The sequence below is a fragment of the Geotrypetes seraphini genome, chromosome 12, assembly GCF_902459505.1.
Source record: "Geotrypetes seraphini chromosome 12, aGeoSer1.1, whole genome shotgun sequence".
NCBI lineage: Eukaryota > Metazoa > Chordata > Amphibia > Gymnophiona > Dermophiidae > Geotrypetes > Geotrypetes seraphini.
The window spans coordinates 107,866,081-107,927,028 of record NC_047095.1 but is presented as its reverse complement, the minus strand read 5'-3'; the positions used below and the strand labels follow the sequence as shown (position 1 = coordinate 107,927,028).

The window sequence follows — 60,948 nt, the reverse complement described above, 5'->3', positions numbered from 1 at the left end:
TTAAGGGTGGGGGTATGTGACCAGCCAGGTATTCTCCCTGTTCAGGTCCCAGTCAGAACAGAGAGAAAAGAAGTAAAAAAGAAATCCCGGGGAGGAATTGGGAAGGGACACGTTGTTTCTGAGGTAGATAATTACATTGACCACCGGGGGAGTCCAAGAGGCCCTTGGAACACTGCCAGGGCTGACACAGCAGGGCGTTGCCCCAAGGTATATAAACCTGTTTCAGAGAACAGGAAGGGAAGCCAGCTAGGGAGAGGTTTTAAGCCCTTTCTCCCTAGAGAGTCCCTGGAGCCCAGCAGGTGCAACAAACCTAGGCCTATGGAGGTGATAGAGTCTGGTCAGGCTGAAGAATTAAACTTTCTGGAAAGTCAGGACATGGATGTGGAAGAATGCCTAACAGAGTGTGCTCCTGAGTTTGTTGAGCCCATGCAGGTGAACTTCACTTCCACTCTCAAGCAGTGAATGAGGTTGGTGTTTCTGGACTGTTTGAAGAAACAATTTTTCTTTTGAATGCAAGCTAAAGGGGGGATTGTATTTGGGAGAGGTTTTGCTAACACCCTGGGAGGGAATTTTTTGAAAGCCGGTCTAGAGGCTTTATTGAGCAAAACCTATCACTCTCCTGACCTGGCAGTGACTGGAACTGGCCAGAGGCTTGTGTGGACTTTTGAGATACTTGTGCTGAATGTCTGCACTGAACTATATTTGTTTGTGTTTTGGAAGCTGCCTGTTTTGGAAGCAGACAACCCTAAGGCTGGGGGCAATTAAACCCTCTGCCACAACTAAAATAGAAACATTGCTGAAAGCAGATTAATGCCTTGATTGGGACTGTTATTTGCTGGTTTTGTTTTTCTACTTTTTTTGTTGCTGTAAGAAGAACATTCTGACAAGCTTGTCCGCTGTTTTGGAAAGCATACTTACCTTGGGACAAATGAGAAATAAAATCTGAGATTATTTTGACTTTGAAGAATAATCGTGTTGACCTTGGTTATTGGGGGTTTTTTTTTTCTCCCTTGTGCTTTTTGGTTCCTGTTTGGAATCCAGTCCTGCAGGGTGGCTCCAGGCCGGGCCACACGTCAGGGTGCTATTTTGTGGCCAGCCACTGAGGGTGCTATTGAGCACTGTTTGGAGCCTCAGTGGACCACAAGATGCATGCAAATTTGAACTGTATTCGCACTTCCATTGGTAGCCAGTGCAGTTTTTTGTAATATGGGCTGATGTGTTCTTGTTTTCGCATTCCGAAGATTAAGCGAACTGCAGTGTTTTGTACTAATCTCAGTTTTTTTAATTGTTTTTTTTTGTGGGATACCCATGTAAACGATGTTGCAGTAGTCCAGGGTGGATAGGATCAGCGATTGTACCAGTAACCTGAAGGATGTAGTGTCAAAGTATTAATATCTCACCCTAAGATGAAACTTAAGAATAAATTAAGCTGACAAAACAGGTAACACATTTAAAAGAAGCAGTGCTAACGGCGTGCGGCCGTTTGTTGCGCCGGCGAAGGCGCACGGCAAAGGCGTGTGAAGTGACTGCCGGGAAGCCCTCAGAAGTGACTGCTGGGAAGCCGACCGGACCTGTTACAGACCGGAGATCTACTACAGTAGCTTGCACCTCTTTGCGAAACTGATCCTTGCAAACCAGACTGATAGTCTGATAAGTTGCACTGCATGTAGATCTTCATATTAATGTTGAAGAGTGTCAGCTTGCTGATTGTGAGTAGACACACACTCTTAAAGGAGCTCCGCAAGGATACCAATGAACCGCGCCGAGACGAATGACTTCAGAGCTCCCAAGCCACCTCTCTTCTTACTGGGCTGGGCGTGTGAGCGGGCTCCGCCCCCCAGAAGTGGCCGGGGAGCCTTATAACCGCAGCCAGAGCTGACCACCAGTTCCTGCCCACCTGCCTTCTCCAACCAACACCAGCGACCTGCTAAGGTTTTTGCTAAGGTTCTTTTGTTAAGATTTTTGCTAAAGTTTTTTTTGTTCTCCACACTATACTTGCCAGATTGTTTGTTGCATGTGTAATTGTTAGATGCATGTATTAGTCGCATGTGTGATTGCTAAACGCAGGTAGTAGCAGACATCTGGGATGCATGTACTAGACGCATTAGATGCTTGTATCAGATGCATTAGACACATGTATTAGAAAACAAATGTGATTGCTAAATGCATGTATTAGACGCATGAGATACAGGCATTGGACATGTCACACACATATTTTAGATACATAAATTAAGCACATGAATTAGGCACATGCTTTAGATGCATATTTTAGACGCATGTATTAGACCCAAGTATTAGACGCATGAATGACTGTTAAACACATGTATTAGACGCATGTATGACTTAAGTTGTGAGAGATAAATCCACCAACTCAACCACTACTAGCCAGTAACTACCAGTTAGTGGCTACATCTTAAGAACTATATCTATCTGTACCATCTTAAGAGCGGTATCAATCTGTTTATCAAGTAAACAACCTAGAAATTAGGAGTATCAGGGAAACTAATATAGTTATTGCGACAGGAAAGGACATACTATCCTGCAAACATGAATTTCCTATTGATTTCATTCATCTATCTAATAAGCGGCAGCATCAAAGATGTTAACTCACTCTATCCACAATTACACTCAATCCATTACCTTGTTCCATCAATCCAGTACATAATTAACCCACAAGAAGACAGGATAAATCACATAACAGTTGGCTCAGGAGATGGTGCGAAGAGGAGGGTTTCCTTTTTGTTCGGAACTGGACAACTTTCTTGGGAAAGAATAAGCTCTACAGGAGAGACGGACTGCACCTGAGCATGACTGGGATGAGGATGCTGGCACGCAACGTCCAGAACGTCATAGATTTGGCTTTAAACTGAGGAAGAGGGGAAAGCCGACAGTCGATCTAACACATCGAACAAAAGTATCAAATAAGGATACTGAGCAAGGACATTGTAAAAGAGGGCTCGGGACTGAGTGGGAGTTTTTGGAAAAAGGAGCTAAGGATGCAATACAGGGGCCCAGGGCCAAGGACATTGAACAAGGACACTGTAAAAGAGGGCTCAGGACTGAGTGGGAATTTTTTGAAAAAGGACCTAAGGACGAATTGCAGGGGTCTAGGGCACAAATGAAACTGGCAAGCAGGACTAACAGAGAACAACGGAATCCAGAGGGACAACCAAAAATGGGGAAACAGGCTGAGGACGAAACAGACACACCACAGGAGGAGGATGACCGAGACGAGGTATGGGGACTGGCAACTCATGAGGGGGTCGCCAGGAGCGCCAAACCACGAGGAAAACCAGCAAGAAAGGCGAACAACTGGGACTTACATTGCCTATACACTAATGCTAGGAGCCTAAGGGCTAAAATGGGAGTGCTGGAAGTCTTAGCCAACAAAAAGGGCCTAGACATAATCAGAGTCACAGAAACGTGGTGGACTGATGACAATAAATGGGATGTGGCATTACCAGGGTTCAAACTCTACAGGAGAGATAGGTCACACAAAAAGGGTGGAGGAATAGCGCTATATATAAAAGATTCCATACCTTCAACCAGGATGGAAACAACAGTAAGGGCGGATGACTTGGAATCACTATGGGTTAAGCTACCAGGAGGAACTTGGGCAGACATAAAATTGGGTCTGTACTTTTGCCCACTTAGACAAATGGAAGAAATCGACCAGGATCTGGAGGCTGAACTGAGGCAGGTATGCAAAAGCGGAAGTGTGATGGTGATGGGGGACTTCAATTACCTGGGAATAGAGTGGAGTATCGGTCACTCAAATTGCATGAGGGAGACCAAATTCCTGGAGATCATGAGGGACTGTTTCATGGAACAGCTGGTCACGAAACCAACACAGGGAGATGTCACTCTTGACCTAATCTTCAATGGACTAGGGGAACCCGCTAAGGAGGTGGCGATACTAGCCCCACTAGGAAACAGCGATCACAACACGATCCAGTACAGGCTAGAAATTGGATCATCAAAGGTGAAAAGAACTACAACGACAGCACTCAACTTCAAAAAAGGGAATTATGATGCCATGAGGAAAATGGTGGGAAAGAAACTCAATGACAACGTAAGGAAGATGGAGTCCGTAGAAAAAGCCTGGACCCTATTCAAGGGCACAGTTCACAAAGCACAGAACCTGTGCGTCCCCAAGTTCAGGAAAGGGTGCAAAAAAAATAGAACAAAAAACCCAGTGTGGATAACAAATGCAGTGAAAAAGGCGATAAGTGACAAGAAAGCATCATTCAAAAAATGGAAAAAGGACCAAACAGAGGACAACCAAAAGGAGCATAAAAAACACCAAAAGGAGTGTCACCGAGTGGTTAGGAAAGCAAAAAGAGAATATGAAGAGAGACTGGCGGGGGAAGCAACAAACTTCAAATCATTCTTCAGGTACGTTAAGGGGAAGCGACCAGCTAGGGAGGAAGTGGGACCCTTGGATGATAGAGACAGAAAGGGAGTGGTAAAAGAGGAAAAGGAGATAGCTGACTGGTTAAATGAGTTCTTCATGTCAGTTTTCATGAGGGAGGATACAACCAACATTCCGGAACCCGAGGCGATCGTAAAAGGAGAGCAGGATGAAAATCTGGTCCAACTAGAGGTGAGCAAGGTGGATGTCCTCAGGCAGATAGACAGGCTACAGAGCGACAAATTGCCAGGACCGGACGGCATTCACCCAAGGGTACTCAAGGAACTAAGGAACGAAATAGCTGAGCCACTTCGACAAATATGCAGCCTATCCTTAGAAACTGGAGAGATTCCGGAGGACTGGAAAATAGCAAATGTCACCCCCATCTTCAAGAAAGGCTCAAGGGGAGACCCAGGAAACTACAGGATGGTGAGCTTGACCTCGGTCCCGGGAAAGATGATGGAAGCGCTGATTAAAGACAACATCTGGGAACACATCGAAAAAAATGGGCAGCTATAGTCGAGCCAGCATGGCTTCTGCAAGGGCAGGTCATGCCTCACGAACTTATTATACTTCTTTGAGGGGGTAAACAGCCAGGTGGATAAAGGGGAATCCATAGACATCATTTACCTTGACTTCCAAAAAGCCTTCGACAAGGTGCCACACGAAAGACTGCTAAAGAAGCTATGGAACCACGGAGTTCAAGGGGAGGTCCACCAATGGATCAAAAACTGGGTGGCGGACAGGAAACAGAGGGCTGGAGTAAAGGGCCATTACTCAGACTGGCAATGGGTCACGAGCGGAGTTCCACAGGGGTCGGTGCTGGGACCGCTCCTGTTCAATATATTTATTAACGACCTGGAGGCAGGAATAAAATGTGAGGTTATTAAATTTGCGAATGACACCAAACTATACAGCAGGGTCAAAAACATGGAGGACTGCAAAGATCTCCAAAAAGATCTGACAACGATGGAAGAGTGGGCCAAAAAGTGGCAAATGAGCTTCAACATAGGGAAATGCAAGGTCATGCATGTAGGGAAAAAGAACCCGATGTTCACTTACAAAATGGGGGGATCACCGCTAGGGGTGAGCAACCTTGAAAGAGACCTGGGAGTGATGGTAGACACAACATTGAAGGCGTCGGCGCAGTGCGCCACAGCCTCAAGGAAAGCAAACAAAATGTTGGGTATCATTAAGAAGGGTATCACGACCAGGACGAAGGAAGTCATCCTGCCACTGTATCATGCAATGGTGCGCCCGCACCTGGAGTACTGTGTCCAGTACTGGTCGCCGTACCTCAAGAAGGACATGGCGGTACTTGAGAGAGTCCAGAGAAGAGCAACTAAGCTAATAAAGGGTATGGAGGACCTCTCATATACTGACAGACTGAAAAAGCTGGGGCTTTTCTCCCTGGAAAAGCGGAGACTTAGAGGAGACATGATAGAAACCTTCAAGATCATGAAGGGCATAGAAAAAGTAGACAGGGACAGATTTTTCAAATTATGGGGAACCACAAGTACAAGGGGGCACTCAGAGAAATTGAAAGGGGAAAGGTTTAGAACAAACGCCAGGAAGTTCTTTTTCACCCAGAGGGTGGTGGATACATGGAACGCACTACCGGAGGATGTGATAAGCAGGAGCACGCTACAGGGCTTCAAAGAAGGTTTGGATAGGTACCTGGAGGACAAAGGGATTGAGGGGTACAGATAAAATTAGAGGTAGATTATAGGGATAGGATTAGAGGTAAGTTATAAAATTAATAAATATATGTTAAACACATATTGTAGAATGTAGTTAATAGCAGGGACACATTCAGGCCATGTATACAAAAAGTGCTGACATAACGTAAACTATATGAAAAATCATAATTAAACGGAGAAAAATAAATCTCAATTGTGGGAGGTTGGGACTACACAAGTACCCGTGTATAAACCCGTGATGATGTGTTGAGGGCTGGGTACTTGTGTAGTCCCAACCTCCCACAATTGAGGTTTATTTTTCTCCATTTGATTATGATTTTTCATATAGTTTACGTTATGTCAGCACTTTTTGTATACATGGCCTGAATGTGTCCCTGCTATTAACGACATTCTACAATATGTATTTAACATATATTTATTAACTATTACGATTGTACCTTAGAAAATTGCAAGTTATAAAATTAGTCAGGGACCACTGTTCAGGCAATAGGCCTGATGGGCCGCCGCGGGAGCGGACCGCTGGGCAAGATGGACCTCTGGTCTGCCTCAGCGGAGGCAACTTCTTATGTTCTTACATTAATGTAATCTCAAATAAAGGAAGACATCGACGAACCCTTAAAAAAAGGATAAGGGAAGTAAAACCTATTCGAACCTCTACTCCTACCAAACCTATTACATCCGCCTCTATTCACTGTGCATATCTTAATTCTAGATCTGTCAGGAATAAAGCTTTTCTAATTAAAGATTGGATCATCAGAAAGCAAATAGGCTGTTTTTTCTTAACCGAAACAAGGCTACTATTTGAAGATGATCCAATAATAATTGATCTTCTACCAGATAATTTTAAAATCCTTACGCTAAACCGTGAGGGTAGAAAAGGGGGAGGATTAGCAATTATTCTTAAGGAAGAATTTGAGCTTGAACTATTGGATTCCAAATGACCAATCAGTTAGAAATATTAGCCTGTAAAATCAGTAGTAAGGAACTAAAAGAATCCCTATCTTGCATATTATTCTATGTCCCACCGAAAAGCTGGCCAAAAGCCAAAGGACTTTTATGAATTTGTTCTACATAATTATATTATTCCTTCCTACAATATCATCGCAGGTGACATAAACATACACCTAGATGAAGAGGACAATCCAGATACGAAATACTTTAAAAACTTTCTTTCCCTACTCAATTACAATCTCCCTTCACCCACACAAACACATGAAAAAGGTCATCACTTAGATGTAGTAGCTATGTCCACAAAGGAAATTTTAGACCCTGCCATCTCTCTACCTGATGGCACCTGGTGTCACAATATGTGGTCTTACCATTTTACTTATTACTTCGTTAAGCTGGACTCATTTAAAATCGAAAACACATCCAAAGATAAAAAGAGAACATCACACAAAAGGTTATATTAATCCAGAAGAATATTAGTCACAATATGAACTACAAGTGGAGATAGGTGAAGGAGTCAATTTTTGGGATCACTGGACAAAAACTAGCACATCCATTTTAGATAAAATTGCCCCTAAACGAAATAGTAAAAGCTGCACAAATAAATATAACAAATGGTTTGACACCAAACTTCTAAAAATGAAACAACTAGTAAGACAACTAGAAAGAATTTGGAAAAAAACAGGAGAATCGTCAGAACGTAATAACTGGAGATCTAACATAAAAATCTACAAACAAAATTGGGACTCAGCACTTGTTGCCTCCCACCCACTCTCAATACCTTGTAAGTATTACACAGACACATTGTTCTTCGACAATATGTGGATTTATTAATGGCCTCAGCCATAAATGCCCTACTACAACATCATCTACCAACAGCAAATACCAACATACCAAAACTTTCACCATGCACAATTTCAATACCAATGTATGTCATCATATTCATTCACCTGAACAATTTATATATATATATATATATATATAAGAGAAACCCGCAAGGAAAGATCAACAGTTAAGACATTACGTATGCTGCAAGTGATGTCCGTCAGCGGACAATCAAGTAATGGACCACGAACATGATCAAGGAAGCTAATTAATGAACGCCCATGGCTGTGGGCCAACTCACATCCAACACCTGACTGTGGACAGACGAGAGAAAGTTAGCATTCATACGTGCTCCCCAGTCCCCAGCAAACCACAGTCAGCAAGTCAAGGAAGCTAATTAATGAGTACCCATCCCACACCTGACCACGAACAGAGAAGAGAAAGTTGACATTCATATGTGCTTCCCAGTCCCCAGCAAACCACAGTCAGCAAGTCAGCTCCTCCCTTTGCTTATCACCAGCACAGAGGCACCTGAGATGTTGTATAGTCAGCAGTTGTGATGAGTGAGACTAACACATTCAATTTGACTGGTATGGTACCAGCACAGCTTGCACCAGGTGTAGGGAAATAATCTGGGTCACCCCTAATGGTATGTTTTGATAGCATACCTGCTGACATCTCCATACACACCATATGGGCCTCTTCTATTGTCACGGTTTGATATCAGGTGACTACCCTTGGCTCATTAATCAAGGTGGAGAATGCAGAAACCACCCAATGCCACAACTACCCCATGATTGCTGCCCAGTCATGCGGATCAACTACAATTGCCTAACCTGAAGCCCCAGGACCAGACCAATCACTAATCAAAGATTGTGACTGATGCTATAGTATCCCTATCCCTGCCAACGAGTCTGGATTGCTTTCTTCCTCCACAGGCAAACCACAGAAAATTGATCGCAGATCGAGACGACAAACCTGCTCCTGGAATTCCAGTTACCAGGCAAGAGAAAAGCAATATATAAGTCTTGCTGTTGCCGAGTCTGTACCATGCTTAATATCCTGCCAGATCAGTTTCAAGTTTCAAGTTTATTAGGGTTCTTGATTAATCGCTTAATCAAACTTCTAAGCGATGTACATATTAAAATTTACATTTGTTAGGAGATAATACAATACATAAAAATACTTTAAAAAGGACTTAATTACACTCAATTTAACATATTCTTAACATTAGGTAAGGAGGGATGAAATACAATTCATTAAAGTAAGGAAAAGACATTAAGGGAGAATACAAGAGGGTAACAAATAAAAAATATAATAAAATAAAATAAAGTAGGGTAGTAAGATAATAAAATTAGTTTGCAAAGGCATCCTTGAAAAGAAATGTTTTTAAGTTACTTTTAAATTTTCCAAATTCCTTCTCCTCCCTTAAAGAAATAGGGAGGGCATTCCAAGTCTGCGGTGCAGTACATGAAAAAATAAATTGTTGTCTAGTGTTTATAATTTTCAACGAGGGAATAGACAATAAGTTTTGTTCATTAGATCTTAAAATTCTCCTTGCAGAATATGGAATTAATAACTTAAATAAAAAAGCGGGGGTCATATTATAGAGGAGGATCAGCTATTGTCACCACAGAACTGTGGCGAAGACCTCAAGGAGGTTGTAAAGCACTGCGTCCCTCAGCTGAACCTTATCCACTAGCATAACCTACCAGACTATCTCCTAACCACACTGAAACAGCATACTATCTCCATCCCTGTACTCAGTTTAGGGAATCATGTGCTAATCCTCCAATTCGACCAGAGCATTGTGTTTTACCCAGCAGACTACAACATACTAATCTCCAGCCACTTGTAAAATTGGTTTGAAGGCTTTCCCAAGTCAACAGTGCACAAGTCTACTTCCAATCATGGACAAACTCTTGTCCTTGATGGTAAGAATATAAACAATCTGAACAACCTATGTTATGTATAACATGTCAGGCTGGCATATTATGCATTGAAGAGGATGTGGACTTATTAATAAATGTTAATGTATTCCAGGTAGAAAAGTATACCATTGTCCTTATATGGTCTAGGCAGATGCAATGGGGACATGATCAGCCAATCAGGAAGATTCAACATAAGCTCAGAAAGGAACCAACACATATCCCGACGCAAGATGAAGGCCTGACAATTGTGGTTTTGCCAATACTAAGGCAATTCTATCAGTTTTACCTAGCCAGTACAATCCTAGAAGAATCCTACTTAAATCATAGAAGAATCCTATTTAACTTTTTATAAAAGACCCCTGAAAATAAACCAGCAACACACCCATTTGGCTACAAACCACAGGCAAAACCATTATCCCGACAGTGGATTATCCTCCACGAAAAAGATGCAATGGGTTCCCATGCTAACACATTTCTATATTTGTTTTGCTGTTCACCATGGACAGCCTGTAAAATTGCCAGCCGAACAGCCCTTTGAACTGCCATGAGCCTGGGACCTGTAATCATGAAGCTGCATAGTAATTGTCAGATTAGCTCCTATGAGCAGTGTAAAGAGTAGCTGGTGAACATTATTTGTGCTTTGGTAGATATGATTTTTGGGCTTCGAAAAGACACTAAACAACCTAGTCCCCTTCAATGGCAACTCAGTTATTAGAGTATAAATATAAATACCAATAACAACGATAATCCAAACTACAAAAAATTGGTATTAGTGGTGATGATCTTTCCTTGAATAACCCTGGAGGTGATATGGAAAAATGTGCTTCCCAGGATAAAATGAATTAATGAAAACAAGATAAATAAAAGGATCAATCAGTACGGGCCCAGTGCCCTCGTAACAACCGTTGGCCCCGGGCAGGTGTTTATGAAGTGACAAGCACTTAGAAATGAATCTAAATAAACCCTGCCCCGTACATCATATTGTCCTTATATTGTATGTGATTTATATAGAAAAATATATATATGTTACAAAATAATCGGGAGCACAATCATCCCCAGATTAAAGCAAAAGGAGAGAAAATCACCCCAAAGAAAATCTCCCTGCAACCTAATACAAAAAAAACAAAATGTAAAAGTGAATAAAACCAAAATGCAAAGAATGACAAAAATCGTCAAAAAACAAAAGAAAATATAAATATCAATGTAATATCCTCAGTCTCATCCATCAAACCACAACACAGTGAGCCCTGTGCACCTGTCACAAAAAGTTCGTGAAAGTGATAAAAAACAGAGAAAAACAGTGAAAAATACTTAGCTCAGTAAATCCGAAGCAGGACAAAGTTCAAAGTTCACCAATCATCACAGTTCAATTCCGCTCGTTACTCAGTCCCGCTCACTTAAATTCACTCAATGAAGAGTCATAACTGTCGGTCCATTCGCCGTTGAACTTAAATCACTCAGTCCCATACAGTCAAGAAAGCTGTTCGATAATATTCACTACTTGTTTTGCTCGTTCTTCAATAATATTCACTACCCGTTTTGCTCACTCGACAGGTCCTGTTTCAATATCCTCGTCAGGAGGGAGCAAGAAAATCAAAAGGATTAGTAAACTGACTGAAAATTCTCACACCAAATCCTAAAATATAAAGGAAGGAGTAATCCTAGGCAGCGGCACAATCAAGCTGATTTGACAAATGAGTGCCAAGAACAAGGAGCTCTTTTAAAGCACTTTAAAGAGCCCCACCTGGGGCAACGCATACGTGATGATGTAGGAGAGTTGTCAACAAGATCAAAAAATGGAGGAATAAAGCCTTTATGTGAAACATTTGTCAACATTCTCATTCAAGCCATGAGGGGGAAATGCTTATAAGTTAAAAATCCAAAAGTTCTCCCTGACCAATAGATGGTTTTGTCTATCTCCCTTAAAGGTGATAGGAATTTGTTCCAATACGCAACATCTAAGTTGGGCGAATGTGTGATGATGTTTTAAGTTATGAGCCACCATGGGAGCAGTTAGTTTTTCAGTTTTCAGGCAACTGCGATGTTCAATCAATCTAACTCTGATAGCCCGACTGGTACAGCCTACGTAAATTAATCACCTGTAGTGGAAGACTATTCCAGCGATCAACCACTCTTTCAGTGAAAAAGAATTTCCTGGTGTCACCTCGTAGTTTCCCGCCCCTGATTTTCAACGGATGCCCTCTTGTTGTCGTGGGACCCTTGAAAAAGAAGATATCTTCCTCCGCCTCGATGCGGCCCGTAAGATACTTGAATGTCTCGATCATGTCACCCCTCTCTCTGCGTTCCTCGAGTGAGTATAGCTGCAACTTATCCAGCCGTTCCTCGTACGGGAGATCTTTGAGTCCCGAGACCATCTGGGTGGCCATTCTCTGGACCGACTCCAGTCTCAGCACATCCTTAAGGTAATGCGGCCTCCAGAATTGCACACAGTATTCCAGGTGGTGCCTTACCATGGATCTATACAATGGCATAATGACTTCAGGCTTACGGCTGACGAAACTCCTGCATATGCAACCTATGATTTGCCTTGCCTTGGATGAAGCTTGCTCCACATTCCATGTGGGGGCATACCATGGCCTGGTACAGCGGCATGATAACCTTCTTCAATCTGTTCGTGATTCCTTTCTTAATCATTCCTAGCATTCTGTTTGCCCTTTTTGCTGTTGCTGCACATTGTGCAGACGGCTTCATCGACTTGTCAACCAGTACTCCCAAGTCCCTTTCCTGGGGGGTCTCTCCAAATACCGCCCGGACATCTTGTATTCATGTATGGGATCTTTTACTAAGGTGCGCTAACTGATTTAGTGTGCGCTAAATGCTAACACGTCCATAGACTATAATGGGCGCATTAGCGTTTAGTGTGTACTAAATCAGTTAGTGTGCATTAAATTAATTATTGTGCCTTTGTAAAAGAGGGGGTTGGAGATCCATATGACACAAAAAAATTCAAGGAAGTATGACTTGGATCAAAAACTTCAACATAACATGATCAAATTTGAGCTGATACTGGGAGTGATGTCACAAAATAAAGCTACTGTAGAGGTGTTTAATTTTTGTAAGGGTGACTATGATAAAATAAGGAAAATGGCTAAAAAGAAGCTATAAGGATCAGTTGCAAAGGTTAGGACTGTAAACTAGGTGTGAATGTTATTTAAAAATACCATTCTAGAATACCATTCTGGATATATTCCACGTATCAGCAAAGGTGAAAAGAAGAAGAAATGAGAGCCAGCATGGTTAAAAGATAAAGTGAAAGAGGCTATTAGAGTAAAAAAAATCATTTAAAGAATGGAAAAAAAAAATCTGTATGAAGAAAATAAGAAGACACACAGCACTGGCAATTTAGATACAAATCATTGATAAAGACAGCAAAGAAAGAATATGGAGAGAAACTTGCAAAAGAGGCAAAAACTCATAACAATTTTTTTAGGTACATCAGAAGCAAAAAAACCTGTGAGGTAATCTGTGGGACCTTTGGATGATCAAGGAGCAAAAAGGGTGCTCAGGGAGGACAAGGCCATAGTGGAGAGATTGAATGAATTCTTTGCTTCAGTCTTTATAGAAGAAGATGTAAGAGATCTAATTGAACCGGAAGTGGTTTTAAAGGGTGAATCTGGAAGATTTACTAAGCCAAATCGACAAGTTAAAAAGTAATAAATCATCTGGTTTGGATGGTATACATCCCAGGGTACTAAAAGAACTCAAATATGAAATTACTGAATTGCTGTTAGTGTCACTAAAATTGTCTGTAGCACTTGAAGATTAGAGTGGACAATGTTACACCAATTTTCAAAAAGGGTTCCAGGGGAGATCTGGTAAATTACAGACTGATAAGCCTGACTTCAGTGCTGGCAAAATGTGGAACACGTGGAGAAACATGATTTAATGAGATGGCGTCAGTATGGGTTCAGCCAAGGGAGATCTTGTCTCACCAATTTGCTTGACTTCTTTGAAGATGTGAATAAACATGTGGATAAAAGTGAGTCAGTTGATGTAGTACATCTAGATTTTCAGAAAATCTTTGATAAAGTTCCTCATGAGAGGCTCCTGAGAAAATTAAAGCATCGTGGGATAGGTGGCAAAGTTCAGTTGTGGATTAGGAATTGGTTATCAGATAGAAAACAGAGGGGTTAAATGGTCATTTTTCTCAATGGGGAGAGTAAACAGTGGAGTGCTGCAGGGGTTTGTACTAGGACTGGTGCTATTTAACTTATTTATAAATGATCTGAAAACTGGAATGATGAACGAGGTAATTAAATTTGCAGATGACACTAAACTCTTCAACGTTTTTAAAATTCGTGTGGGTTGTGAAAAATTGCAGGCAGACCTTAGGAAAATGGAAGACTAGTGGCATCCAAGTGGCAGATAAAATTTATTGTGGACAAATTCAAAGTGATGCACATTGGGAAGAATAACCTGACTCACAGTTACCAGATGCTAGGGTCCACCTTGGAGGTTAGTGTCCAAGAAAAGGATCTGGTTGTCATCATAGACAATACGAAGAAGTTTAAGTTTAAGTTTAAGTTTATTAAGTTTAAGTTTATTAGGATTTTATATACCGCCTATCAAGGTTATCTAAGCGGTTTTTACAATCAGGTACTCAAGCATTTTCCCTCTGTCCCGGTGGGCTCACAATCTATCTAACGTACCTGGGGCTATGGAGGATTAAGTGACTTGCCCACGGTCACAAGGAGCAGCGCAGGGTTTGAACCCACAACCCCAGGGTGCTGAGGCTGTAGATCCAACCACTGCGCCACATACTCCTCCCAATGTGTGGCAGTGACCAAAAAAGCAACAGGATGCTATGAATTATTTAAAAAATGAATGGTTAACAAGAGTAACGGCCTCTGCCGAGCAACAACAGCCCCGAAACCCTTTAAATCTCTATGGGCTTCGGGGCTGTTAGCGCAGTGCAGCTGCCAGAGCGGCTTTGTAAAAGAGGCTGTAATAATGTTATAACGCAGCTGTATCGCTCCATGGTGTGACCTCATCTGGAGTATTGCATTCAATTCTGCTCTCATCTCAAGAAAGATAAAACAGAACTAGAAAAGGTTCAAAAAAGAGTGACTGAGATGATAAAGGGGAAACCCTCTCATTTGAGGAAAGACTAAAAAGGTTAGGGTTCTTCAGCTTGGAAAAGATTCAGCTGAGGGGAGACATGATTGAAGTCTACAAAATCCTGAGAGGAGTATAACGGGAATAAGTGGATAGATTTTTCACTTCATCAAAAATTACAAAGACTAGGGGACACTCAATGAAGTTACAGAGAAATGCTTTTAAACCCAATAAGAGAAAATTTTTTTCACTCAGAGAATAGTCAAACTCTGGAACGCATTGCCAGAGGTTGTGGATAGCGTAGCTGGTTTTAAGAAAAGTTTGGACAATTTCCTGGAGGAAAAGTCCATAGTCTGTTATTGAGAAAGACATGGGGGAAGCCACTGCTTGCCCTGGATCTGTCGCATTGAATGTTGCTACTCTTTGAGTTTTGGCCAGGTACTAGGAACCTGGATTGGCCACTGTGAGAATGGGCTACTAGGCTTGAAGGACCATTGTTCTGACCCAGTAAGGCTATTCTTATGTTCTTATCTGTTTATCATCTCAAGTAGGGAATAGGGAAGCAGCCACTGATATTTTGTCTATCATGCATTAAGAAAAAAATGTTCTTTAATCATTTATTATTTTTTCCTTCTTCCTCTCCTGCTCTCCAAAAAGTTACAGCCTCACCACTTACTTGGTGGCATTTATGCAGAAATAATTGTGTAGCCTTGCATGTCATTATATTATTTTATATAAAACCCCTTGTTTCACAGATCTTTTTATAAAATTCAGGGGAAATGTATATGGCTTAAGCTTGATATCTCAATATTAGTGGAAGAGGTGTGAGCAAACTCCAAAATAATGTAATCATTCTCATCAAATATATACTTTAATGCCATTACAGTTTATATAATGGAAACTATTATGAATTCCTGGCCTTGGTGTCTACAGTGGAGGAAATTAATAATAGCTCAGAACTCTTACCCAACATCACTCTGGGCTTTCACATTTATAACTCTTACAACAGTCCTATCTTTGCATTTAAGGCTGCCATAAATATATTTTCAGGAATGGGTTCCAAGTTCCCTAATTACAGATGCAAAACATCTGGTACACTTGCTACTGTAATTGAAGGTCTTTCAGCTGAAGAATCAAGGCAGATATCTAATGTGTTCAGGATATACCACTACCCACAGGTAATGATCTTTTCTATTTTACTTTGTATATTGCCATTTAATCAATCTCTATAGCATATAGTCCCTAATTTGAGACCAAATTATCCAGAGACACTGAAAATTAACAACTGGGAAGACTAAATATTGGGGTTCTTTTCTAAGGTATGTTAAAGGCAGCCCACTGATGTGATCAGTGGGCTGATAACATCAGCCAAGCCATGCTCGAAGGCAGTGAATTAGAGAGGAGGGATTGAGGGGTGTTTTGCAGGAGTAAATAAGTTTAAGGTATTGTAGCAAATGGAATAAGGTATGATTGGGAGGAATGTTGCTAGGTGGGATATATAAGGAAGTAGGAGGGTGTGTTTGCTGTTTTTTAGTACAGCTTGGGAGTGTAGTTTGTTTTGGTTTGCTTCCTTACCATGGTCTGGAGTCTGTGCCATTGTCTGAGGCAGGTTATGGGCTTTATGCATCTTTTGGTCCCATTGCTTCACTGGAGCAGTTTTGTCTCCCTGTTCTATGTTTGAATTTAGAAAGCATATGCTGCAGGTTTGTGTCAATTTCATCAGTTTTTGCAGCTGTTTTGGGGACTTCTGTCTCAATGGTGGATGAATGCTGTATTATTTACTTTATTTTGTTTGCACAAGTGATGGGCTGGTCTCCAGGGTTGGTAACTCAATTGTTGGCAAGTGTGGCCTTTTAACCTTGGAAACTTGATACTCAAAACGTGACATAACCTAAGTGGAGACAGGAGCTGCCATTCCAACCACAACCAATCAGGAAGAGTTTCCAAGAGCACAGGGAGGATCCAGTATATACCCTGACACATTACATAGGTTTGATCATACCTATAAAAGATTGGAAAATTTACTCCTCCCTCCACAATTGGTTTTTGTAAAGATACTAAAGCAATTTTCACAGCTTTCCCCAGTCAAATAAACTTGATAAGAATATTATTTAATTTTTTGTAAAAAGACCCCTGAAAAAACACTAGTAACATCCCCCTTTGGTAACAGACCACAGGCAAAATCATCATCTTAACCATTTGAACTCTCCCCCACCAAGACAGATGTAAGAGGTCCCATTGCTCATACATTTCTGTGACCTTCAGCAATAAGGATTTTTCATTTACTTTCATCGTTTCTTCCAATGTACTTTTTATCCAAATACCTAAATATTTTATACCCCCTTCCTTCCAAAGAAAAGGGAATGTATCAAATAATCCTTTTGGGCAATGTACATTTAATGGAAGTACATCTGATTTACTCCAATTTATTTTGTACCCTGAAAATATCCCAAATTTGCCAATCAGATTTAGTAAAAGTAGAATGGTAGATTCAGGGTTCCTCAAATGAAGCAAAATGTGATCTGTGTATGCAGAAACTTTATATTCCCGACCTGCATAAGGAATACCCTATATCTCCTTTGCCTGCTGAATAGCCAATAGCAAGGGCTCCAGAACAATATCAAACAGTAAAGGAGATAACGGACACCCTTGCCTAACTCTCCTCTCTAGACAAAAACTTTCAGAAAAAGTATTATCAATATATAATCTGGAAAAGGGGAATTTATATAAGGTTTGAATCATTTGTACAAAACTGGAACCAATACCAAACCAATCCAAGGAGAACCAGCTTGGCTATTTAAAGAGGTGAAGGAGGCAGTAAGGGATAAGAGGAACTCTTTTAAAAAATGGAAACGTGAACACACAACGGAGGCCTGGAACAGTCACAAGGTCGACCAGAAGAAGTGTCACAAGGCGGTAAGAGACGCCAAAAAAGCCTATGAGGAAAAGATAGCGCAAGAAGCCAAAAACTTCAAGCCCTTTTTTAGATACATAAAAGGGAAAAAACCAGCTAAGGAGGCAGTGGGCCCTCTCGACGACCAAGGAAGAAAAGGGTGCATCAAGGAAGACAAACAGATTGCGGATAAGCTAAACTCATTCTTTGCGTCTGTCTTTACCAAGGAGGACACTGCATCAATGCCAGAAACAGGGAGAGCATTCAAGGGAGAAATTGAGGATAGCCTCACCACAGTTAATGTGGATTTGAACATGATATATTATCAGATCGACAAATTGAGGAGTGATAAATCCCCTGGACCAGATGGAATTCACCCAAGAGTGCTTAAGGAGCTTAAGATAGAAATCGGAGAACTATTACAATCCCTAGCTAACTTGTCAATTAAAACCGGGCAAATACCAGACGACTGGAAGATAGCGAATGTCATCACAATCTTCAAAAAGGGATCGAGAGGAGAACCGGGCAACTATAGACCTGTGAGTCTTACGTCGGTTCCTGGGAAGATGATTGAAGCACTAATAAAGGATAGCATAGAGCAACACCTGGAAAATCACAACCTGATGAGAGCCAGCCAACACGGCTTTAGGAAAGGGAAGTCATGTTTGACTAATTTACTTCAATTTTTTGAGGAGGTAAACAAACAAATTGATAGCGGTGAACCGGTGGATATAATATACTTGGACTTCCAGAAAGCGTTCGACAAGGTTCCCCACGCAAGGCTTCTGAAGAAACTACAAAGTCATGGAATAGAAGGAGATATACTAAGATGGATAAGCAAATGGTTAGAAAACAGATTGCAGAGGGTGGGCATAAAAGGGAAGTTCTCGGACTGGGAAGAGGTGACAAGCGGTGTACCCTAGGGATCGGTTCTTTGGCCCATCTTGTTCAATATCTTCATAAACGACCTAGAAGATGAAACAACAAGTAATTTAATCAAGTTTGCAGATGACACAAAACTATGTCGGGTAGTTGGGTCACAAAAGGACAGAGAAGAACTTCATAGAGATTTGAACCAACTAGAGAAATGGGCGGAAAAGTGACAGATGAAGTTTAACATAGAAAAATGCAAAGTGATGCACCTGGGTAAGAAAAACAAGGAACATGAATATAAAATGTTAGGTGTGACACTGGGCAAGACCGAACAAGAAAGGGACCTGGGGGTGCTGATAGACAGGACCCTGAAGCCGTCGGCTCAATGCGCAGTGGCAGCAAAGAAGGCAAATAGGATGTTGGGTATGATAAAGAAGGGAATTACAAGTAGATCGGCGGACGTCATCATGCCGCTTTACAGAGCAATGGTCAGACCACACTTAGAGTACTGTGTCCAACACTGGTCTCCCTACCTAAAGAAGGATATAACCCTACTGGAGAGGGTGCAAAGGCGAGCCACGAAGCTAGTTAAAGGTATCGAGAATTTGAGCTACAAAGAACGCCTTGGAAAACTGGGATTGTTCACCCTCGAGAAGAGAAGACTGCGAGGAGACATGATAGAGACTTAAAATACTAAAAGGATTTGACAAAATAGAGCAAGAAACATCGTTATTCACATTGTCAAATGTGACCCGGACAAGAGGTCATGGGCTAAAACTGAGGGGCATAAGACCCAGGACAAATATAAGGAAGTTCTGTTTCACACAACGAGTGGTGGACGCTTGGAACGCTCTCCCTGAGGAGGTCGTGATGGAGACCAACATTCTGGGATTCAAGAGCAAGTTGGATATGCACCTTCTTGCAAATCACATTGGGGGATACGAGTAAACAAGGTTTCTCAGCAGAGAACACCTAGCTTGGCCTCCGCGGGTGCGGGTCGCCGGACTGGATGGACCTAGAGTCTGATCCGGCGAAGCCATTTCTTATGTTCTTATGTTCTTATATAAAGGTCCATTCTACAAGATCAAAGGGCCTTTTCTGCATCCAAGGATACAGAAAAGGCTGGATCATCCATGGTTTTTGTTAAATTTAACATATGACAAGCCGATCTGATGTTATTTGAAGAATGTCTTTGAGCAACAAAACCTGTTTGGTTCATACCAATGATATAAGGGAGAGCCTTGGCTAAACATAAAGCCAACAACTTAGCCAAAAGTTTGACATCTACATTAATCAAAGAAATAGGCCTGTAATTTGAAACCATCGTAGTATCTTTATTTGGCTTTGGCAAAACTATAGTTAAAGATTCTGCCGTAGTACCTGCAATGCAACCTCTAATCAATTGAGCCTGATATAGATTTAAAAGATGGGATAAGAGTACAATTTGGAATGATTTATAAAACTCTACAGTAAATCCATAACCATCTGGAGCGGATCCAACTCTAAGGGATTTCAACACTGTTTGAAGTTCTTTCATTGATATAGGCACCTCGAGACTTTGTTTTATATGCTCAAGGATTTTTGGTCCTTTAATTAATTTAAAAAAAACTCTAAACCTTCAAGTTCCTTGTTTGAATAATGCTTAGAATAAGGCTTTACAAAAATTCAAAAATTGTTTTAAAATATCTCCAATTTGAGAATGAGTTTCACCCTTCTCATCTTTTACTGTCACAATCTTTACTTTACTTTTTTTTGCTTTAAGATAGTTAGCCAATAATCTTCCCACTTTATTTGAGTTTCCATAGTACAGAGCCTTTTGATAAAACAAATCTTTCCTTGCCATTTGAGAGGAAATCTCATTGTATTTATATTTTGCTTTTAAGAGGGCCAGTAAAGTAACTTGTTCCCATTTTAATGCCAATTTTGACTCCAAATACTTTATAATTTGTTCCAAATTAGCATATTTCATTTTAAGTTGTCTTCTAACATGAGCCGAATATGAAATGATTTGCCCTTTAATGGTAGTTTTGAAAGCAACCCATAATATTTCTAAAGAGATTTCCTCTGAAACATTAGTTTGAAAATATTCATTCATTTCTAATTGAAATTCTACATGAAAATTTGAATCTGCAAGTAATGTATTATTGAATTTCCATACAGGTCTATTAGAATCATGTTCTCTTAAATTAAATTTGATCCAAACTCTAACATGATCTGATAAAATGATTGGATCTATGCTGGATTTTGTAATCTGCTGAGTTAATTGATCTATTCTTAAATATAATCTATTCTTAAAAATGATTTATGTACATGGGAGCAGAAAGAAAATTCTAGAGCATTAAAATGAAGAATCTGCTAAATTTCTTTCAAACCACCGGTATGCACTAGATTATCTAAGCCCATTGATTTTATTTGCTTACTTGGTTGTTTGTCCAATATTGGATCCATAACAGTATTAAAGTCCCCAGCTACTATTAAATTAGGAGAAGCCAGTGGTAAAATTAACTGTTGAAGAGTCCTAAAAAATTCCACTTGATTCAAATTAGGGGCATATATATTAAAAAGTGTCAGGATATCTTTCCCTGAGCTCATGTGCACCTGTATCCATCGTCACATGGGATCTGCTGATAATATTTTAATGTTGCAAGGCATTTTCTATTTACCAGTATAGCCATCCCAGCCTTTTTTCCTACAGCAGGAGCAAAAAAAAAACAATGTTTAACCCATCCTCCTTCCAACTTCTTCGATTCAATCGCAGATAAATGAGTTTCCTATATAAAGTATATATCCTCTCCCTGCTGTTTTAAGAAATTAAGGGTTTTTCCCTTTTAATTGGATGGTTGAGCCCATTGACGTTCAAGAAAAATATTTTTAAAAAGCCATTTTAATTGGTTATACCATGTTGTTAAATGTTCTACTATCTTCCCTTTAAGCATATAACAAGATATCTATTTAGACACATCCAAGGATCAAATATTAACCCCTTCCCATCCCACCCCAAACCCCTCCCATATAGTACCTTATAAACTTAGGTGCATACTAAACCTTCTATTTGGGGGGATAAAGAGGACTCCTATTTGATAATAATAGAAAAATATATTTAATAATGCATTACTCAAGCAAAGCACATAAAATAATAAAATGGTTGTACTTCAGAGCAAGTGGACATGTCTAATGCACAATTTTCACATCATTGTAACATCATCAGTATAACCTAGATAACAGAATGTCACTAAAAATAATAGGAGCCCTTACCTAAAAGGAAGTAGCTGTAGCTCTGTGGTTAAAGGCACTGTTTCCATCTTCCAAAGATCATGAGTTAAAAGCCACACAACTTCCCTTAGAAGCTTTGTTTTTTTTTATCTCATAAGAGAGTATAGATTGTGGACTTTGTCTTTTATATTTGTACTCTGCCCTTTCCAGGGTCCAAAGGGAAACTTATTTTTACCCTGAGATGGTTATAATTTCCTAAGGTATCATCTCACATGATAGGAACCCCACCATAAAAAGTGCCTGTGGATCAGTGGTTAAATGCACTGCTTCCATCTTTCAAAGGTCATGGGTTCAGATCCAAAGTATGATCTGATACCCCAGCACCTTTACCTATTTTTTTGTGACAATCTGCCATCTAGGCACATATTCATGATGTCAAAATGATGTCAAGATTGTGCATCAGACATATCCACTTGCTCTGAAGCACAGCCATTGTGAGTACTGTATCTCATTTTCTTTTCTTAACCTTTTGGAAATGAGGTTTAGTATGATATATATATATTGTGCTTTGCTTGAGTAAACTACAATATTGCACAGGTGAAGTGGAGAAATATAAATAAAGTAGTGCAAAAAAACTCCACTTAAAGGTAGCTGAGAGTCTGCTCAAATGGAAGAAAAAGCCACAGTTTTTATTGGCAGAGCTCAAGCTTAAACCACCACTTCCACATCATTGGCTAAAAAATTTCCATAGAGTGATAACTCGTTATTGAGGTTTAAAATATTTGAGGACTGAGATATTTTGCAATTGAAACCACTGTGAATGTTTAAAGCAGTCTGTTAAAATGCACTTTTTTAAGTACCTTCTTACTTCTCATTTATAATCTTAATGTATATTTTCTTTAAACCGCTTAGAACCTAACGGATGTAGCAGTATATAAGAAATAAATTACATTACATTACATTTTGACTTTAATATCAAACTGAAGTCCTCCATGCCTCAAAAATTAAAGCCCCACTCACCTATAAGTACAGTGGTTAAAGTTGCAGCCTTAGCACCCTGACATCGTTGGTTCAAATCCCCTACTGCTCCCTGTCACAGAACAAAAAGTAAAAAAGGATTAAAATGTAATTGTGGTGCCAGTGTTTCATTGCATACAATTTTAATGAAAAATAGCATAAAATTGCCATTCTAATGTCATCATAATACTAAAATACAATAACGTTATAGACGTGAAAACATCTATTTGACACCTAAAAGGCAATTCTGTAAAGGATGGCTATCTATTTAGACATATCTAGACTCGATGAGCGACATTGAGCATGATTCTCTATAGTACGTCTATGCATTATAGAATTGTACTCAGCATTTTCCCACTGGATGTCTTAATGACACATAACTTTCAGACGTCCTTTACAGAATTTGCCCCTTTTAGTCCTCTAAACTCTTAGTTAAAATTTAATTTTCCATATGTACAATAATATATTTATTTAAAATGTACCAGTAACAGAAATTGTGATGGAATTATTTTTCCTCCATAGATCAGTTACAAGTCACAAAATCTTTTTATGAGTGATTCTCTTAATTTCCCTTATTTCTACCGAACTGTCCCCAATGAGCTCCATCTCTGTGCTGGGATCCTTAGATTACTAAAGCATTTTAGCTGGACCTGGGTTGGTATCATTGCATCTGAAGATGACAGCAGTGTAAGGGCTGTCCAGATTCTCAAGGAAGGTATTGAAAAGAATGATGGTTGTATTGAATTCATAGAAACATTCCATCACATCAATGTTATGCCACCAGCAAAGATGAATAAAATTAATGACAAAATTAATTCATCATCAGCTAATGTGATCATTATCTATTCTAATAAAGAATATATCTGGAATTTAAATATGCATATAAACATTATGGAAATACCTGGAAAAACATGGATCACCACAGCTGAATGGGATTTTTTCTCAACATATCCACTGAAGTTAAGCATTAAGAACAATACTTTGGCATTCACAATAGCAAAGAAGAAAATTCCAAACATGTCAAAATATATTCGGAAGGTTTATCCTATCCTGTTTCCAAGTAATAACAGCACCCATAAATGGTGGCAGGCATTATGTGACAGCCGATGCCCCCCAAGTATCAGAAGATCCTGCAGCACTGAGGAAGTACCAGACTTGATACCACACTGTCTCCTCAAGTACTTTGGAAGCAGCTACAGTGTATACAATGCTGTGCACACACTGACACATGCTTTGCATGACATGGTTAAGTCAGAAGCTGGAAAAAATATCACATGGAGTCAAGAAAGTCAGGAAGTTTCAGATTATTTACCATGGAAGGTAAAATCACTTTTAGAGAAATTCAAATCTTAATTTTGAATGAAATATTTGAAGAAAAAATTGAAGTGATATTTGAAATGAATAACACATTCTGTAATGTTATATGAATAGTGAGTACTATTGAATACCATATTTGGATAACCATACATATAACTATGCATATAAATATCTGATATTCAGACCACAGGTTGCAGCCTGCCTAAGTCCTGAAGTTAGTGGTAAGCACAAATATTCAATTCTGGTCATTTTAATATCTATTTTTTTTTAATAACTGGCAATAGCTACACCAGTTTTGTTGATATTCACTGCTGATCAATTAAGTTCTAATAGGAAAAAATAAGACTGCTATTTGATTTGTCCAATTTGCCTACTAAACTAAGCCAGTTAATAGTTAATATTGCTGCATATCATGCAATATAGCCAGTTAACCTTAAGGCAGTAATCATGAATACCTAGCAAAGATAAGTGGTCTGAGATGAGAGAAGGAGGGAAGAGGACATTCTCTTTCTGAGAGAAGACTAGAAGATATATCTTTGGGTAAGTATACATTATTTTGATCTGAGCTTTGATAGGTTTGGAGAGAAAAGCTCAATTGTAGGTTCCCTTCTAAAGACAGTTTAGATCTTAAAAGAATAAACTTTACTTAGCTAGTCTCCATAGGATAATAGCCTTTTATAGTTCTACAGTTTTATTACCTTGACCCTGCTGATAGAGATACCCCCTCTTTTACAAAGGTGCGCTAAGCTTTTTAGCGCACGCTAAATATTAGCATGCACTAAACGCATGTTATCCTATGCACTAAATGTGCATGTTATCCTATGGACACATTAGTGGTTAGCAAATGAGTTGATTTAGTGTGCACTAAATCCACGCTAAAACGCATAGCGTACCTTTGTTAAAGAGGGCCATAGTTTCTGACAGGCAGGTAGAGCAGGGTCTGGCTTACCCCCTCTTTTATGAAACTGCGATTGCAGTTTCTAGCATGGGGAGCTGCGCTGAATTGCTCGCGCTGCTTCTGACACTCATAGGAATTCAATAAGTGTCGGGAGCAGTGCAGGCCATTCAGCGGGGCTCCCCACGCTAGAAACCGCTATCACAGTTTTGTAAAAGGAGGCCTTAGTCTCCATTCCCTCCTGCCCTCCCCTCTCCGACCCATCCCTAGCTCATTTCTATACTTATAGTCTTAATTTATTCTCAAATATTCTAATTAGGACAGCAGGAGAGCTCTTTATATTTAATTATCAGTAAAGAATCAAACAAAAAATTAACATACAATATAACCCTAAGACAATCTAAGAAATAAACACTAAATAAAACATTTAATAAAATCCTAAAGCTCTCTTTACTAGTCTAATATATTCCTATTAGCTTAATAAGGTTAATTAATTAATCAGCTCAACAACAAGATGCAGACAGTAGTCCAACAGCAAGAGGGTTGCTATCCAGTCTTTTGCATTGAATGTCACATGTATGATTTTCTCCCGGTTAGTGAGAAGTTATATGTGTGTGCTCACTGCATAGAGCTCCTAGCTCACAGAGAATGAGTATGTTCCCTTGAGGCTAGAGTAGCAGACTTGGAGGAGCTGAGAAAGACAGAGAAGTCCATAGAGAAGTCCCACCTCCAGTCTGGTAGCTCCTGTGCTGTCTTGGAGGAGAGAGGTCTCCTAGAAGGAAAGAATTACCCTGGTGAAGTAGGAAATAATCCTGTAGCTAGAACCTGCCCACCAGAAGGCAATATCCTCTCGCACTGAGGATGTATATCCAGGGGCTTCTGCCCAGGAGGGAAAAGTTAGGACAATGGTTTTAGTTGGAGATTTTATCATTAGACATCATTTTATCATTAGACATCCTCATGCCTACCAGCTGTGTGGCTGGTAGGCATGAGGATCACCTGATCACTTACCTGCCTGGTGCAAATTTGGCAGACTTTACACGTCACATAGATAGGATTTTATATAGTGCTGGGGAGGAGCCAGTTGTCCTGGTACATGTAGGTACCAATGATATAGGAAAATGTGATAGGGAGGTTCTGGAAGCCAAATTTAGGTTTTTAGATAGAAAGCTAAAATCCAGATCCTCTAGGGTTACATTTTCAGAAATGATCCCAGTTCCACACACAGGACCTAAGAGGAAGGTAGAACTCCAAAGTCTCAATGCATGGTTGAGACGATGATGCAGGGATGAGGGATTTAGATTTGTTAGGAACTGGGCAACCTTATGCAAAAGGGGTAGCTTGTTCCAAAAGGACAGACTCCACCTTAACTGGGATGGAACCAGGCTTCTGGTGCTAATGTTTAAAAAGGAGATAGAGCAGCTTTTAAATTGAGATGGGGAAAGCCAACAGTTTCACCAAAATTATATACAGGATGAGAAAGAACATATATTCATTTCAAAATTTCAAATGTCATTTCCATTTTCTTAGTCCAAGTTATCCAGAGGTGTAAATCCACTCTGAATAGCTCCTGAACTTAAATCCTTTTTAGTTACTATCAAAGGGGCTGAGCCTCAGATCTCCGAGTGTTGCATGTGTTTTATAATCACACTAGAAAGGGAATTAACCTCACTGGCTCATGCTCCCCTCCTGCCCTCCTGCTTGATGGACCGTTGGTCTGATCCAGTAAGTCTATTCTTATGTTCTTATGAATATTCATGGTTAATTCTAGATGTCAGAAGAGGGGTTCTTTGTAACTTTTTACCTTTTGTAACAATGAACTAAGCTGTAGTGTTGAGGGCAAAATATATTATGTAATTATTCAAAACTAATAGCTTTTTTAAATATCGGTTTAACAGCAGTATCCACACTACAAGCCTTTCAAAATACTTTAAGACAATAAATTCAACTCATGGGATGGGCATGTCATAATACAATTGTTGCTTAGATCATAGGATCTCATAAAACAAAATCCTGGGATCACAGGTTCTAATCACATATACATCATTCCCACAACTATCAAAAGTATAAACTTATTTGTGTCCAAAAGTGCTATTCTAAATTTCATGTTTTCCAGTCACACTGATATCACTATCAGTGTGATTGAACAGACTGCAACTAATCCAGTATTGGCTACACTTATCTCAAATGGTTAAAATACTGATTAAAGTGCTGGCACAACTTTAACAACTCCTGACGCTCACCCATAGACGAGCATTTCAATCTTCAAGATCTTCTTCAGGGGATTAACTGCTATCATTGCCAAACTGCAACAAATATAAAACTCATGCACTCGGTGTCAACATGCCGTATATATTATACTATCTTATACATAAAACTATCTTCACCCAACCCAATGTGAGCCAAAATTAAAGAAAATCTAAAAGAAAACAAGAAAAACATAAAAAATATGTTAAAAACAGCTGCGTGAGAGAAACATGCTCCTTACTTATCGGGTGTGACGCCTCACTACAATAATGATTTCAAAGTTCATTGCAGCTTTAAGCATCTTTCCTACGATCTTATATCAAAATCATGTCCTACGTCCTACTTTAAGTCACCATATCATTTTGAAGGAAGTCAATTTACTTGAGTTTAAGTCTCTGTTATTGCACTTCAAAAGACTTCACCATGCACCTCCGATAAAAAAACACATAAAATTTTTTTGCGCGTCACACCATTCTTCACAACAGATCGACTCATTTAAAATGCCCCACAGTTTTAACCCACACCTTTTCAACACTCCAAAAAGGGTACATAAAGTTGCCCAGCAAATCATCCTGCAAAGACCAACACAAAATTTATATGTCACCCTCTCAATTTAACCTCTTCGGTATCAAGCTGTCTAAATAAAAACATATCCACCGATTGTTTTTAATCGGTATAGCATTTAAATCTCCACCTCTCAGGGAAGATTTCATTATTTCCACTGCTGCAAATCTCAGATCTTCAAATGAGTATTTGGCCTTCAAACAGTGAGATACTAAGGGCTCCTTTTTCGAAGCCACGTTAGCGGTTTTATCACACACACCTTGAAAAGATAAGAAAAGGCCAAAGCTTAAAATACCCAAAGTTGATGAATTCAATGCCACTACTGGGGGGTGGCCAAAGTGATCTGGGCAACTAGAATCTTAGGTCACTCCTAGTGTATCCCAGAATGTACTGGGAGACAGGTCTAAGATTCCAGTTGGGCCAGGTGCCTAAGGCCCCTCCTATAGGAGGTACCTGGGCCAATCAGGGCCTTAGGCCCCTAATTGGTACATCCCATGATGCATTGGGAAATGGAAGGCCCACCATTCATATAATAACATAGTAACATAGTAGATGACGGCAGATAAAGACTCGAATGGTCCATCCAGTCTGCCCAACCTGATTCAATTTAAATTTTTTTTTTTTTTTCTTCTTAGCTATTTCTGGGCGAGAATCCAAAGCTTTACCCGGTACTGTGCTTGGGTTCCAACTGCCGAAATCTCTGTTAAGACTTACTCCAGCCCATCTACACCCTCCCAGCCATTGAAGCCCTCCCCTGCCCATCCTCCTCCAAACGGCCATACACAGACGCAGACCGTACAAGTCTGCCCAGTAACTGGCCTAGTTTAATCTTTAATATTATTTTCTGATTCTAAATCTTCTGTGTTCATCCCACGCTTCTTTGAACTCAGTCACAGTTTTACTCTCCACCACCTCTCTCGGGAGCGCATTCCAGGCATCCACCATCCTCTCCGTAAAGTAGAATTTCCTAACATTGCCCCTGAATCTACCACCCCTCAACCTCAAATTATGTCCTCTGGTTTTACCATTTTCCTTTCTCTGGAAAAGATTTTGTTCTACGTTAATACCCTTTAAGTATTTGAACGTCTGAATCATATCTCCCCTGTCTCTCCTTTCCTCTAGGATATACATATTCAGGGCTTCCAGTCTCTCCTCATACGTCTTCTGGCGCAAGCCTCCTATCATTTTCGTCGCCCTCCTCTGGACCGCCTCAAGTCTTCTTATGTCTTTCGCCAGATACGGTCTCCAAAACTGAACACAATACTCCAAGTGGGGCCTCACCAATGACCTGTACAGGGGCATCAACACCTTCTTCCTTCTACTGACTACGCCTCTCTTTATACAGCCCAGAATCCTTCTGGCAGCAGCCACTGCCTTGTCACACTGTTTTTTCGCCTTTAGATCTTCGGACACTATCACCCCAAGGTCCCTCTCCCCGTCCGTGCATATCAGCTTCTCTCCTCCCAGCATATACGGTTCCTTCCTATTATTAATCCCCAAATGCATTACTCTGCATTTCTTTGCATTGAATTTTAGTTGCCAGGCATTAGACCATTATTCTAACTTTTGCAGATCCTTTTTCATATTTTCCACTCCCTCTTCGGTGTCTACTCTGTTACAAATCTTGGTATCATCTGCAAAAAGGCACACTTTTCCTTCTAACCCTTCAGCAATCTCACTTACATACATATTGAACAGGATTGGCCCCAGCACCGAATCCTGAGGGACTCCACTAGTCACCTTTCCTTCCTTCGAGCGACTTCCATTAACCACCACCCTCTGGCGTCTGTCCGACAGCCAGTTTCTGACCCAATTCACCACTTTGGGTCCTAACTTCAGCCCTTCAAGTTTGTTCAACAGCCTCCTATGAGGAACTGTATCAAAGGCTTTGCTGAAATCCAAGTAAATTACATCTAGCATATGTCCTCGATCCAGCTCTCTGGTCACCCAATCAAAAAATTCAATCAGGTTCGTTTGGCACGATTTACCTTTTGTAAAGCCATGTTACCTCGGATCCTGTAATCCATTAGATTCAAGGAAATACACTATCCTTTCTTTCAGGAACACTTCCATTATTTTTCCAACAACTGAAGTGAGGTTCACCGGCCTGTAGTTTCCTGCTTCATCCCTGTGACCACTTTTATGAATAGGGACCACATCCGCTCTCCTTTAATCCCCAGGAATCACTCCCGTCTCCAGAGATTTGTTGAACAAGTCTTTAAAAACCTACCTCTTCGACAAATTCCACTAACGCTGCCTTCCCCCCTTCCCTGCACCCTCCTGACCTCGACATGCCTCCATTCCCTCTGACTACGCCCCCCTCCCAAGCCACTATGGCCTCTCTTTCTCAAGCTCTGTTTTATCTAATTGCCCTGCCTTTTCATTGCCTCACATTTAACATCACTGTAAATGTACCACCGCTTTAACATGGAACATCGCTGTATACGTACAGTCTCTTCTTTAGTATATGCCTTTTTATTACTGCTATTTATGTAACATCTTTGTAAATGTAATATCACTGTAATATGTATCATCGCTGTAAATGTACAGTCTCTTCTATTGTTAACCGCATTGAACTTCCATGGTATTGCGGGATACAAGAATAAAGTTATTATTATTATTATTATTTAATAGGACTCGCCAGAACCTCTCTGAGCTCCCTTAGAATCCTGGGATGGATCCCGTCTGGTCCCATCGCTTTGTCCACCTTCAGTTTTTCAAGTTTCTCATAAACACCCTCCTCCGTGAACGGCGCAGAATCTACTCCATTTTCTCGTGTAACTTTGCCAGACAATCTCGGTCCTTCTCCAGGATTTTCTTCTGTGAACACAGAACAGAAGTATTTGTTTAGCACATTTGCTTTCTCCTCATCACTCTCCACATATTTGTTCCCAGCATCTTTTAGCCTAGCAATTCCATTTTTTATCTTCCTCCTTTCACTCATATATCTGAAAAAATTTTTATCTCCCTTTTTTACATTTTTAGCCATGTGAATGCAGGCCTGCCAGATGGACAGAGGAAGCATCCAGCTGGCTGGCCAACCAGGCAAGGGAAGGTCTGGTTGGGCTGTGGGGCTATCCAGCTGGACTAGGGGGTCAGGATGGGTTAGGGGGTCTAAAAGATGCTTACCTTTTAGGGGTGGGTTGTTCAGCAGGAGGGAATGGGTATCCTTCCTACTAGCGATGTATGCAGGAGGGGGGTGGGGGTGTCCATCAGGAGAGATTGGGCATCCTTCCTGACAGCAATGTTTGTGGTGGTGCGGGGGTGTCTGTCAGGAGGGATTGAGCATCCCTCCTGCCGGCAATCTTTGCGGCAGTAGTAGGTGGGTTCCCTGATTCTCTAACTGGTGCTTTTGATAGATAATCATGGTGTTAGGTGAAGGACTGGCCATTCTTATGCCTAGAAGGCCTTGTTTGGATGTTTAGGACATGGGCAAATTTTTGGTCAGGAATATAGTATAAAGTAGTAGCGGTCTGGGCGATTAAATGCCTGGACGTAGAAGTAGGCCATTCATGAAAAATACATCCAAAGCCACATTTTGGATGTATTTTTTTAAGAATGGATATTTTTCTACTGCTGACTTTGGGCAACTAGTGCCTTAGGCCAAAAAAGGACTTAGACTTTTTTTATTATGCCCCTCCACGAGTGTTGGCACAAATGATACTGCAAATGCCCTTCCAAATATATCACAAGTGATGTCATAGTTATTAGAGAGAAGATGAAGCAGATTATGTTCTCATTGATCCTCTCTATTGAGGGTGAAGGGCAAGAAAGAGAAGTTCACAGATTGTGTAATTGAATTCATGTTGGATTTAAGGACATAGGAGGTTTTTTCAAGGGTTAATGAACAGAGAAGTTGTGAATCTATCAAAGAAAGGAAGGAATGTCTTCAGCAGAAGACTGAGTAACTTAATGAAGAGAGCTTTAAACTAGATTGGTAGGGTCTGGGTAAACAAAGTCTCCAGGTAAATATTAGACAGGAAAGTGAATAATGGGAAAGGGGGCATTGTCATGGGAGGGGTATTAGGCCAATCGGAGTCCTAGGTCACAGGGAAGGAGACCCAAGACTCCTGGGGTGGGCTAGTGAACCATAGAGACTTCAGTAGTTGGAATCTAACAACAGTACTGGACAGAGCTTTAGATTCTTGCCCATAAATAGCTAAGAAGAAGAAGGAAAAAAACCCAACAAATTTTTACATTGAATCAGGTTGAGCAGACTAGATGGACCATTCAGGTATTTATCTGCCGTCATCTACTATGTTACTATGTTACTATATATGAGGAGTACCCAGGCTCATAAGCCACTCTAACCATTACATTTATGGTGGAACATGTACACCCACCAACCCCACCCAAACCCTACTCTACTGCCTTATAGGTGCCTCCAGAAGGGAATTCTGGTGAGATGTTTATGTGGCATCCTTTTTGTGAAGTTCCCAGTACTGCCCTGTTAGGTGCCTCTCTGCTCTGTTGCCATGTCTGATCTTGTTCTGGGTATTTGGAGCTTGGACAAAATTTTGTTTGAAAATGTGGTATAAAGATAGATGTATTGGCGCTCTGGATGAACAATAGCCTGGATAATGATTTTCAAAAAAATATATATTTATTCTAAACATATTTTTTGAGAATGGACATTTTCCTGCTGCTGACTTTGAGTGTCAAACACCATATAACCAAATCAGACTTAGATGAATGTTTTGATTATGACCTCCACATATAGAATTTGACCCTATATATACACAGTATGCATTTTATACTTGTAAACTACTGAGATTATTTCCCTTAGTATTTTCTTCTTCAGTTTGATATTAATAACCTGGCTTTAGGGACACTACTAAAATTCCATCCCTCATTCTTTAGTTTCATCATCATTTGAAGAGTGTCCACTTCAAGAATATTATGGGTGAAGAGATCTTTTTTGATAAGAATGGTGATTTATCCATCGGTTATGATATTATAAATTCAGTCTTTCTACCCAATGGAACTGTGAGGAATGAAATTGTTGGAAGTTATAACCCATATGCTATCTCAGGTCAGGATTTCATCAGCAATGAGAAGGCAATTGTGTGGGAGAGTGCATTTACTCAGGTCAGAGATAAGTAATGTGAGATCATGTTGGAAGATCTCAAACCATGTCATGTATGTTGTGATTTACTGTAAATGTGATTTATTACTACTTATTTAAACCAATACAATAAAGCAGTAAACCTTGCAGTTTCCCTTTTCCAGAACAATGATACAGCTAAATCCCAAATCTACAATCCTGAAAAACAGCTAGCTCTATCTACTATACTTCCCAGAAATGAGGAAGGTCTCAGTCTATTTTCTAAGGGAAATAAGGCAGAACAATATCCTTATATTACATCTTCTCTCTGTTCCTCTTCTTTAGCAAAGGCTGTACAAAACAGAGAAGCTCCAGGGGTACAAATGCCAAACCACAACATGGATCTCAAACCCTAAGCTTCTAGCACCAACCACTTATAGTATAGGCAGTTTGGGCTAGATGCCTACTTTTATTGCATCAAGATTTATGAGTTAGGAAAATAACTTTCAATTAAGTCCAATAAAGGTTGATTGTGAGGCATTGAGTGCTAATATTAGTACTGATTATGCCTACATTTGGATAAACTTTTTAGAATTAGGGCCTCAAGCCCCAATTCTGCAAACTGCGCCTAAGTTTAGGTGTGGTTTAGACATCTGTGGAGCACAAGTCATGCTCCGCATTACTTAGACGTAAGATAGGCATCAGATACGCATCTCCAAAATTTTTTTTTGCACTTCTAGACGTCAGGTAGATGTCCCTACAATGTATTTAGTTATATGTAAAAATGTGTTTTTTACCAATTATGTTCCATTATTTCAGGATTGTAAGCTTTAACATAATATAAACACAGTATACCATCTTTAAAAGGATATTTATAATATATTATTTTCAGTGGGACTTGAACTGGGAACATCAGAGTGAATCTTGAAAAATGTGACATGCTAACACACTAACCTTCATTCTATACTGCTGTGCTAGACAACAAGACTTGCAAGAATAGCAATTCTGGTTTTATTATACTGTTCCGTATAGGCAGTTAATTCTGCTAGGATAACAGGGAAAACAAAGCAAACAAAGTTTGCAATACATCATTCTCACCTATTCTTTCTGTTTTGGTATTTAAGCTGCTGGATCTTTGGCCAGGTACAAGCTGGTGTGCTGAACCCAATTTTAACAGACCTGCTCTAGCCTCTGGGAAACACAAGGGGAGTCATTCTGGGAACCTGAAATCAGGAGAAAAGGAGGAAAATGTTAGAAAGACATTTGTGGCAAAAATAAACAGCAGAAGTCTCAAAATAACAGCTACAATGAACAGAAGCACAAACGCTATTCCCTTTTTATAATAAGGATGCCTAACAATTATGACTCTAAAAAGATTTACCTTTAGTTCTATGAGAAAAAGCACTGCTATAGGTTCTACATATTCATTTAATTTGCATATCCATTTTCCTGCACCAAAGTTTCAAACAGCATGGGCGTTTTTTCAGCCAATACACCTGGAACCAATTTTTATTATCACTAATTCTCAGACCTGCTAATGACCCTGTGGAGAGAGTTGTGGCAGATATCAGGGGGACAAAAAGTTAATGGAGAATCACCATAAGCAATAACACAGAATGGGAGTCCAAAAGAAGAAATAAGTTCTGCCTGAGCTTTTTTTTTTTTTTTAAATCTTTATTTTCATTTTATAGTATTGACATAATATTAGTCAAAACAAGAAAATAATACAAGTCAGTTCAAAGATTAAAATGAGACAATAGGTAATAATAAACATTTACAATTGAAATAAAGGAATCAAGGCAAAATTTTTCCCTTTCTCATACAGCATAACATTAAACACAAAATAAATTTTTACTGGTTTGTATCGTTAGACCTCAATCCATGGGGGAGAAAGCTTTAAAATTGCTGAAATCTTAATCAAATAGTACAAAGAAAAATGAAAATGGTAGCGGGAGAGAACATAACCAAAAACCTTATACTTGAGCAGGTTGAGACTGAACTTCTCTCAAGAATTTAAGTTTGCTCTTTAGCAGAAATAAATTTTGTCAACTGCTGAGGTTCAAAGAAAATAAATCTGTTCCCTTGATAGGTCATTACACATTTACAGGGGAATCTGAGTACAAACGTTGCACCTAACTGCAGAACCCTTGGTCTCAAAATAAGAAATTGTTTTCTTCTCTTTTGGGTCATTCGTGACACGTCTGGATACATTCTCACTATTTTAGTCATAAATGGAACATCTTTAAACTTGAAAAACAATTTAAGCATCCATTCCCTGTCAGCATCTATAGCAAATTGTACAAATAGCGTAGCAGTTGCCGGTATCTCTTCACCTGACCTCTCCAGGAAATTTGTCAAATCCAAACTATCAGCAGACAAATTCTGCTGGTTTGGTTTTTGAACAGATGCTCTAGTTGGTAAATAATAAATTTTAGTGAGAGGCGGATAGAAGATTTCGGAAACTTTCAAAACTTCTTTCAAATATTTTTTAAATGTATCCTGCGCTGAAATAAGTGGTAATTTTGGGAAGTTAATAATCCGAAGATTACTTCTTCTAGTCATATTTTCCAACATTTCCACCTTAAAATTAAGGTTTCCACTGTCTTTTACCCAGACCGAAGCCTGGGACTCCACTGTTTTTAATCTAGTTTCATATCCATCCACTTTATTTTCAACGCTGGATATCCTATTTTTCATTTCCAAATTTTCAGACACAACAAAGGTATAACGTGTAGTAAGTTGCTGCATTTGAGTTCCCAAAGAGATTTGCAAAGTAGATATTGCTTCCCAAATTGTCTCCATATTGAAAACCTTGGGCCTCTGCATTGGTGTCAGTTCAGCACCCAGAACCTCTGGTGTAAAAGTACCTGGAACTTCAGCAGGTGATGAAGTTAATGTCAGGAAATCCTGAGGAAGTTTCTGTCCCAGCTCCTCCGAATGCACAGATAATAGTGGCTTCACTCCTCCTCCTACTGAGCCGACTTCCAAACTCAGCATGCCTGGAGAGCAAACACCCTGGTGCATTTCCTCCAACGTCGACTGGCCAAACGCCCCCGAGCAACTCGGAGGACTTGGAGGACTTTGATCTTCAGTCAATCGGACAAACGCCCCCGGGCGACTCGGAGGACTCCGCTCTTCCGGGGTCAGAGATGTTGCCTCGAGGGAGAGCTGCAACGCTTCAGCCAGCGTGTCTCTCCCAGCCGAGAAAGCCTCCGGCTGTGTTGGCGTCCCTCGCTGAAGGAAGGCGTCCATCGGGCCCGTTGCTGCTGGTAAGGATTCGTCAGGGAAAATCCGAATCTTGGATTTTTGTTTCACCATTTCTCCACTTTAGAAAAAGAAACAGCAGTCAGGGAACATCCGTGGCGTCTAGCTCCAGACTCCCGCAGCCATCTTCCTTAGGCCATTCCCCCCGGGCGTCTCTTCCTGAGCTTTTATCTAATAAAGACACCTAAGTAGCTAGCAATATATCATTCTCACCTAGATTTGGTATCTGAGCTGCTAGCAAAGAGTTCCTTGCATAGGTACAGCATAGTCACCTGGAAAGATGAAAAAGGTTAGAAAGACATCAAAATTGCAAATTACTATAGCTGCTAATGGTCTTATAGAATGGAGAGAGTTGTGGTAGATATAGGAAAGAAAAGGTTAAAAGATAATCAAGAAAGGTAAGGTCTCAGAAATCAGCATAAGCAATAACACAGAACAGGAGTCTAAAAGAGAAAAAGCTGCTCTGGTGGACCTTCTTATACTAAGCACGTCTAAGTAGCAGCTGACATCTTAGGCACTGTTAGAACTTCACACCAGAAAACTTTCAAATCTTATTGGGCGTGGTTTGGGACAACATACCTGTACTGACCTTTAATCATTTTGATCACTTCTCAAAGCTTTGACAAGAAGCCATTTGTCATCTACTTAGTCTGTAGAGGCTCTGTTACCAAATTCTAAATGTAGTTTCTTCGATAGCTCTATGCCTTAAGGCACTTCTTTTATCTTCCATACATCAGGGGTTCAAGTCTTGAGTGCAAATATTTGATATTCATTTCTCTACCAGAAAGAAAACCTTCAAACTCTTTGTCCATTCCTTTGCTTAAACATATTTGGGTTTATCTTTAAAATGATCTGCAGCAATTCTCAGATGTCTAAAGCAGCCTCTTCTCTCATCTTAAACCCCTCCCCCACCCCAATACACACTACTCAGGCATGAAACCACAACCACAATTATAAAGCCAAGTTGAATATACCAATAGTAATGTCTCTAGGATACATCTCAAAAAATGAACCTTCCTTCAATACCTGTCCAAGCCCTCTGAAATTTTAGTAAACTCATACTTTTTGCCCTGTGCGGATATTGCATAAAAAGAAATACATTCCTACCACAATGGCTTGTAGTTGAGAGCAGATGAATGTATCTGATGCACTTGTGCCTGCAAACTGCAGAATGCTGATGAAAAAACAGCAAAGTCCACCATATATACACTTCTATGAGAGCTTAGGAAGCTGTTAGGAAGTTGTTAAATTGAGTGAAGGTGAGATTTGAACCAGTGAGCTTGAGAAAATGGACAAGGTGCAACAACTTGGTGAGAAAGAAATGCTTTCTTGTGGTGACTGTGATATCATTCCTAAGCAGATGATACATAGGCAGGTCAGTAAGCTATGATATGAAAAGGGAGTCAGAGAAATTGGAGTGGAAGGTGGTGTATCTCAACGTGTTAAAATTGTGTGCTGATCTTGAAGAGGTTGTGAGTTCAAAACCCACTGCATCTTTTAATTTTGGCATTCTACCTTGCAGGTGCACCTTGATGATCTCACAATGAGGTCAGCTTTGTGCAGCTACACAGCTCCATTTTGCAATGAGGGAAAATGCATGATAAGGTCTATATCTGGTTTTTCTGTTTTTAAGCTTGGAGAAATGAAGTAATGTGTGCAATATTTATATCTTTTTCATGTTCTTTCTTTGCTTTTGAACAAAAGCTGATTGCAGCACAGTTTAGTGAGGAAAGCCAAAGGTGCTGTAATTAGCTCTTTGGGCAGGTGCTGTAATTGCTGTTTGGGCAGAAAAATATTATGTTTTGCATGCAATATGTTTGTATTGATGTGCCCTATTGATATGGTAGCTTGTTAAATCTATTAGGAGGGGAAAAAAGAGGAAAAAACAGATTCATGAAGTCTATGTAGAAAATATAATTTCAGAAGCCCATAGCACATCTATGTTCCACCCATAGAAACTTGCGTTAAGCCCAAGCAGAAAGCAAGCAGAAACCACACTTAGACCAGCTTTTCGTTTGCCTACAATTTCCATGATGTTTAGATGCAGTCTGCCTGACAGTGTTCCCTCTAAGCTGAGCAGGTGTCCTCCAGCTGCATTGCTACCACTAGGGGGTGGAATATTTTCAGTCGCTAAGGACAGGTATGTTCCCTGGAGTCCTGCAGAACTTGCATGTCCCTCACAATTGAAAAATGTGACAGTAAAACAGCACCCTCTATTGGTGAGACTGTGGGTGGAGGACTCCTGCTCAGCTTAGAGGGAACAGTGCTGACCCAACTATTGTTTATCTGGTGCCTATCCTTAACCATGCACATTTTACGCCCTTGTTACACCCATGTCTACATACTTGGACATGACTTTTCCAAAACTCGCATCTATATTCTGAGAACACCTACCTGATACCTAACTCCATCTATGTTCCAATTAACGCTTGTTAAGACCCTTAAATCACTCATTAACCACTTAAATCAGACATTAAACCACGCCTAAAGTTAGGCACAGTTTGTGGAATCGGGGCCTCAGTGTCCATACTGGAGTTCCATATATAATGTATTGAAATTAAGGTTCAGAGAAGGGCAACAAAAATAAAAGGGATAGGATGACTTCCCTATGAGGAAAGACTAAAGCAACTAGGATTCTTTAGCATGGAGAAGAGACAGCTTGGGGAGGTATGATAGAGGTATAGAAAAGGTAGATATGAATCACTTGTTTACTCTTTCCAAAAATACTAGGACTAGGGAGATGTGATGAAGTTACTAAGTAGTAGATTTAAAACAAACTGGAGAAAATGTATCTTCACACAGTGTGTAATTAAACTCTGGAATTCATTACTGGAGAATGTGATTAAATAAGTTAAGTTAGCATGGTTTAAAAAGAGGTTTGGATAATTTTCTAAAGCAAAACTCCATAAGCCTTTTTTTTAGATGACTTGGGAAATCCACTGCTTATTCCTAGGATAAGCAGCATAAAATATATTTTACTTCTTTGGAACTTGCCAGGTACTTGTAACCTGGATTAGCCACTTTTGGAAACAAGATACTGGGTTTGATGGGTCTTTCATCTGTTTCAGGATGGCAACTTGTATGTTCTTATGAAATACTGCTACGAGTGTTAATTATTTCTATAGTGCTACCAGATGTACGCCTCACTGCACACGGTCACAAACAAGAAGAAAACAGTCCCTGCTCAAAAGAGCTTACAATCTAAACAGACAAGACAAACAGAATGTCTAGGATACAGTTAAGGGGAATGGTTAATTAGCCAGTTGGGTTGGTGCACAGAGGAGTAGGGTTAAGGATTGAAGGCTATATCAAAAAGGTGGAAAGGGTTGGTAGGCAAACTCAGGTAATTTATTCCAGGCATAGGGGGTAGCTAGATAAAAGGAATGAAGTGTGGAATTGGCAGTGGAGGAGAAAGATACAGCTAAAAGCAGTTTATCTGAGGAATGGAGCACTCTGGGAGGTGTATGAGAAGAGGGAAGAGAGGAGAGTTATTGAGGGGCAGCAGAATGAAACACTTGTAGGTCAGCAATAGGAGCCTGAACTGCATGTGATGGTGGATAGGGAGCCACTGAAGTGATTTAAGGAGAGGGGTGACATGAGTGTAGTGAGGTTGGTAGAAGATGAGTCGTGCAGCAAAGTTTTGCACAGATTGCAAGGGGGAGAGATGACACTGTGGGAGACCAGTTAGAAGTACATTTCCATAATCTAAGCATGAGGTTATAAGAGTGTGGACAAGGGTCTGGGTAGTGTGCTCAGAGAGGAAGGGGCAAATTTTGGTGATATTGAAGAGGTAAAAGTGAGAGGTGTTAGCAGCTTCTTGGATGTGCTAAGAAAATGAGAGGTCAGAATCAAAGATGACTTTAAGGTTGCAAGAAGAGAAGACTGGAACAATGATACTGAGATGGAGAAAGGAGGAGGAGGAGGATCAGAGGGTTTAGGAGGAACAAGGAGCAGCTCATTCTTGGACATATTTAGTTTCAGATGATTACAGGAAATCTAGGCATCAATATCAGTGAAACAGGCAGAGACTTTTTCTTGGACTTTAGATAAAGGTTTGGGTGTAGAGAGGTAGTTCTGAGAGTCATCAGCATATAGCTGATACTTAAAGCCATGGCAGGAGGTCTGGGCACCGAGGGAAGAGGTGTAGAGCGAGAAGAGAAGAGGTCCTAAGACAGAACCCTGGGGTATGCCAGCTGCTAGTTGGGTAGCAGCAGAAGAGGAACCGCCAACACATACAGTGATGGTGCCTTGGGAAAGGTAGGAGGCAAACCAGGAGAGGACAGATTCACAGAATCAAAGCAAGGACAGTACGGTATATCAAGGAGTAAGTTGTGATTAACAATATCAAAGGCCATGAACAAGTCATTGCAAACCTTAGTGCAGTTTAAAATACACTGTCCAGAAACTAATATTAATTTCTCATTATTAGATACCTCCACAGTCCAAATGCAGCCCGAGCTGTCCTCCTGGCTTCAGGAAATTGATTAAGAAAGAAAAGTCTGTCTGCTGCTATGATTGTATTCCCTGCCTAGATGGAGAGATCTCCAACCAAAATGGTGAGTGATACACGGCATTATGAAGATTTTTAACGAAAAGGAAAATTGGTAGAGCTAAAAGTGAAGGTCAAATTACAGTATATAATCTTTAAACCCTACATCTTGAATTTTATATTTTCAGGTTTTTTAAAAAATTTAGCTATGGTTTGGCATTTAAAAAAGTATTCCTTTTTGTAAACCACTCTGCTGTCTTTTGAACAAAGGGGCATATAGTAAGCAAAACAAATCATAACAATAGTCATATTATTTATTTTCTGAACAATGGAGTTACGCAAACTCATAACATCAGAAAGATCTATACCAAAAAATATATCCCAGCACTCTCTCTCCCCTCTACTCTCTAGCAACACAAGCAGCAAAAATCAACCATTCCATCTCCAATCTTATGACAATATCAGACAACTTCAAAACATTCAGAAAAGAAATCAAAACCCTGCTTTTCAAAAAATTCATCCAAATATCTTAACCCCTCCTCTTTTACCTCCAGAAGATTCACCTACCTTCAGATAACCTTCCCCCAAATTACCCACCTTAACACCTTCCAAACAAATACCATAAATAGATTGTAACCTACCCTCTCTAACTGCATTCCATATGTATTTTTCATACAGTTCTTCACAGTCAGTTTAATTTCCATCCTATAAATTCACATAGAATTTTTCTTTTTTCAACCATCTTTATTTTCTCTTCTTTATTAATTTCCAGGTACTTTAGTTAGATTGTGAGCCTTCGGGACAGTAAGGGAATTTTTTAAGTACCTTCTTACTTCTCATTTATAATCTTAATGTATATTTTCTTCAAACCGCTTAGAACCTAACGGATGTAGCGGTATATAAGAAATAAATTACATTATATTACATTACATTGTGAATGGATAAGTGATTGGGATGGAGACACTAGTAGACAAAAGACAAAGAGTGAAATTGTAGCTCAATAAGATTCTGACACCAAGAGGAAGAAGAAAACCCAGATTCACTAGAACATTTAATTTTTGTTCTCATCCCTCAATAAAAAGTCTCATGCAGTCATATAACCATTTTCACCCTCATATGCACTTCCAATACTGACAGCTTCAATTCTTGACATATCTAACAAAGATAAAATCACCTTGGTCAAATCTCTTCATAAAGACAATTAATAAATCACAATAAATAAATGGATACATACATACTATCACAAGCCTAGCACTATAGTTAGCCTTGTTCCAGGTAAAAAGCCTAGAAACATAGCCCTGAAGCTTAAGACAGCTGATCAGTGCAGCAGCTCTCCTACTAACATGGACCAGGACTCATATTCAGAGGAGTTTGCCCAAGAGCAAGAGCCACGGGAGGATTCAGGACATTTTGAGGGTAAATACACCGTTAGACCCAAGCCATGCACTCAGGGCCGGATTTAGATGAAAAGAGGCCCTAGGCTATTCCACTTATGAGGCCCAGCTGTTTCCGGACTGACGTCTTTCCCTCCCCGATCCTCCTCCCAGGGCGAGAAAAAGAAAGAGAAAAGCCGAGTTGGCGCCCCGTTGCGGCCGGAGCCGGTTCCGATCCCGAAGCGGAACCGAGGTAACCGGGGAGCGGCTAAAACCTGAACTGGAGGCAGGATCGGACCGGGGACTGGCACGCGCCCCCACCCGGGGCTGAGACCGATTCCCCTCCGGAGCCGGGAAAGGGGTGGGGGGGAAAGAGGAGCAGCGGGATCTGATCCGGAGCTGGAGCACGTGTGCAATTCGGATTCCCCACCCCCGGCTGAATTTTGATGAGAGGCTGGCGCAGGCGCCATGAGGAGTGACACAGAAGCACTCCTCAGGCCACCAGGACTCACGATATTTCAACAGTGCATGCGAGCTCTAGGATTTTATTATTTATGATATAATCATGAAAATATAAAATAAAGCACGTAATATACATTTTAAAATATTTAAAACATATGTTAAGAACTTACTTAGAATTCTGCGAAATGAAGATATTGTCACAAAATTTTTTTCAGTAGTCTATAAACACTTCACTAAAGTATTAAACCTACTGAACTCAAAAGGCGAGAATCACATGATCGTGTACGCAATCCTAAAATAAGAATCTTTTCTAATAACATTAACACGTGTTTCATATTATCGAAGTAACACGAATATAACCGAACGTCGGGATATCAATAGGTCTGTTCGTTTGTCTGTTCCAATCTACACCAATCTGTACTTTATTTATGCAAGAACAAACCAGATCTTAGTAGCATAAGGCACGTAAATATTTGCCATAGCAATCAGTGAACATATGAACTATACTTTGGTGCAATCTAGTATATACAAACGAACAGACCCAATGTGCCGAACGCGTTGATCTTAATTAATACATTTTTATGTTTGTTTATTAGTCATATGCGTAGAATTTCTCCTTATTTTCGGTTCAGTGTTTTAGGGTTCACTGTTTTTAGAATAGTGTAATTTTTTATTGTGCTAAAAATTTGAATGTAGGCCCCTCTTGATCTTGAGGCCCTAGGCTGAAGCCTAGTTAGCCTATAGGAAAATCCGGCCCTGCATGCACTAGTAGGACACATCTTAAGAAACAGATACTGACTCCCTTAGCCACACACCTGCTTAGGGTAATTGCAGAGCAGGAGAAAGTCCAGGGAGAGCTGAAGCATGCCTCTCTCCTACATAGGCTTGGGCGTGGCTCTCACAAAGAAAGGCAATACCGTATGAGCAGTGCAAGCCAAAGAGAGGGGAAAAGGTAAAACTAGAGGGCATACACTGAGGTTGTAGGAAGATTTAGGAGTAATGCTAGGAAATTATTTTTCATGGAGAAGGTGGAATGCCACTATGAGGAAAGTGGTGGAAAGGCAAACAGTGAAGGAATTTGAAAAGGCATGGATAAGCACAGAGGATCTCTAATAAGAAAACGCATGGTATAAATTAAAGAACTAAGGCCAGTACTGGGCAGACTTGCATGATCTGTATCCCATATATGGTGATTCAATGTAGGATGGTATGGGGAAGACATTAGTAGGAACTCCAGTAACTTGGAATATGAGGACATTACTGGCAGGACTTTACAGTAGGGAACCTGCAAACAACAGGATGGTTGTATAGGCTGGAGTGAGCTTGAACATAAAGCCATAAGTTGGAACCTAGGACAAAACCAAGGTGGACTTTATGGACTGTGGCCCAGAAATATCAAAGAAAAAAGACAAGTTAATTTAATATTGAATTTATTATGTGTATAACCAATGGGTATCAGCCATCATTTACTATGTTACTATCTAAAAATTTATACAGCTTGGGAAAAGACTTGGTACATTATTTTTTTTTTCTCAGATATGAATAACTGTATAAAGTGCCCAGAGGATCAATGGTCCACTCAGAAGAGAGATGCCTGCATCCCAAAAGTGATAACCTTCCTGTCCTATGAGGATCCTTTGGGGATATCTTTGACTCTTGTCAGTATGTTTTTCTGTACAGTCAGTGCTCTCATTTTGGGAATCTTCATTAAATACCGACATACTCCCATAGTTAAAGCAAACAACCATAGCCTCAGCTATAGTCTCCTCATTTCCCTCATGCTATGCTTCCTCTGTTCCTTATTATTTATTGGTCGTCCTGATAAACTGACCTGCATTCTTCGACAGATTGCCTTTGGTATCACATTCTCTATTTCTCTGTCCTCAGTACTTGCAAAAACCATCACTGTGATCATTGCCTTCCAAGCCACCAAGCCCAAAAGTAAGCTCCGGAACTGGATGAGTTCCAGTTTTTCAAATTCTATAGTCCTTTGCTGTTCTCTTCTTCAAGCTCTTCTATGCCTTGTCTGGATATGCACTGCTCCCCCATTCCCATATCATAACACTGAATCAGAAATTGGAGCAATAGTAATTGAATGTAATGAAGGATCAATAATTGCATTTTACTGTGTTCTTGGTTACCTGGGATTTCTGGCTTGTCTCAGCTTCACTGTAGCTTTCTTATCAAGAAATCTACCTGACAGTTTCAACGAGGCCAAGTACATCACCTTCAGTATGGTGGCTTTCTGCAGTGTCTGGATGGCTTTTATCCCAACATACCTAAGTACTAGAGGCAAGTCCATGATAGCAGTGGAGATATTTGCTATCTTGGCCTCCAGTGCAGGACTGCTTGGCTGTATTTTTATCCCCAAATGCTACATGATTCTTCTGAGGCCTGAGATGAACAACAAGAAGTACCTAACAAGACATGTAAAGACTTAAAAAGTTAGATTATTTTCTTAAATGAAAAATAAAGAATCTCACACTAAATAAAACAATTGAAGTCTGGTTGTTCTGCCATTGCATTCATTTTCAAACAAATTAGATACACATTTGAAGTTTTTATGTTGGTATATATAATCTCTAAGTGCAAAAAAAGATGGAGGTAAGAAGATTTGAAGCAATCCAGAGGAGGGCGACAAAAATGATAGGAGGTTTGCGCCAGAAGATGTATGAGGAGAGACTGAAACCCCTTAATATGTTTACCCTAGAAGAAATCTGAGCCCCCTTCTACCATTCCGTAAGCTTCTGAAGACCTGGCTCTTCTCCAAAACGTAACCCCGTCCCCTTCCTGGCACTCTCACACCTAACCTCTCTTCTCTCTTACTTATACTATTACATTGGAGTTCCGTTCCTTCCCTAACCTTGTAAACCGTGTCGAGCTCCATCTGCGGAGATGATGCGGTATATAAACCCAAGATTTAGTTTAGTTTAGTTTAGATATGATTCAGACATTCAAATACTTGAAAGGTATTAACGTAGAACAAAATATTTTCCAGATGAAGGAAAATGGTAAAACCAGAAGACATGATTTGAGGTTGAGAAGTGGTAGATTCAAGAACAATGTTAGGAATTTCTACTTTACAGAGAGGGTGGTGGATGCCTGGTATGCGCTCCCGAGAGAGGTGGTGGAGAGGAAAATGGTGACCGAGTTCAAAGAAGTGTGGGATGAACACAGAGGATCTAGAATCAGAAAATAATTGTAAATATTAAAGAACTAAGGCCAGTAGTGGGCTGACTTGCATGGTACGTGTCTGTATATGGCCTTTTGGTTGAGGATGGGCTGGGGAGAGCTTCAATGGCTGGGAGGATGAGGATGGGCTGGAGTGTACTATGATGGAGTCTTCAGCAGTTGGAGCCCAAGCACAGAACTGGGTAGAGCTTTGGATTCTTGCCCAGAAATAGCTAATAAGAAAAAAAAATTAAATTGAATCAGGTTGGGCAGACTGGATGGACCATTTGGGTCTTTATCTGCCGTCATCTACTATGTTACTATGTAAAAAAAACTCTGGCTCCTTCTTTAGAGAAAAGCTCTTTGGAGACCCTGTGGCTTTGGTCACTGATGCTGTCCCAAATTAAAGTAAAGCTTAAGTTATATGAAAACTTAAATCTACCTAATCAAGATGGACTCCAATTTATATGACCAGTTGAATATTTTTCTCTGGGGGAAGAAGTGAGGAGATTTTTTTGTCCCATTTGCTAAAATAACATCCATATCTTGATTTGTTAAACCAGCTTTTCTGCTTTCCTGTTATATTGTAATTGATTGGGATGTGGAAAGATAAATTATGTGATAAAGAATGGATGATATGCAAGCTATTACTGGCTGTTTTATTCTAGTAATGGGGTATTTTCCATTACTGGAAGTTACCACCATGTACAGAGAAATTGTGCCCATATGAGAGGTTGTTAGAGTTACCTGAAATAAAATAAAAAAAAAATAAAAATTGTGTGATATACTGTAGAGGTAACTTCTTTGACAAAGGGGATAACAGTTGGCAAACATACATGTTACCCAAACAAAAAGTCTTGGGAACACATTTAATGCCACGTGGGTGATACGTGGAACAACTGCAAAAAATCACCCACACAATCACTGCACTTTGACCACTGTGATAATTACAATAAGTCCAATGCTTTATACTGTGAACTGGGATGTCCGAACACTTCCAGGTTCTGATTCATGTCGCCAGACCAGGCTTCCTCAGAGAACCCACCGTGAAGGGATTTAAACAGAACGTGACCTACAAAACATAAAACAAAACATAAACGTGTGAAGCAAACCTGTGTAAAAACATATTTAAAAAAGCACTTCACGGTGGGTTCTCTGAGGAAGCCTGGTCTGGCAAAACGTGTCAGAACCTGGAAGTGTTCGGACACCCCAGTTGAGTACTACTTTTTTGAATAGTTCTTTCACAGTATTGGACTTATTGCAATTATCACAGTGGTCAAAGTGCAGTGATTGAATATTAAAGGCACAATTTTTCAGGGTTTAACCCTATTTGTGATCTTTATATCATTGTAATGGTTCTGAATACTACTGACACCTATTAATCAGCATTATATGCGTAAATGTGGGTGTTTTTTTGCATTTTTGCAGTTGAAATATACATGTTATACATCATATACACCTCAGAGTAAAAAACATGCTACTGTTTCATTCTTAATTTATTATCTGTATTTGTGGGCCTGCACCATTGTGTGCTGGAGCATTTTCAAAAGAGCCTAAAATGAGTTTCCCTATGAACATAGTCATCAACAATCAAAGGCTCCTAAGTGGTTAAATCACCTGCATCTAGCTATCAGCTGATAATCAGTGGTACTGGTTAAATATCAGCACTAACCATCTATGTTGGACATTACAAGGGGCAGAGTCAGAGAGGCGCTAGAAGTTATATATAGTAGGAGCCAGCAATATTTAGTTCTGCTGACCATATAGCTAACAGGGCCTGTAGGACTTCATTAATAGCACCCTTAATGTTGTCCAGTTATATATCTGGGTGTCAGCACTGAAAATTAGCCATCACTTGCATAACTATCAAGTTATGAATTGAATCGGTACCACCTTCCCTCCTGCTCCATAAACACAGTCTGGTCTTTCCTCTCTCAGTCCTCCAAAGTTTGATCCCCTCCCTCCCAGTCCCCCAATATAGTATAATCTTACTCACTCCCACCATCCTAAAACAAAGACTGAGACCTCCCCACAAAGTCTAGAAGTACCTCCAAGCCTATCTTTAGATCTGGTGATCTAGTGGTGGTCACAGCTCCTGTAAAACGTGGATACTGTATTTTCTAGTGGTAGTCTTGAAATACTACTGCTAGGCAGTCAGCTGTTACTGGTAGCATTGTGAAACTTTCCTTTGGTCATGGCGGTCATTCTGAACAACAGCCAGAAGAGGCAGTATCAAGTGGAGATATTCCAGCCTTGACCAGCAGCAGACAGCCAGGCCTATTAAGGTAGGTCTAAGGGGACCTGTTGTGACCTGGGGAAGTGTCAGCAAGGAAAATCAGACTTTCTTCAGAAGGGAAAAAAAGGAGGCGGATTGGACTATGTTCTGGGGGGGAAGGAGGAAGAAATTGTGGACTCCACATATGTGGCCCTGACTAATATTTGGTGTATTAGAAGTCCTGGCTGAATATTTGCCATAACCCTAATGAATATGCATGAGAGATATTTACATATAATGGAAGAGTAGACATGCAAATCTGCTCCATGCATATTCATTAGGGCTATCCTGAAAACCCGATTGGCCTGGTGGTCCTTCAGAATAGGGTTGGAGACCACTGGTCTAAAGGACAGAAACAATCTTTTACCTTGACACTAATAGGTCCTTTTACTAAGGTGTGCTAACTGATTTAGTGCACGCTAATTGAATTAGCATGTGCTAAACAGTCACACATGCATGTTAGTTTATGGATGCGTTAGCATTTAGCGTGCACTAATTTGATTAGCGTGCGCTAAATCAATTTGAGCACGCTAAATCGGTTAGCGCACCTTAGTAAAAAAGGGGGTAAGAGGCTTCTTCAAAAACTCATCAGGATACTAATCACCAGGGGATGTGATTTTCTCACTAGAACCTCTGCTGGTTCCCTTTTCTTAGCACTGGCAGTATTGCCTACCATAGGTAAGTAGCATCCTAAAAGATCTTGTTGCAAGGATGCTTCTTCAAATACCTAAAGGGTTGATGTCAATACAAGGAGTACGTTTTCCTCACCACAGCTGTTAAACCAGTCCCTATTCCTCTGGTGGTCCCCTGGCACCTCCCTTTCTCTCTATTCTACTTAGTTAGGGCAGTGTCATTTTCAACATCTTACCTTAGGAAAGTATGGTCAAATATTAGTAGACCACTGATATCAATTTCAGGAGGCAGAGTTTCCTCGCCAGTGCCAATTTACCTGTCCCTATTCCTCCTTAAAAAGCTTAAAAAAGCTCGATTTCTTATCTTGGTCAGGTCAGTGAAATCCTCAAATACATTGTCCTGGGGAAATTTATTGAAATACCTGGTGGACAGTGGATGCCAATACCAGGGGCAGGATTTCATCACCAGCAGCTCCCCTACTCTTTGCATCTCCAAGTATCTCTGAGCTCAGATGAGTGACATCCTCAAAGATCTTACCAATGGCTAGGATTTCCTTACAAGAGTCAACTTACCAGTCATTTCTCCTGTGCTCCCCTAAAATCTCATCCTTAATTTACACCACCTGGTCAAACCTAGCTCATTTCAGTAGTGACTTATGATATTGTTTGCAATTTATTAATTTTTTTTATACTGCCACCTTAAACTTTATATTCCAAATAGTAACTTATTTTAAGTATTTTATTAGTAGGGTTTATAATTCAGCACTTTATTCTATTGAATAGTTTGATAATGCATAGAGAATTAAACGGGGCCAGAATTTATCCCATCCCTACCCTGTCCCCATGAACTCTGCCCCTGTGCAGTCCCCACAAACTCTGTCACCATACATACCCTGTCCCAACTATTTTTGTCTGATCTCATTCACACAAGCCTCAAATGGTTATGATTTTATACTGAAATTATTTTTATTAAACTATAAAAAGAAACAATATTTTGTGCAACTGTCATTTCATAAAGCACAAATAATACAGAACAAGGATCAAAACTTTTGTCACCCCTCCCTTGTCACAATTATCCCCTCTACTATCAAGAAAACTGAACAAGCCAAATTACTACAGAATGCTACTTAGAAAAATCATGCTAACAGAGTATCTCAGTCACACACACAGAACACAAATTCCCAAATCCATAATAGCTAACCAAAAATGACAAACGTAAAATAATTAAACCAAAATCCCAAGAACCCAAACTTTACATGTAGTAAATACCAAAGAAATAGAAAGATCTATTTTCTCCTATATTGTGCAAATCATAAAGATTATACATGGCAGGAATAGTGTTAGGACAGTGTAACTAGAACAACTGCCCCCTGGTCAGATAGAACCCCACGCCTACTGGAAGTTGAAGAAGGCACAGCTTTGTGGTCCATAGCTATGTCTAACACTAGCTCTGGCAGGATACACATTTCAAATTTGTTATATTCTAATCACAAAATAGGACATATAATTATTATTTATACCTTTTGTTGTCTGGTCATTTTATTCTTCAAATCATGTTGGTGTCAGGCTCTGGTTTCTGGTTTCTTCTGTCTTCTCTTCACTCACTCACCAGGGTCTCCTAACCATTTGACATTTTTCTTTCTCTAAGTTAACCATTCATCTTCCATCTCTGTGTATGTATTTTTCTCTGTGTTCAGCATATCCTTTCTCTGTGTCTCCTATACTTCCCTTTCTTGTATTTCCCCTGTTCCAATCTCCTTGCCTTCATCATCACCAACATTTTATGTCCCTATCTCCTTCCCCTGTGTCTAGTATCACTCCTGTATGTCCCCATGCCCCACCCCAAGTCCAATCCTACAACCTTCAAAGGCAAAGTGATCTATAACAACACCTAGGGCTCCATTTATTACGCTGCAATAGCGTTTTTAGCGCATGCAGAATTTTAGCGTGCATTAAACCCGCGCTATGCGGCTAGAATGCTCAATGCTGATGTTAGGGTCTAGTGCATGCAGCAATTCAGTGTGCGCAAAAACCGCTATTGCAACTTAGTAAAAGGAGCCCCTGGTACTATATTCTATAGGATTCTCAGAATTCCATTTGGATAACTTAACCCTCCTTGGCTGCAGTCGTCATTGATCCTCATAATAATTTTGAAAACATTTTCTTGAATATAGCTAATTTGTGGTTTTATGTTGCAGCAAATACATACTTCATACACCTTGACACTGAAGAAGGTTTTGAAACATGGGTCATAGTAACATAGTAGATGACGGCAGATAAAAACCCGAATGGTCCATCCAGTCTGCCCAATCTGATTCAATTTAAATTTTTAAATTTTTTATTCTTAGCTATTTCTGGGCAAGAATCCAAAGCTTTACCCTGTACTGTGCTGCCGAAATCTGTGTTAAGACTTACTCCAGCCCATCTACACTCTCCCAGCCATTGAAGCCCTCCCCAGCCCATCCTCCACCAAATGGCCATATACAGACAAAGACCGTGCAAGTCTGCCCAGTACTGGCCTTAGTTCAATATTTAATATTATTTTCTTATTCTAAATCCTCTGTGTTCATCCCACGCTTCTTTGAACTCAGTCACAGTTTTACACTCCACCACATCTCTCGGGAGCGCATTCCAGGCATCCACTACCCTCTCCGTAAAATAGAATTTCCTAACATTGCCCCTGAATCTACCACCCCTCAACTTCACATTATGTCCTCTGGTTTTACCATTTTCCTTTCTCTGGAAAAGATTTTGTTCTATGTTAATACCCTTCAAGTATTTGAACATCTGAATCATATCTCCCCTGTCTCTCCTTTCCTCTAGGGTATACATATTCAGGGCTTCCAGTCTCTCCTCATACGTCTCCTGGCGCAAGCCTCCTATCATTTTCGTCACCCTCCTCTGGACCGCCTCAAGACTTCTTACGTCCTTTGCCAGATACGGTCTTCAAAACTGAATACAATGCTCCAAGTGGGGCCTTACCAATGACCTGTACAGGGGCATCAACACCTTCTTCCTTCTACTGACTACGCCTCTCTTTATACAGCCCAGCATCCTTCTGGCAGCAGCCACTGCCTTGTCACACTGTTTTTTTGCCTTTAGATCTTCGGATACTATCACCCCAAAGTCCCTCTCCCCGTTCTTGCATATCAGCTTCTCTCCTCCAGCATATACGGTTCCTTCCTATTATTAATCCCCAAATGCATTACTCTGCATTTCTTTGCATTGAATTTTAGTTGCCAGGCATTAGACCATTCCTCTAACTTTTGCAGATCCTTTTTCATATTCTCCACTCCCTCTTCGGTGTCTACTCTGTTACAAATCTTGGTATCATCTGCAAAAAGGCACACTTTTCCTTCTTATCCTTCAGCATTGTCACTCACAAACATATTGAACAGGATTGGTCCCAGCACCGATCCCTGAGGGACTCCACTACTCACCTTTCCTTCCTTCGAGCGACTTCCATTAACCACCACCCTCTGGCATTTGTCCAACAGCCAGTTTCTGACCCAGTTCACCACTTTGGGTCCTAACTTCAGCCCTTCAAGTTTGTTCAACAGCCTCCTATGAGGAACTGTATCAAAGGTTTTGCTGAAATCCAAGTAAATTACATCTAGCATATGTCCTCGATCCAGCTCTCTGGTCACCAAATCAAAAAATTCAATCAGGTTCGTTTGGCACGATTTACCTTTTGTAAAGCCATGTTGCCTCAGATCCTGTAACCCATTAGATTCAAGGAAGTACACTATCCTTTCTTTCAGTAAAACTTCCATTATTTTACCAACAACTGAAGTGAGGCTTACTGTCCTGTAGTTTTCTGCTTCATCCCTATGATCACTTTTATGAATAGGGACCATATCCGCTCTCCTCCAATCCCCAGGAATCACTCCCGTCTCCAGAGATTTGTTGAACAAGTCTTTAATAGGACTCGCCAGAACCTTTCTGAGCTCCCTTAGTATCCTGGGATGGATCCCGTCTGGTCCCATCACTTTGTCCACCTTCAGTTTTTCAAGTTGCTCATAAACACCCTCCTCCGTGAACGGCGCAGGATCTACTCCATTTTCTCGTGTAACTTTGCTAGACAATCTCAGTCCTTCTCCAGGATTTTCTTCTGTGAACACAGAACAGAAGTATTTGTTTAGCACATTTGCTTTCTCCTCATCACTTTCCACATATTGGTTCCCAGCATCTTTTAGCCTAGCAATTCCATTTTTCATCTTCCTTCTTTCACTAATATATCTGAAAAAATTTTTGTCTCCCTTTTTTACATCTTTAGCCATTTGTTCTTCTGCCTGTGCTTTCTCCAGACGTATCTCTCTTGGCTTCTTTCAGTTTCACCCTGTAGTCCTTTCTGCTCTCCTCTTCTTGGGTTTTTTTTATATTTCACGAACGCAAACTATTTCACCTTTATTTTCTCAGCCACTAGGTTGGAGAACCATACCGGCTTCCTTTTTCTCTTGTTTTTGTTGATTTTCTTCACATAAAGGTCCGTAGCCATTTTTATCGCTCTTTCAGCTTAGACCACTGTATTTCCACTTCTCTTATGTCCTCCCATCCTAACAGCTCTTTCTTCAGGTACTCTCCCATTGCATTAAATCCGTACGTTTGAAATCTAAGACTTTAAGTATCGTGTGGCCGCTCTCCACTTTAGCCGTTATATCAAACCAAACCGTTTGATGACAGCTAGTTCCCAGGTGAGCACCCACTCGAACATTAGAGATACTCTCTCCATTTGTGAGGACCAGATCCAATATCGCTTTTTCCCTTGTGGGTTCCGTCACCATTTGTCTGAGCAGAGCCTCTTGAAAGGCATCCACAATCTCCCTACTTCTTTCCGATTCCGCAGATGGAACATTCCAGTCCGCATCCGGCAGGTTGAAATCTCCCAACAGCAGAACCTCCTCTTTCAAAACTTTTGGATATCCACAATCAGATCCTTATCATTTGCTGCGATTGAGTCGGAGATCTGTAGACTACACCCACATAGATAGAAGTTCCATCTTCTCTTTTCAGAGCAATCCATATCACTTCTTCCTCTCCCCAGATCCCTTGCATTTTGGTTCTCTTGGATATTGATCTTTACAGAGAGAGCTACTCCTCCACCTTTCTGACCATCTCTGTCCTTCCTAAAAAGATTATATCCTGGTATGTTTGCATCCCATCCATGTGATTCACTTAACCATGTCTCTGTGATAGCGGCAATATCTAGATCTGCCTCTAGCATCAGGGCTTGCAGATCATGAACTTTGTTGCTTAGACTGTGAGCATTTGTGGTCATCGCTTTTCAGCTATTTTTCAGCGATAATCTCCTTTTTCTTATGGATTTTTGTTTCAATTCATTTTCCGTTGCAATACTAAGAAATGAGTTGCTGGTTTGCTTATGTTGCAGTCTTTACTATTATCACATCTTTTCTTTTGCCGTGGGTGGTCTCTGTAATTGTCCTTCATACATACACCACCCCCACCTTCTAGTTTAAATGCCTAGAAACATATTGTCTAAATTTTTATTTTTCCTGCTGTAGTAATATGTAGCCCATCAGTGCAATATAGCTTCTTGTCCTTCCATGTATTTCCCCATCCTCCTATGTACCTGAAGCCTTCTTGATGACACCAGGCTTTGAGCCATACAGGTTCAGGACCTGTATGTTAATCCTCTATCTATACCCTATTCCCTTTTCCTCCAGGAAATCATCTAATCCCTTTTTGAAACCCAATAGTGTACTCTGTCTTATCACATCCTCTGGAAGCGCATTCCAGGTGTCCACTACTCTTTGGGTGAAGAAGAACTTCCTAGCATTGGTTCTGAATCTGTCCCCTCTCAATTTTTCCAAATGCCCTCTCATTCTTGTAGTTTTCGAAAGTTTGAAGAATCTGTTCCTCTCCACCCTCTCCATGCCCCTCATGATCTTGTAAGTCTCTAACATGTCCCCTCTAAGTCTCCGTTTTTCTAGGGAAAAGAGCCCTAATCTTTAGTGTGCGCAAAATTGGTTATCGTGTGCAAAATTGGCTAGCGTGCCTTAGTAAAAGACTCCTTAGTTAGGATTCTTTCATTAGGTACATGAAGAACACATCTATAGGTATCTATGTGGAGCCTATTCTATAAAGAAAAGTAGCACCAATTTTCTCTTCTAGAATACTAGCATAGCAGGGCCAACACACATATAAATACACATATAATTTAAGCATGAATACATACAGCTGGTGCAAATGGGTCTAAATTGCTACAAACAAACACACAAGTAAATTATAGTATTCTGTAATTTATGCACTTTAACCATGCCCTTCCCTTCAGACTCTGTCCATGTGTAACCTCTACATGGCACATATTTAGGATTCCATGTTATAGACTATTACAGTGGTCTCAAACATGTGGCCTGGGAGCCACATGCTGCCCGCCAGGTACTATTTTGAAGCCCTCGGTATGTTTATCATAATCACAAAAGTAAAATAAAACAGTTTCTTGATCATATGTCTCTTTAGCTATAAATTACAATATTATTATTAAGACTTAGCCAAAAGGAAAGATTTATAAACTATATAAAGAGTTTAACCTCATGCAAAATTGTAATTTCTTTAATAAGACATTAACTATTTTTTCTGAGTACCTACAAAACCAAATGTGGCCCTGCAAAGGGTTTGAATTTGAGACCACTGGACTATTATGTTGTTGTAAATTGGCATATATGCACATATGTGCAAACGTGGAGAAACATAATCAAAACAAACATCTAAGTCCATTTTGGGTCTAGGGCGCTAGTCAGCAGCGTCCAAACATGGATCAGTGCATGCTGGGGCCGGGTCTGGAGCCACACAGGGTAGAGGTAGAGGGGATCAGTGGAAGAGGAGAGAAAAGTCCTGGTGCTGGTGTAGAGGCATAGAGAAGCAGTAGAGAAGAAGAAATGACTGTTTCTTTAATTGTAATGTTTTATAGACTGTACTGTATAGGATCTGAGTTACATACAAATTCAACTTAAGAATGGTTTAAAAAAATGGAACTAAATTGCCATAAAAAAATGAATTCTGTTTAGTCTCAAAAATGAACATCAACTTCCAAGAAGGGAAAATTAAAAGCACTTCCCCTAATCAGGGTTTGAACAAGTCTGAAAACACAAAGCAGCAAAATTCAATCATGAGACATCAGGATTCATCAATGAGCCAATATATAATTATGATAAAGAGGACAAAAATTATCATAAAGAAAACAAGCAGTGCTTATAACACATCAGTCTCAACAATAGTATGTTTAGTGCAATGGATAAAACCAAACTGATAGCAGTCAAGATATACAGGAAGCTAGTATATTCAGGGTTAAAGGTCACCAACAAACCCCCCTTTTATCAAACTGAGCTGCTGAGCATCATAAGTTAAATGCTGAGTCACCCATTCTAATCCTATGGGTGGCTCAGCATTTAGCTTGTGCAGCTTAATAAAAGAGAGAAGACATTCTTTTAAAATTATCAGAAATACATTAAAAGCCATCCCTGGATCATCATTCTCCATGCAGATTGTTAAAAATTTTACTTAAAATGTAAAATAAATCCAAAAGATTCATAATAAGCTGTCCTGTATCTTAAAAATTTTATTTTTTTTTCAACTCTCTAAAAATGTACAATGCAATATAATAAAAATACATTCTTATCAAATAAAATTATATCTTAAAGAGACATGATTTCAATAGTTTATGAAGACTTATATAAGAAGGTTCTGTTCTCAGAGCCACTTGGAGAACATTCTGGAGTTTTACAACTTAATATGAGTATACAGGTACAAGATTCTCTATTTGAAATTCCAAAAACCTAAAAACTCTGAAAACTAAAGTTTGATGCGAGCTGTAAGTACTTGACCTGGTGAAAACCAAAAAATGTCATATCTAACAAATGTTGTTTACAGAAGCAACTTTTTATTTTTGGTCTATAAGACCATATGAGCAATGTTGATGATTCATGTTATTACACCTCTTAACAAGCATTCAATAAAATTAATATTTATCTTTCAGATAATGAAGGCAGGGATTCTGTAAGGTTATATTTAAAATCAAGCCTATATTTAATATGAAATGCACAGATCAGGATGATATATTCCTTAAGGTTCAACCTTTCAGGATCATAAATATATAAGGACCACAGGTGCCTTCAGCGTTCTTTATATCAGTGCAGAGCTCTTTCTACCCATAATTGAAAGATACAAGAAACAGGATATAGCACCTACAATAGGGGAAATAGCCATAGGGATATAGCCATAAAAAATAAGTGCAGTTACAGAACAAGAAGAACAACAACTGCTTTATAGGATAAGATCTTTCACAACTTGAAAGATGGGAGGTCCTCCAATTCTGATTTTATTGATGCTGTATATCCTGTGGGAGATTGTTTACTGTCTATGTCCAGGAAAGAAATATGTGAGTTCATTCCTGGGATACCAAAAGGATGGGGACATCATGATTGGAGGAATTGTAACTGTTAACAGTTTTGAACTAACTGAGCCTCTTACCTTTACACATTTTCCTAAATTCATAGGAACTACAGGGTGAGTAGAACTGCAGCTAAATTACTATTCAAGACTTAATTGAAGTTTTTTTTTTTTTTCATTTTGGATGGTTACAGATGTGAAAAGGAGATGTGACTTGTGCCTATGAAAAATATATTTAGATCCAGTCAGAGATTAGAAACTATTGTTAGGTGACTTCTTACAATCATCTAAACAGACACATAAGCTGGTAACCTTTTTATTGTATTTTCAAATTTATATTTTCTAAACCATAGAAACATAGCTGGAGTTAGCAGATAAGAAAAATACGAGGCAGCCCGTGGGTTCTCAAAAGTGCATTGCTCTCTCACCAGAGACATTAGGATGACCAATGAAGCTATTAGCATATTGTCTAAAAAAACACAAGATAAGGAAGATAAGGGACAAGATAAGGACGTTGGATTTAATGGCCGTGTCCTAGAAGATCTGGTCTAGTATTTTTTGAGATAAGTGGTTTTTACATGCTTTTTTCTCTGGACAGTGTTCTTACTAACATTCTGTTAGAATTGTCAACACACGTTTCACGCTAATTAGAGCACTTTCTAAACAATTTACTACGCCCTCAATTGTAGCTTTCATTTTCAAGTTTATTGGCGTTGAGCCTTAATTTCAACAAACTCACAGTGTGTACGATTGAGTTATATTGATGTTATAGAGTTTTTTTTTCATTCCAGTTATGTTACAGGCTCCTTTTGGGTACCTTGCAGCCCTGGAATCACTGTATTGAGGTTTGTTTTCTCCACAAATTATTTATTTTTCATCATTTGAGTTTTTGTTAGAATTGTGGCAGTCCCTCCAATACTTACTAGTAGTGTGTTTTTCATATAGTGTGTGTGATTTTGCTCAAAGATTTACCACTAGGCCCCTTTTTTAGTTGTAATTTTTGTTTTGTCGGCTGATAAGAACCATTTAGTGCACCCAGCTTTTCTTTTCATATCTGACAAACTCAGATTAAGAACATAAGAATATAAGAATAACCTTACTGGATCAGACCAAAGGTCCATCAAGCCCAGTAGCCCATTCTCAATGTGGCCAATCCAGGTCCCTAGTACCTGGCCAAAAACCAAGGAGTAGCAATATTCTAAGCTACCAATCCAGGGCAATCAGTGGCTTCCCCCATGTCTTTCTCAATAACAGACTATGGAGTTTTCCTCCAGGAACTTGTCCAAACCTTTCTTAAAACCAGCTACACTATCGACTCTTACCAGAACCTCTGGCAATGTGATCCAGAGCTTAACTATTCTCTGAGTGAAAAAAATTCCTACTATTAGTTTTAAAAGTATTTCCCTGTAACTTTATCGAGTTATACCAATCTCTCGAGAGAAAATATTTTCTCACCTCTTGTGCTTCCTACTTTTCTCATTTGATGGCTTCTTGACCTTCTAATTTTCATTCTATGGAAAATGCTATTTGCTTATGTCTCACTACAAATTTGAGTGTTTGTTTCACATTTTCCCTTTACCTTGCTTTTCTTCTTGAAACAACAGCAACTTATTAAGATATATCATGGTATTGCACTTAAAATGTATTATATTTTCTTACATGAATCATCTTCCATTTACCTAAAAAGATATACCACATGCCTTCTGCTGACATTTATCCAATTTCTGTTATAGTGATGTGTGCTGTATATTTCTTACACTTTACCAAGTCATTTGCTTTATCTCCAAGTTTACATCTTTGATTGTGTTTCTGCTTACATTTCATTATGTATTTAGATTTAGCTTACACTGTTTCTCAGTAGTAGCTCAGGGTGAGTTGCATTCAGGTTCAGTAGGTATTTCCCTGTTTTCAGAGGCTCACAATCTTAAAAAAAGCAATTCTATAAGCCGGCTTCTATAAGTGAGTGTAATAACATGTACTAAGTTAATTGGTTTTTTTTTGTTTTTTTAATGTCTTTATCCATTTTTAAAACTTTCAATAAGTGTAACATAAGATTCAATCATTTTATACCTTAACATCACTAAATATACAATCAAAGTTTAACTCTCATCAAATATCCCTCCCCCCTTATACCCAGCAATCATACTTAAGCATAAGAAATCATAAAGTATTCCCTCCCCCACCCCTCTCCACCCTGGACATGTATGAATAAAGGGAAAAATAATATTCATTCTGTACAATATTTTGTTAATGGCTCCCAAACATCCCTAAATTTCTTAAAATGCCCCTGCTGTATGGCTATTACCCGTTCCATTTTAAAGATTTGGCATAACAAATTCCATCAAAAATTATAATTCAGCCGATCCCAATTTTTCCAGTTTTTCATAATTTGCTGTATGGCAACCCCTGTCATGAGCAAAAGTTTATTATTGTTAGAAGAGATTTGACTCTTGGGTCTCATGGAAGTACCAAATAACACAGTATCATATGATAATGCCTCCGGATTTTCCAATAGATTATTCACTTGGCCCCAGATGGATTTCCAAAAACTAAGTATCAATGGACATTAGAATATTAAATGATCTAATGTCCCAGCTTCGAGATGGCAGTGCCAGCATCTATTGTACATGTTAATTGTTTTAATTGGCTATTAGCAGTGTGGTAATTGACCACACCATTAAAATCAATTAAAAACAAATTAAAAGTAAAAAGTCGGCTCCACCAGGTGCCTATAAAACATGGCACATAATCATGTCTACACAGATGCTTAGTGGCAGTGAATGTCGAAAAAGACGTTGATGTTTGGTGCCACTAAGCATGATTTTACCTCAAAGATAGGTACTAGAAATTTAGGCATGTAAAACCTTTCCTATAGTTCTAGTGCCTTCCTTATTATTGTTTCCCAGCAAGTTTACACAGAGACATTTGGTCAGCAATTATTTTCGGACTCTACTGTACAGGCCTATGTTTATTTCTGTTTGCGGTTTAATTTGATACTTTGCAAATTAGGGAGCCCTGAGGAAGGCGTGTTAACTGAAACACGGACAATGTTGAGTCCCCTGGTTTATAAAAATGTGGTAACACTAAGCACAATAAATAGTTGTTGTAATAAACATAGCTTGTGTCTTTTACGCTCATCTGCATTTTTTTTTTTTGGTTTGTACCTTCAAAGTAGGCCACAATTCTGTAAATGATACCATAATCAGAGTGACCTTGACCGGTGCTGTGGGGATTTTTTCAGGTGCTTGACAATTATGGCGCCACTTTCAGAATTTGGGCCTATTTGGGTGATATTTTATAATTGCTGAAATAGGGTTTCTCCATGAAAAGACTCCTGACCCATTGACGCTCTACTCCACGTTGCATCTCTAAGACTATGAACACCTTACCTATTTATCTACCTCCCTCTTTATAAAATCCTGCTTAAACTCCCTCTCTGTGATCTGTACAATTTTCAGTTCTTTCTCCATTGATTTAGCTTGCTGACTCTCCTCAGCCATTTTTTCCTGTAAACCACATCAAACCAAAAGGCTTTCACAGTATATAAATAAAGATTTATGTTGTTATGTTATGTTATGTTATGTTATGTTATCGTGCTTTGGTTTCCTTGCAATCAAGAAATCCTGCATTTTAAAGGTACTGGTATTGATGTTTAAAGTGTTTCAGGGTTTGGTACCAAGGTGTGCTGAGTACCTCATTGTAAACCACTTACATAACCTTGATAGGGGGTATATAAATACCCAAATAAATATTTCTGATAAACTGCCAATTTATGTCCCTACATGTTCATTTCTATGTGCCCACAGCTAGATCTTTTTAGCTGAAGAGTACTTATACTCGAGACTATTACTATTTTGTGGAATGTGATACTTCCCTCTATGAGACCAATTAATGATCTTTTGGGATTTTGGAAGGCCGC

The 60,948-nt window shown here is 39.7% G+C and overlaps 1 protein-coding gene across 1 annotated transcript; it reads left to right on the top strand.

The window, feature by feature from the left end:
• The first annotated feature begins 318 nt into the window (after positions 1 to 318).
• LOC117346268 (vomeronasal type-2 receptor 26-like) lies at positions 319 to 44,983 on the top strand. Its single transcript, XM_033915668.1, has 6 exons — positions 319 to 432; positions 15,920 to 16,069; positions 23,410 to 24,207; positions 32,771 to 32,998; positions 40,648 to 40,774; positions 44,079 to 44,983. The coding sequence occupies exons 1-6, from the start codon at positions 319 to 321 to the stop codon at positions 44,981 to 44,983; spliced, it is 2,322 nt and encodes a 773-aa protein (XP_033771559.1).
• The last annotated feature ends 15,965 nt before the right edge of the window (positions 44,984 to 60,948 follow it).

Coding starts and splice junctions, on each gene's coding strand:
- LOC117346268 (XM_033915668.1), top strand. CDS start 319: ATGGAGGTGATAGAGTCTGGTCAGGCTGAAGAATTAAACTTTCTGGAA. Junction 433..15,919: donor AGTTTGTTGAGCCCATGCAG/GTGAACTTCACT, acceptor TTTGCATTTAAG/GCTGCCATAAATATATTTTC. Junction 32,999..40,647: donor GGGAGAGTGCATTTACTCAG/GTCAGAGATAAG, acceptor TCTCATTATTAG/ATACCTCCACAGTCCAAATG.